This window comes from Rhinolophus hipposideros (assembly GCF_964194185.1).
Source record: "Rhinolophus hipposideros genome assembly, chromosome: 17".
Lineage (NCBI taxonomy): Eukaryota > Metazoa > Chordata > Mammalia > Chiroptera > Rhinolophidae > Rhinolophus > Rhinolophus hipposideros.
The window spans coordinates 41,299,991-41,372,079 of NC_138063.1; positions in this window are offsets into that span (position 1 = coordinate 41,299,991).

A 72,089-nucleotide genomic window follows, 5' to 3' on the forward strand; every position below is an offset into this window, starting at 1 on the left:
GTGCATTTTAACAACACTGATATGTAGAACTCAATGGTTTGAACATTCAGTTCTTCAAAAGAACGTGTCGGGGGTGGTTGGTTAGGGTACAATGCTCCTAGCACCAGGGTTGCTGGTTCGATCCCCACATGGGCCAGTGTGGGGATCGAACCCTCCACAACTAGATTGAAACAACTGCTTGACTTGGAGTTGATGAGTTGTGGAAAAACACACTTAAAATAAAAGTTGTTGTTTTTTTTTTAAAGAAGAAGAATGCCTATAATTGTTTAAACCATTTATCATAATAAACAATCCTGGCTTTTTTTTTTTTTTAGTCATTTAATTCTATGTGAGATATTATGCTGTGTGAAACATACGTGTACTTTTCAGGATGAGAAAGACCAAATTTCATGGAGAGAGTATTTACGTCAATATTGTATTCCTTAAGTTTAGTGGGAGACTTCTGCCTCTGGACAAGATGAAGAACAGAGTACATATTTACTCTGCTACTGAAACAACAACAACAACAACAGCAGACTACAAAACAAAGGACAGTTTTCAGACAATAGAATCAGGTAATGAAGCATGGAGAGAAAGGAAAAAAATGAGGAAAGCCAGATGATAAGAAGGGCACAAGGCCATGTGAAGATAGAAGCAGAGATTGGGGTGATGCACCGACAAGCCAAGAAATGCCAAGGATTTCTGGCAACTACCAGACGCTGGGAGAGAGGCACAGGAAACTTTCTTCCTTAGAGTGTCCAGAAGGAACTTGCTAATACCTTTATTTTGGTGTTTTGGCCTCCTGAACTGCGAGAATATAAATTTTTGTTGTTTTAAACCCCAGTTTGTGGGAATTTGTCATAGCAGTCCTAGGAAACTAATACACAGAGATATTTAAAAAATCAGTAGTGCATCAGTGAAAAGTGGGAAACTTAAGGCAGTGTAGTATGTATGGATCTGGAATTGCCAAAGGAGAGAGGTGAGAGGAAGGAATGAAAACATTATTTGAAGAAATAACAACTGAAAACAATAAACCTAGAAATTGAAGAATCTCAATAACCTCTAAGGATAAGATTTATAAACAATGAACACCACGAAAAAAAAACAGTGATAAAATGAAAATATTAAAAACAATGATAAGGGGAAAAGATTAAACTTGTGACAAAGAAAACATATTAAAAGCATTCAGTAAAAAAATAAAACACGTTATGTCCAGAAAAATAAAACACGTTATGTCCAGAAGAATAAACATGTTATGTCCAGAAGAATCCTTGACATTTCTTGGCTTGTAGGTGCATTGTAGGTGTATTGACATAAAGAATGCCGATGACATTTTATCTTCTTGTGACAATGACACAAGACTTCTTGTTGGAATGATGGCAGACTACTTGTTGGAAACAATGCAAGCCACAACATAGTGGAACAGCATTTGGAGTGCTGAAAATAAAAATCTGTCAACTTATAATTTTCCATTAAGTGGACATATTTTTCAGAAATAAAGGCAAAATGCATTTCAGACACACAAAAGCTAAAATAATTCATCACCAACAAATCTACATTATAGGAAATGTTAAAGAGGAAAATGATACCAGATGAAAATCTAGATCTACATGAAGGAATGAAAAATACTAGAAATGGTAAATAAGTGCGTAAATAGAGAAGACATTTTTTCTTATTTTAAAAATATCTTTAAAAGATAACTGACTACTTAAAGTAAACACATTAACAACATATTGTGAGATTTATAACATATGCAGAAATAAAATGTATGAAACAGTAGTACAAAGACCAGGAGGAGAGAAATAGAAGTATGCTGCTGTAACCATCTTGAACTATAAACTGGTCCTCCTTATCCATGGGTGATATGTTCCAAGACCCTCACAGATGCCTAAAACCATGGATAGTATTGAACCACATATATATAAAGTGTTTTTTCTATACATACATGCTTATGATAAAGTTTAATATACATGTGTAAATTTGACACAGTAATTAGTTATTACTAATAATAAGAATATACTGTAATAAATGTTATGTGAATGTGATCCCTCTTCTCTCTCTGATAACCAATCAAATAACTGAGGCAGCTACTAAGTGACTAATGGGTGTATGGTGTACACTGTGTGGATATGCTGGACAGAGGAATGATTCATGTACTGGCCAGGACAGAGTGGGACACCACGAGATTACATCATGCTACTCAGAATGACATGCAATTTAAAACGTATGTGTTGTTTATTTCTGGAATTTTCCATTTAATATTTTCAGACCGTGGTTGACTATAGGTAACTGAAACCATGGAAAGTGAAACTATAGATAAGGGGGGAGACTATTGTATATGAAATGATGTAATATTACTTGATGGTAGTTTATCCTAAATAGGATTTAGGATTTTAATAAATCCTAAAATAACCGCACAAATATAAATAGAAACACATGTAAACTGGAATAAAGAATTATAACTGATATGACATCAAGGAGATAAAATGGAATCATAAGAATCAATCCAAAAATTAGAAGATGCAGAAAATTAGAATAAAGAAGAAAAATGGTACAAAGAACAGGTAGGCTAAATAGAAATAAAACAACAAGATGGAAAATTTAAACCCAATCATATTAATAGTCAGGTTAAATATAAATAATCTCAAGAAGCCTACTTTAGATATAAAGACACAAATAACTTTAAAAATGAAAGCATGGAAAAAGAATGCTCACACTAACTAAAAGTAAGATATAGTGGCTATAATGGTATCAACCAAAATACATCTCAGAGCAAAGAATATTATCAGGGATAAAGAAGCTCGTTTCGTAATCATAAAGGGGTTAATTACCAAGGGGACATAACGATTCTAAATGTTTATATGTATAATGACAGACTTCAAAACACATGAAGCGAAAACTGATAGAATTGAAAGAAAAAAATAGACAAGTCCACGGTTTGAGCCTGAGATTTCAACATAGTCTCTATATTGATAGAACAAGTGATAAAACATAAATAAGGGTATAGAAGCCTTGAAAATTGAAGCACAGGGAATATTTTTCAATTTATTCTCTAAGAACAGCATTATTCAGATACCAGAACTACACAAAGACATTGCAAGAAAACTACAGACCAATATTCTTCATAAACATGCATTCAAAAATTTTTAAATTTTACCAAATTAAATCCAAAAATATATGAAAAAGGATAATAAATAATGGCCAAGTATCCCAGGAGAGCAAAGTTGGTTTAAAATGTGAAGATTAATGAATATCCATTTTCCTTTCTCACTCAGATATTGCACACACCAATTTTCCTAGGTTATTTCCTAAATTGCTGTGTCCTCCTAAATCTGAAAAACTTTTTTCCTCAGGGTAGAATAGAAGTCCTTTTTAAAGACAGTCTGACTTTAGGCAAATCTTTTGGTTTTGCCTTTTTTAAAAAACAAAACAAAACAAAACAAACCTAGAGGGATTCAGTTGAGCTCTTACATGTTATAATTTTAAATTTCTTCTGTAATAGTTTTTTGTTGCTTTGTAAAAGAATTATCACCAATTTATTGGCTTAAAATGGCACACATTTATATTTCACAATTTCTGTAGTCAGGACTCTGGGGCATGGCTTAGCTGAATCCTTGGCTTAGGGTTTCACCAAGCTGTAATCAAAATGTTGGCTGGCTGCATTCTTATCTGGAAGCTTGACTGGGGAAGAATCTGCTCCAAACTCACTCAATTTGTTGGCTGGATTACTTTCTTTGTGAATATAGGACTGAGGGCCCTGATTCTTGCAGGCTGTTAGTTGGAGGTCACCCTCAGCTCCTAGCTGCTGCCTGCAGGTCTTTGAGGCTTCCCTGGGTTCCTTGCTATGTGGGTTTTTCCAACATAGCTGTTTAATTCATAAAGCCATTAGGAGAGGCTCTAAAGTGAGTCTGCTAGCAAGAGTGAGTGGTATATAACATAATGCAATCACAGGAGTGATAGGACATCTCATTATTTTGTCCTATTCTATTGGTTAGAAGCCCTCACTCAAGAGTAGGGGATTAGGCAAAGTGTGAGCACTAGGAATGGGATCATATTGGGTGCATTCACAGTCTGCCTGCACATATACTTAAAGAAGTTCAGGCAACAGACTCTAAAAAAAATTGAAGCATTAATAATATAACAATAATTATAAATGAAGTAAGTAGAGAGATGTAGGAATCTGGACTGAATGATTAATTGGTTGGGTTCAGTTTTGTTTAGAGATAAAAAAAACACTATAGGTTTGATTAGCAGTGCAAGTTAATTTATTGCGTATTCAGACTTTTATTATGCTCTAATTATTTCTTATGTAAATCTCATCTTTCAAATTTGACTGTAAGTTCTCAAAGGCAGGTACCACTTCCTACTTTTCTGGTACTCACAATATCTTTTAGCAGGTAAATGAGCGCATTACAGATACAGTAAATTTTATTTGGATTTTTATAAACACACAACGAATGATTTTGTTGCACATTTTAAAACAACAGTACTAAAAACACCCTACCAAACTGCATTGGCTTCATCTATTAGTCAATAAAACATTAATCAATTGGGTTCAGCTCAGTTGGAGTTTAGAAAAAGAATGTGATTTGCTTGATTTAGGGTAAATTAAAAAAAATTCAAAAGTACAAAGTAAGTAATAGCATAAGGGTTTACATTTTAAAATTGTTTAAGTTTTAGAAAATTTATTTTATGAATTAGAAAACGTTCAAGATATTGTTATAAAATGTCACTATCATTTATTTACATTCTTGTATGGTTTTATTTTTTGAAAGAAAATAGTTGTGTTACTGGAGATTGATTTGAGTCCTGGCTCATCCTATCTATGCTCAAACCCATGGTGAATAGTCATATTAACTTACTTAAAGAAGCTTTTATTGTGGAAAATTTCAAACATGCAAAAGGGAAGGAAAGTAGTGTCACGAAACCTGACGTATACACATCTTAAGCATCAGGTATTATCAACACACGGACAATTATGTTTCATCTACACCCTCACCAACTTCTCTCCACTTTGTATCATGTCAAAGCCCATCCTAGGCATTATATCATTTCATTTACAAACACTAAAGTATGCATCTCTAAAACATATATATCTTTGTTACACTTAAAGGTTAATAGAAATTCCTTAATATCATCAAATATTCAATTGGTGTTCAATTTGTCCAATTAGTTCATTTTTTAAAAAAACAATTGCTTTGTTAGATTTTAAATGAAGTCCACACATTGCACTTACTTGGTATATCTCTTAAATCTATGTATCACCTCCTCTTTTTTATTTGTTATGTTTTGGTTTAGATCCTATAATAGAATTCCTGTCTTGGAGGTGGTTAGAGACCTTGGAAAGTTACCCAATCCATTGCCTCACTTTCATGTCAAGCGAGATCACACCTAAGCTATCATGGTCAGAGAGGTGCTGTCTGATTTTGATGAAATCAGCTCTCTTGGGGTCTCAAAATTCTACATTGAGATAACTGAGACTATTTCGTTACTTTGCTGAAGGGATCTACCTAAATAAATTAAATGTGCACAATAGATCGAACTGCTGGAAACACCTCTTGCTTCCTTCAACTCCATTAACTAGGATTCACTTTTGCTACTAACCTGAGAAGAGGTTTTCTTTGTTAGATATGACAGGTTTCTATAAAAGTACAAAGAAATCTTCTTAATGGAAGAATTTGTCCAGCCACGATGTGTCCCTTCTGTGGGTCTCTGGAATTCTTACCTTAGACAGAAATTTAGTTACACTGTGTTTATATGCTACTTTATATTATCAAAGAGTAATTGATGTTTTCCTTAGAATCCTGGCCAAATTCCAGCTCTGATAAACACATTCTACTTCCCAAAATTTCCCCTGCAATTTCAAATGGATTTCATATCCTTAATTGCCTGCCCCAACCTGTTGCTTGGTGTTGAAGTTCACCTATTAAGCAGCTGTTGCTTTTGGCCCCAGAGGCTTGTAACTTTTGGGATTCAAAGAAGGGATCTGGTAAACTTGGTAAATGAGTATGTATATATGTGAGTATGAATGACTCTGAGGGCTCCAGAACTTAAATTTATCCTCTAATATAAAAAAATTGGAGAGAGAGAGAGAGAGAGACTGAACCATACAGTCACTCCAGAAGTATGAGGCCTTTGGTTTGCTTAGTAAACTTTTATTAAGAAGTTTGTATGTATGAGATGTTGTTCTATGTATTGTGGGGATACAAATAAGAAGGAAATAATAGTTCTTGCCTTAAAGGAATATACAGTCTGGTAGAGTGGATGTTTTCAAAATATTAGGCAGTGCTAATTACCCTTTTTAAAAAGTCTTCCTTATAGTGGATGAAAACTTGAACAAGTTCTATACCTCTTTAATCCAAGGTTTTCTCATGTGTAAAATGGAGATAAATATCTACCTCAGAGTGTTTTGTACAAATGTTATGATGCAAAGTACTGAAGATATTGCCTGGCATATATAGTAAGTGCTTAATGAACATTAGTTATTGTGGATTTCTAAATGTGCCACTTGGGTCAGCTGCTGGGGGAATGTTAATGCTACTGAAACCTGTTTTTGGTTGTTTATATAGAGGCAGATATCTAGACTGGATGGACAGCTCACTCATCCCATAAAAACCAAGATTGCGGGAGAATTCTACACCCAAATGCTTAGCAGGCTCTAAATCTTTTATTTACTAGTTCTTTGGTACAGATCATACAAGGAGGAGAAGGAATTAGGATTCTCCTGTTCTCACCCCATTATCTAACTTAAAATCCTGAGTGGTTTTAGGGACTGAGATTTGGAAATTCAGACCTTTAAAGCTGTTACAACAGGAGAAAATAAAAACTTTACTGTTTGACATTGGCACGTATTCCAAAGTCCCTCCCTATTTAACTAGCTCTAAGCTTTCATAGGAGACATAAGACACTTAAGGGAAAAGTATTGCCACAAGGCTAATGATGACAACAGCTGCCAGCGCACCTTCCATCAAAAACATGTGAAGACTTGAAACAAATCTCAGCTCCGGTTTGTTTTAGAAGCATCACTGTGACATGCCTGTGCCGGCAGAGGCTCAGAATGCATTCCTTAACACTAGGACTCTAAGACGTGCTGGATGCCAGAAGCCCAGTGGTAATGAGAGAGCAGTTGTGAAGTTTCATTCAGAGAGTGTTCTTTCATCATGGGTGTGCTGGCTCTGAAAGTTGGGTGCAGGGAACCACAAAAAAAGAATGGGTCAATTCCTTTCCTTCATCAGAGGTTATAGTCCGGCCAATTCGTCTATTTATACCTTTGTCCTTCAGACATTTAATGAATGCCCACTGCATTCAAAAGCACTGTGTTGATGATTAAATCAAGTAAAATAGTGAATTTAGGACTGGCAGTAAATTATAAACTTCATAACTTCTTTGCATATGTTGGAGAAAATCCACTGGGATACTTTAAATGGAACAAAACAACAGGTATACATTATATGACTACAGAGTAGTGAACTCGATTCTTTTATACCAAGATGTATAATGTGCAGAACAGTATTCTAGGTACTTAGGAAATCCTAAAAATAAAATGGTTGGACTCTAATAACTAGGTTGGTGTGAGAGCAGATGTCTTCAACAGCTTCACAAGGAGAAATCTGTGTATTTTTTTTTTTCTGGGAAATGCTCTGCTTTTAAACAGATAGTCTCTTTTACTAAGTCTTAGCTCCCTACCTGTATACCAGGTAGCTAGCTCATTCTGAAAAGCCTAAATTTGGAATGTTGTGACCTCAACTTTCATAGTTATCTGTGGGCTTTCCATATACATTCTTGACAGGATCACTTTCCTACCATCAATTAGAGTGACTGGTGTTAGCCCATCTTCCCCCTTTCAGCATTTTTTCATTGTATTGTAGTCCTGTAAGTATCTATTGGGATAAACAATGTATATTTGGTATCTCCACTTCAAACTACATTTTTTTTTCACTTGTGGAGTGAGAGGGAGACTTGGGAAAAGCTTATACGAGTTCTCTTAAACATCTATGCTATACATCAAAGTTTTGTTAGATAAGGAATACTTTACATAGTAAAGATGTGCTGTATTTCTAATTGCTACAAGTTCGTGAACAGTTTATTAAACTAATGTCATCAGGTTAATGCACTAAGGCAGAACCATAAATTTTCTTCTTTGTTTCCCGAAAAGCCAGTTATATTCATTTGCAACTACTCTTCTTTTCCTACCACAATCCTCAAGACACTAGGTAAATTTCATTCAACTCCTCCTCCTCACTTCTAGCCCATTCCATTGTGCCTTGAGACATACAAAATCTTCTCCTATCAGCTCTTTCTGCACGGTCTGTCTTTATGTGTCTTCTTTAATGTCCAGGTTTATAATCCATATTCCTTTCTATCTTTGGCAGTTTCATTTGCCAGGCATTATACTTAACCCTATAGCATATATCAACAAAGATGTGATTTCTGCTCTCAATGAGTTAGCACTCTATTTGGGAGAAGGAGCTCTCGCCTATATGTACTTCTTTCATGAAATTTTTGTTTTATGAAAAACCATGGAGGTCTTAAGATTTAATAAGTGTAAGTAGCATTTAAAAACTAGGTACACAAAGAGAAATATTTCTTTTAAAAAAGGATATAACATTGTGGTAGCATTAGATGGTGGCACACACTTTAAAAATATTTCCCTATTTGTTTCACTGATCATTCAATTGGCTAGTCTTTGGTATTTTGGGACTTTTTATATTTGTTGCTTTAAATGGAATAATCAAATGGTCCAGCCATGCAGGGATTTAAATTGCTGTCAAGACAAGCAATGTAATACTCTATTATTTTTTAATCCTAAATACAAATTTTGTCTTCATATAATTGAATGTATTGTAGTCTTTCAGCAAAGTAAAATAGAAAACAGCAGAAGAAAGTGGAGACAACATTGGTAAAATGTTTTTAGAAATCATCAAAAAGAATGCCTCTGATATCTGCAATAAAAACAATACTTCTGGTGGGTTAATGAATAACAAACTTTACATGTAGTTGAACTAGGTTATTTTCTTATAGTTAGGCGAATGGAGAAACAAAATATTAGTTTAATGGAAGCAATCCTGCAATTTTAATCTGTTGAAAGTGCAGGCATAATTTTATGAACTATCTGTTAAATTTCTGGTTCTAGGTAAGATGGAGCATCTTGTTTCATCTTGTTTCTCCCACTGAACATAGCTATAAAACCCAGGAAAAATACATGGAGCAGATATCTGAAGACTCTGAAAAGTGAATAGTAGTAAGCAGATGGCAGAAGAAAAGAATTCAAAACACCACCAAGTAGGATGAGATGACCATTTCTTGTTCTCTGGTAACTTCCAGTTTGAACGTAAGGTAACCCCAAATCAAGAAGCAGATGTGGCTATGAACATAGCTCTGGGAGAAAACCTACCATGTTTCCCCAAAAATAAGACTGGGTTTTATATTAATTTTTGCTCCAAAAGACACATTGGAGCTTATGTTCAGGGGATGTCATCCTGAAAAATCATGCGAGGGCTTATTTTCCGATGAGGTCTTATTTTGGGGGAAACAAGGTAGTTCTGACTTGAGGAACAAGAAAAAGATCAGCTAACACTCAGAAAAAAAGTGGGGGAATCTTGCTCCTCTTTACCTCTTTGGAATCTTTTCCATTCTCTTATGCCCCAGTCCTTAGTCAATCATGCTATGGTAGTGGCAGTGGCAGGGAGAAAAGCAGCAGCTGGAACCCTCAGTACCTAAAACAGAGAGGGGAACATTCTTTTCCCGATTGAAGGAGCTGTGGTCCCAAAAGAGTGAGGTGAATTCCTGTTGCTTTTGTTTCTTTCTGTTGTTTTTGCTATTCAGCCCCAGAGAGGAGCCAATCTCAGGAAGGGTGAAGAGAAGTCCAGCTTTATTAGAAAATTGAAAAGGGGGCTTCAGGATACAAGAAATACCATGGAGATCATAGAGAAAGTGGGAACATTGGAAGAAAATCTATAAAGTTGTCTATGAACTCCTGGGCTCATCTTTGAGCTATGCACGTGTGGAGCTGATCCTAAACAGAATACCCAAAACTTTGAGAAGTGAATTAAGGGACAGACCACAGCCCATGTCCCAGACTTATCACTGGATGATAAGAACAGAACTGAATAAAGGACAATTTTCAACTTGCATAAGAATTGACAGATGTTAATGTGTCATAGATGCTGGCTCTAACTGACAAAATATGCTCAAAGAAGAAAGAGCATACAATTCTTTTTTAAAAAAATTATTCTCTTGTGGTATGAATACTTCACATGAAATATACCCTCTCAAAAATTTTAAATGCGCAATACCTTATTGTTGACTATAGGTATAATGTTGTACAGCGTATCTCTAGAGCTTGTTTATCTTGCTTAACTGACACTTATGCCTGTTGATTAGTAACTCCCCATTTTCCCTTGTACCCAGCCCATGGAAACTGCCATCCATTTTTTTTCTTAATTTTTAAAGATTTTTTTATTAAAATATAGCTAAATACAATATTACATTAGTTTCAGGTATACTTCATCGTTATTCAACAGTACCCTTCTAGCACTCTACAGAGTTATTATCATATTATTGACTTTATTCCCTACGCTAAAGAAGTGATCACCATGATAAATCCAGCAACCATCTGACACTGTATCATGCTACCCATTCTCTGGTTCTATGAATCTGACTGTGAATTTGTATGAGTTCATGTAAATGGAAATCTATGCCTAAACCCATCACATTCAAAACTGACAAATATTTTGAAAGCAGCAAGAGAAAATTGATGTATCATTCAAATGACTACAATTTTCTCCTTAGAAATTGTATAGGCAAGAACAAAATGGATAATTTTTAAAGCACTGAAAGCACAAAGATTGTCAACCCAGAATTCTATATCCAGTAAAAATAGCCTTCAGAAATGAAGGTGAAATAAAGACATTCTCAGATGAAGAAGAACTAATGGAATTTATCACCAATTAACACATTTTTAAAAAGTTACTAATTGAAGTTCTTAAGACAGAAAGGAAATAATACCAGAAAGAGATTTGGAGCATCAAGAATGAAGGCAGAGCAACATAAATGACAAATACCTAGGTAAACATAATAGATAATTCTTATCCTTTTCAGTTCTCTATCATTGATAGTTAAAAGCAAAAGTTATAACACTGTGTAATAGGGTTTTCAGTGTTGTAAATCTGACATGCACCACTCCTCCCTCTTGTACCAACCAAACATTACTTTATTCAAAGAATTTCCCTTTTTCTTTTCTATATGTTCATGGTAGTGCTGCCAATCACAACACAGCGTTCTTCATAGGCACTAGGGTGGGCCAGTGGTCTACACTAGACTGATTGGATTTTCTCTGCCAGGTATCTGATTCTGGAACAGAGGTTCCAAAGGGCAGAAAATCAATTGGTGCCAAGTTACTCAATGATAGAACACAGGGAGAAATTCCATAAGTTCCTACTGTTGACAATCTGAGTCTTCCCAGCTCCCTACCCTTTCTGAAGAACAATTGTTCACCTCTTCAATTCAGTAAACTCACTAGTCTCCTCACAATATCATGACCTTTGCTTAAGTTAGTCAAAATCAGTTTCTGTGTGTATAACCAAAGGCACTCAACTAATACACCATCACCCTCCTCCACTTCTACCTTCATCCCCTGCCAGAGTGGGGGGCAAAGAAGAGAAAATTTTAAAGAGAAATCCAAACCGCAAGAAAATCATTCATTTAAATAAATAAGATTCTCCTAGTGAAATCGAAAAGAGATATATGTAGAAAGAAATTTGGACTGAAGGGTAATATACATAGATGTAATACTTAAGACAGTTACAACATGAAGCTGGGAAAGTAAAGAAATCTATGTGGTAGAAAAGATGCTAAGACAATTCAATGGAGAAAGAATCATCTTTTTAATAAGTGGTGTTGGAACAATTGGATATAGATGTGCAAAAATACAAAAAAAACAAAACATAAAACAACCTGAAAAACAATTAACCACTTAAACCTCATACCTTATACAAAAATTAAATCAAAATGTATCATAGCTCTAAGTATAAAATGTAAAACCATAAAACTTTTAATGAAAATATAGGAAAGAATATTCATGGCCTGGGGTCAAACAAAGAGTTCTTAGATATAACATTGAAAGCATAATCTATAAAATAAACAACTGATAAATTAAATTCATCAAAATTCAAAACTTTTGCTTTGCAAAAGACACCATTAAAAGAATGAAAAGTTGGGGCGGCCGGATGGCTCACTTGGTTAGAACACAGTGCTCATAACACCAATGTGGCCGGTTCGATTACCACATGGGCCAGAGAGCTGTGCCCTCCACAAGTAGATTGAAAACAGTGACCTGACTTGGAACTGATGGGTCCTGGAAAAATACACTGTTCCCCAATATTCCACAATAAAAAAAAAAAAAGAAAAGAAAAGTTAAGATCTGGACATTATTCAAAATTTGCTAATCCACTTATATAGGTAACCATTTTTTTTTACTTTTTATTTCACTGTGCGAGAATTTAGTCTTGCAACCTCAGGACAAATCTTTACTCATCTCCCTGGCAACCATTTTTGTTTTTTTTCTTGCCAGTATATAGGTAGGCACCCTAAAGGGCTCTCTCTCACTCAGGCCTGCCTTGGGCCATGAGAAACATGTTCCCTTGACTCTCAGTTCATGAGAGTACTGCTAATTTACTCTTTTCATTTGAGTCATTCCTTCTAAATATTTGTCTAATAACTAGAATGAAAATACTACCAACCAGTTATCTGATATCTAGAATTGAGAATAAACTTTTATTTTTGTCATGTGTATAATTCATTTGTATAATTCATCTTTAGCAAATTTTGACTCTTAGGTTTGCTATAACCTAGTTTGCTATAACCTAGCTTGCCTCTTATAGACATGTTCCCATTTAAGGAAAATAAATCTTTAAAATTAATCTAAGCAAAAACATAAGAAGATGGCACTGTTGCTGCTAAGAAGTCCTTACCTGAAAGATTCCAAATAAACTCTGAATTTTTGTTTCTCTATTGTTAGATTACCTCTGCAAACAGTTTACTCTTTGCAGAATTAAAAGTTAATATAATGAGTTAATGTGATACTCAAGAAGGAGGATTTAAATACGGCATTAGAATTTTTTTCTCACCTAGAACAAATGTGTTTTGGGTAACCACTTTGCCATAAAAACCCTTTCATAAGATAAAAACTTGCTCTTTGTCTCCCAGTCTAAATGATTTTATGGCAATTAATGAACAGATAATTATCTCTATGCTGTGCCTCAAAAACTGGCCAATTTGTTGAAAAAAACCCAGTTGTTTTGGCATTATACAGATTCAGATCGATCAATTTGTAAGTAGGTGGAACTCAGGATTGAATGAAACACATGAATGATTTTAAGTTTCTGGGGACTAGTCAGTGGTGGACTAGAGTGTTTTACTCTATTAAACTTAGCCCTTCCTCATCTCTTTTCCACACTGTTGGAATGGCCTGTTAACTGATCTCGATGCCTCCAACTCAACTCCATTTTCAAATTATCCACACTGTCATTTGATAATTTTTCAAATTTTTCTAATTTGATGATACTACTCTACTGCTTAAAGGCCCCTCAGTGGTTTTCTATTACATACAAAACAGTTCATATTCTTCAGCTGGCCTTTAGGAATACAGATGCTGGTTCTGATCTACCTAATTAGTCTTATTTCCTTTACTATCTTTGCCTCACACTCTATACCATATAGGTGTTCCCACCTTTCTTTGAGTATAGAATATTCTTTCAGGTGTTCATGTTTTGCCCACGCTTTTTAATTAGCCTTTCCCCACCCAATTCTCCCCACCACTACTGTTTGGTGAACTTTTTATATCTTCAAATTTCAATTCAGATGTCACCTTCTTTGTAAAGTGCTCCAGTGCCCCCTCTCCCTCAATTCTCCGTCATTATAGCACTTTGCACAAACTTGTCATAAGGTTGTGCAAGTATATGTTTACTTATCTGTTTTGTCCAATAGAGTGTGAGCTCCTTGAAGAGAGGAACTTTTTAGTTCGGTATCTCAAATCCTAACCCAATGCCTGACATAAACACCCAGGCAATGTTTGTGGAATGAATGATTGATTGTCTAAAAGAGTTAGTGCATTTTTAATGATTTATCACTTATTCCTAAGAATGAGCACCTACTCAGGGAGAATCTGGCACATTTATAATTCCATAAATTATCCTTTGTAATGAAGTGAGTGCCTGAAAGAAGTTGTGAAACTCTTATGGGGCAGCTTGTTCCTTCTAATTCATAGACTCAGCCCAGGGCTCCAGAAGGCACTGGAAGAAAATTATGATTGTAATTGTTAAGTGTTTACTTTTAGAACTTCTAAGCAAGAACAAGTGTTTGACATACACAAAGTTAAATTTGGCTTAAAGCTCAAAAAATTCAAGCTCAAAAGCATTTTAGAATTTTCTCTCCATAAATAGCCCAGTAACCTCTAACATTTGGATATCATAAAAGTACCTACGTAGTAGGGCCTAGTCCAAAGTAGGTGTTCAATAAATACTTGTTAAATGAATTATTTTCCTTCTGTATTTATAATAGCAAATGGTGCCGATGTGTGCATTCCCCTGTTTATCTGTGTATGAACTTGATTCTGTAACTCTTATAATCATAGACTATTACACCTAGAATCTTTGAACTCATCTCGTTGAATATCCTCAAATTACAGATGAAGATACATCTAGAAAGATGAGACCCTGTTTGAATTAAACCATGTGAAATTGCTGTTTTAATAGGTCAAAAATGGTCTAAAACTGGCAATTTCATTTGTTGCAACCTAAAAAATGTGAAAGTGTTCATTCCATATCATGATACAGAGCTCTCCTTGAGGATAATATGAAGAAAGGAGTTACTGTCTAAAGTAAAAATATAACATCAAATGGGTTAAACTCCAAGTTACAGAAAAGGGATCATATCTGCCACTTTACCTGTTAGTTATATATGATCAGAGAAAACATTTGGATCATGGGATAAAAGGTAATGGTTTCCACTGAATGGGTTGGGAAACTTTATAAGGTTGAGAACCTTACAAAAAATATTTGACCAATTTTTTTTAAGCTCCTGAGCTATAAAAATTTCCTTGCTGAGTTTTTAAAAAACGAGATTGGCCAAATTTAATGGGTGTGGCTGTATTTCAAAGTATTAGAATTTCTCAAATTTTATCCCCTGATTCCTATTCCCTGAATATTCTAGATCCTACCTAAAACCACAAATTGTAACTGAAAGTGAAGATTATTTTGTTTACTCTGTCCTGCCTTTGTGGGAAGCTTGGCTTACCATGGAACTGCATTTCGTTTTTAGAATGAGCTTTCAACAGGAAGCATTCTGCTCATGCATGCATGACAGGAGAGGAATGTGCCCTGACATAATGATATTTTTACCTAAGAAAGAGTTTTGGCTCAGGGATTTCTTTGGGAAATTGTTTGTGGTCTTTTCCCCCATGACACATGTGGTCAAGTTAGCATTTTTCTTCATAAACACAGTTCAACCAAGCCATCCTTTGGACCTTTCTCTCCTTGTTTTCTCTTGTTTCTGTAGCCTTTCTGTCAGAGGAAATGTGACATTAAGCTTCGGGCCAGAGAAGTCATCATGTTCTTAAAGTAGTCAGAGGTTTCTAATCTTAGAACTTGGGCTCACGAAGACCTGTAGGTGAAAAGGGAACACAGATGCAATTTCCTAGACAATCAGAGTAAATGTGTTTTTGTTTGTTTTACTTTTCAATTAGATAATTACTTTGGCTCTTACCTTTACCTCAAATGTTCTGGTAATTATTTCTGCTTTCTGTTTCGCTTTATGTCTACTGAAAAAAAAATCAATATTAGTTACATTTCCGATTTTCTTAAAGAACATATTCAGGTTTACTGGACAGACTATCCAATTAATTTTATAGTTAGTTAAAATAAATTCTTTATGGTTGCCTGCAAATATAGCCTATGTTTACATGCATAATCTATATATTCCATAAAAGCAGGAATTGTCTGTTTTGTTCACTGTCAGATCCCCAGCTAGTACATTGCCGGCACATAGTAGGGACTCAATAAATATTTGATAAATAATTGAATGAAAGTAGAAGTATTAAAATTGAGGTCTAATGAGGTAGTTACCTAAACTTATAAAAATTAACCTAATGAAATATTCAAATATGGAGGATAGAGAAGACATAAAAATTGTTATTCTGACATGAAGCAAAATCTAGGGAGGGAAATGCCTGCGGGAGGATTTAACCCCACAGTTCTTATCCTTCCAATCTGGGTGTCCTTGAGCCTTAGAATCTGAAGGAAACTTTAGAGATCATATCATATCTAATTACTTATTTGACAAAAGGTTATGCAACCCTTGATCGATCACCATTTATAATATAGTGACTCATTACTCATGAGTTAAGAAGCAATGCACTTTTTCATAGGAAAATTCTGATGCTAGAAAGTTTTGACTTTCAATTGATTCAGAACTTACCTGTCTGTTACTTCTGTAAATTTTAAATTCTGCTTTCTGGGATTGCATGTGATATGCCTGGTGGCAGACCAGCCAGACCTGAATGAAGGGTATGTCGTTTATGTCAGCACTAGTCTAGGTTTATTTTGAGACAAGGCCCAAACTAGATAATAAACCTCCCCAATTCTTGCCAGGTACACCTGAACTAGCCTGCTTTGCACCGCAGTGTCCTTATCTCATACATAATTTGTGGAAATGTAAATTGTTAACACTTCCTTTGGGAACAATTTGGCTCTAAAAATGAAATTGTACCATTTCATCCAGAAATTCAATTTTTAGGAATTTACCTTAAAGAAATATTTCCAAAGTTGTACAGAAATAGATGAACAAAGATGCCTAGAGATGATCCAAGATTCCCATTATAAAAATTTTAAAACAATTTAAATGTTCAACAGGCGATAAGTTGGATACATCCATTCATTGGAAAAGTATAATGAAAAAGAATGAGATAGAGCTACATATATATCCAGTTGAAAGATGTTCATTACATATTATTAAATGAAAAAACAAATATCATAAAAGTATGTATGACATACCCTCATTTTTATAAAATAATAGTAATAATAATAATAATACCTCTATGTAAGTATTTCAGTGAAAGATTATATACCAAGCTGATAACTCTGATTTGTAAGGAATAGCATTATGATGGACTTTTTACTTAAATTACTTCTGTAGTCTTTGAACACTTTAAAATGAGTATTATCACTGTAAAGGCCCCTCAGTGGTTTTCTATTACATACAAAACAGTTCATATTCTTCAGCTGGCCTTTAGGAATACAGATGCTGGTTCTGATCTACCTAATTAGTCTTATTTCCTTTACTATCTTTGCCTCACACTCTATACCATATAGGTGTTCCCACCTTTCTTTGAGTATAGAATATTCTTTCAGGTGTTCATGTTTTGCCCACGCTTTTTAATTAGCCTTTCCCCACCCAATTCTCCCCACCGCTACTGTTTGGTGAACTTTTTATATCTTCAAATTTCAATTCAGATGTCACCTTCTTTGTAAAGTGCTCCAGTGCCCCCTCTCCCTCAATTCTCCGTCATTATAGCACTTTGCACAAACTTGTCATAAGGTTGTGCAAGTATATGTTTACTTATCTGTTTTGTCCAATAGAGTGTGAGCTCCTTGAAGAGAGGAACTTTTTAGTTCGGTATCTCAAATCCTAACCCAATGCCTGACATAAACACCCAGGCAATGTTTGTGGAATGAATGATTGGCTTCATTTGTGTTTGATTGATTTTTTCTAGTGTATTGTTTTGATTCTCTTCTTATTTTCTTTTATAATAGTCTTTTATAATAGTTATTTTTATAGTGATTACCATGGGGATTACAACAAATAATCCTACATTTATCACAATCTAGTTTGAATTGATAACGACTTAGTTTCAATACCATACAAAAACTCTGCTCCTATACAGCTCTGCTTCCTTTATATTATTGTCACAAATTACATCTTTATATATTGTTTACCTGTTAAAACAGAATTATAACTATGTTTTTATGCATTTGGCTTTTAAATTATATAGGTAATAAAAAGAGGAGTTAGAAACCAAAAATAAAATAATGTTGACTTTTGCATTTACCTATGTAGTTACTTTTATTGGAGTTCTTTATTTCTTTATATGGCTTTGAGTTAATATTTAGTGTGCCTTCATTTTAGTCTGAAAGAGTCCCTTTAGTACTTTTATAGGGCAGGTCTACTATTAACAAACTCCTTTAGCTTTAATTTACCTGGTAATGTCTTCATTTCCCCTTCAGTTCTGAAAGACAGTTTTGCTGGATTAGATAGAATTCTTGGTTGAGAGTCTTTTTTCCCCCTCAGCCCTTTCAAAAGTCACCCCAATGACTCCTGGCCCCCATGGCTTTTAATGAGAAATTAATTGCTAATCTTTATGAGGATCCCTTGTATGACAAGTTACTTTTCTTCTTCTGCTTTCAACATTCTGTGCTTTTGGCTTTCAAGTTTGATTATAATGTGTCTTGGTGTGGATCTCATCCTATATGCGAAGTTTATCATACTTAGAGTTTGTTGAACTGCTTGGATGTGGAGATTCACATCTTTTATCAAACGGGGGGACGTTTTCAGCCATTTGTTTTTTCAAATATTCTTTCTGCTCCTTCTTCTCTCTCCTCTCTTTCTGGAATTCCCATTATTATGTATATGCTGTCATGCTTGATGGTGTTCCACAGGCCTCTGAAGCTGTATATTGATCTGTATTATTAGTTTGTTTTTTATTTGTCCCTCATGCTCTTTGTTCCTGCCTTATTTTAAATTAATTTGCACATTTTAAAGAATTCCATTCTATATCTATCTTACTGTATTTCTTGTTTTTTTTTTTTAGTGGTTGCTCTAATGTTTCCAATAAGCATCTTTAAGTTATGACAGTCTACCTCCAAGTCATATTGCACAACCTCACATGTAATACAATATCCTTACAATGGAATAGTTCTATTTCTTTCCTATTGTCTTTTGTGCTACTTTTGTTATACATATTTACTTTTACATATGACACATACTCCAAATACATGGTTATTATTTTTTCTCTGAGTTCAACTGGCTTTTAGAGAAACTAATAAAAGAGAAAACATCTTTTCAATTGATGATTTTTGATATTATTCATTCCTTTTAAATTTAAAAGGAATGAATTTAGATTCCTTTTAGATCTATTCCTTTTAGATCTAAGCTTTCACCAGATGTTATTTTCCTTTAGCTTTAATGTTCCTTATAGTGCAGATCTTCTAGATATGAATTATTTCAGCTTTTGGTGTCTAAAGAACTCTTTACTTCATCTTCATTTTGCTGCACATTTTTGCTGGAAATAGAAGACATGTTGAAAGTTTACTCTTTTATCAGTTTAAAGTTTAAAGGTGACATTTCATTTTGTTATCTCTGGTTAGGATATTTCCTTCCATTCTTTATTCATCCATATATTATTTTTCCTTTATTCTCTGATAACTTTTAATATTTTCTCCTAATCACTTATTTTAGCTATTTATTATGATGTGCCTTGGCGTAGTTTTCTCTATGTTAATTTTGTTCAGTCTTCATTGAGCCTCTTGAGTATGTAAGCCCAGAGTTTTCATCAAATTTTGGGTATAATTACTTCAAATATTTTTTCTATGTCCTCCAACCCTTACCCTCCTGGGACTTCAATTACACATATGTTAGACCACCCAATATTGTCATAAAGGTTAATGAAGGTCTGTTCTTTCTATTTTTTTTGTCTTTCTTCTTTCTATACTTCAGTTTGAATAGTTTCAATTGCTGTATCTTCAAGTTTATCGGTCTTTTCTCCTGCAGTGTCTGTCTATTCTGCTCTTATTCCACAGAGTGAATTTTTTATTTAGAGTCTGAATTTTTCTTCATTTGTTTATAATTTATTCATTTTTTCACCTCATTAGGTTCCTGCTTTTCTTTCAATACTTTCACATGTTTATAACAGCTATTCAAAATTCCTAATCTGTTAATTCTATAATTTCTAGGTATATTTTAATTGATCCACTTTTTTTTTCTGGTCTTGGGTCACATTTTCCTGATTCTCGTATGTCTAGTAATTTTTGATAGGATGTTGCACCTTGTAATTTTTACACTGTGATGTGCTGTATTTTGTTATGTTCTTTAAAGACTGTTAGGTAGGCTTTGTTCAGTTAAGCATTTAAGTTACTTGCATATCATCAGGATCATTTTTGACAATTCTTTATAAGTTTTGTTCAGATGAGTATAGAATAGGCTTTATTTTAAGCATGGTTTACTTCTGCTATCAGTACATGACCTTTCTGGCATTTCTACTGAATTCTCAAGTGTTTAAAAAGGACTCTCCATTCTGATGGTCAGAACACAAACTTCTCCCAGTCCTTTTTGAATTCTGAGACTTTTCACTTTATTGTTCTCTGGTAATTCTTTGCCTTGGTCCATGACATTTAACTTTAGCCATATGTGACTTGGTATTCAGAAACAGACTCAAGGGTATCCCTATGCATATTTCTGCAGGTCTTTCTGTACACAGACCCCTTTCTAGTACTCTGTCCCTCAATTCCCTTGAATTCTGATTTTGACTCAATTTAGAAAGACTGCTATGTTCTGCTTGGGATCATAGTCTCCATATCACAGTAAACAAAATGTCTCCAGACAGAAATCTAGGATGTTTATTGATTGGGCTGTCCTCATTTGCTTCCTTTGTGTGTGTGTGTGTGTTTTTTTTTTTTTACATATTATTCTTGCATTGTCTGATATCCAGTAACTGAAAACATTCGTTTCATATATTTTGTTTAGATTGTGATAGAGTAAATCTGGTCTCAGTTACTCCATCATATTCTGAAGTGAAAGTCAACATTTAGACTCTTAGATACTATTTTCTAGGATCAATAATATTTTCAAGGAGAAAACATGGCATGGTTGTTAAACATATGCACTTGGAAGTGTAACAGTTAGAGTCTTGGTTCTAATACTCACTAGCAGGGTCCTTAACATCCATCTTTCTACCAACAGTCTATTCAAGGCAATCTAGACTTTTTCTATCGTGCTTCTTAAAATTCTTCTGGCCTCTTGCCATTGCCCAATTCCAAAGCCATTTCCACATTTTAAAATATTTGTTACAGCAGCACCCTACTTCTGGTACCAAAATTTGTGTTAATTCCCATTGTAATAAGTTATAGCAAATGGTGTAACAAAGCACAACAAATTTAGTGGATTATAACAACACAAATTTATAATCTTATACTTTTGGAGATCAGAAGTCTAAGATGGATTTCACTGGGCTAAAAGTGTCATCAGGATTGCATGCATTCTGGAGGCTCTAAAGGACAATCCATTTCCTTTCCTTTCCTATGTTATAGAGTCTGCCAATGTATATTGGCTCATGTTTCCCTTCCTTGTTCAAAGTTGGCAATGGTATATTGAGTCCTCATATCACATCACTCCAACCTTCCTTCTGTCATCACATCTTCTTCTTTTATTCTGACTATTTTGCCTCCATCTTTCACGTATAAGGAGTCTTGTAATTACATTGGGGTTACTTTGGGTCCATCCAGATAATCCAGAATAATCACCCTATCTCATGAGCCTTAACTTAATCACACCTATAAAGTCTCTTTTGCAATGTAGGGCAACAAATTCACAGATTCTATGGATTAGGATATGGACATCTTTCGGGGGGAGAGGAGCATTACTCAGCCTACCACACCATTGTATAAAACATTGTTTTATATTCCCCTACTTCCTTCCCTTCCATTAAATCACTCATTAAGTTATTACATGCAAAGATTATTTTTAACACAAAGGTTACACATGGACTAAAACAAATATTATTTTTCTTTAAAAATAATTTAACTCTCCAAATCTCTGTTTTCTTATAAGGGAAAATAAGTAGGAAGTCTCTTAGATCCTTCTGTCTCTACAATTTAATAAATTTAATGTATCCTGCAGTGTGATTAAAGCAGGATATAAAATGTGTTCATTGTAAAGTAGATTCAAGGCTTATGACCCAGAGCCTTCTGAAGGTTTCCAAAGAAGTTCAGGTCTTTGGATAAAAGAGACCTACACTCTGCTTTTGCTACCAGAAGAGAACAGTACAAATCTGATTACACATGAAGTAACATAACCTGAACAGAACAAAACAGGTAATTGGGGAAAGGCCTAGGAGTCAAAGCAAAGATGAGAAGAGAGACAAAGGGCTGGCACAGGCTCAGTGCTCAGGAGGGATACCTCCTAGCAGTTTTCCAAAGGGATCCAACCAAGGTGGAGTAAAACCCCATCATCAAACACTTGCAAAGCCCTTCCCTGAGGTTATGCAATGGAAAAACAGACAGACAATGACTCAGAGCCTTACCTGTGTGTGGGAGCCACTGAAACAAACTGTCAAAGGGGAAAGGTGGATTGCAACAGCTTCCACCAATGGTACCACGGCAGTACACACATTAGGTATAGGGTGGAGGCAGAAGTCTTAGTCAAAATACTGTCAGTGATAAAGGAGGTGCTTGCAGGTTGCTAATCAGCATGTGGGGCTGCCTGCCTGAAAGGGGGTCAGGGAAGATGACTTTGTCAGCTGTCCAGGTGCCACACTGAGAAACAGTTTGTTGTGGCAAGAGAGCCAGAAAATTCTTCATTCTAGATTTGACCCATCACCTGAGAATTTTCACCATGTCTCTGGCTTAAAGCTGATAGTGGGTAATAGGTTTTATGTTGAAAGAAGCAGGGACGTGGCGCCCGGATGGCTCAGTTGGTTAGAGCGCGAGCTCTGAACAACAGAGATGTCGATTCGATTTCCACTTGAGCCAGTGAGCTGTACCCTCTCCAACTAGACTGAAGACAATGAGCTGCAGCTGAGCTTCCGGAGGGGCAGCTGGATGGCTTAGTTGGTTAGAGCGCAAGTTCTCAACAACAAGGTTGCCGGTTCAATTCCCACATGGGATGGTGGGCTGCACCCCCTGCAACTAAAGATTGAAAACGACGACTGGATTTGGAGCTGAAGCTGAGCTGCCTCCTCCACAACTTGATTGAAGGAAACTACTTGGAGCTGATGGGCCCTGGAGAAACACACTGTCCCCCAATAAAATTTATTAAAAAAAAAAAAAAAGAAAGAAAAGAAAAAGAAAGAAGCTGGGAGCATGCCAGCCACATTTCATACTGAGTTTAATGAAGAGGTCAAACTCATTTCTCTAGAGTTTTGTCAGAATCCATGAAGGAACACAGAAAGCAGAGCGAAGCAATGGATCATTAGAGATGGGACCAATTGTTTGGCTGGAATAATTTGAACAGCATAGCTGAGGACAAATTTCTATGTGGAAAGATAGAAAAACCTCCCACTCTCATAATAGAGAAGGGGTTATAAACACAGATTTGTGATGTTTATGTCCACTGTAAGATTACAGAAAATTATCTTTTCCAGATTTTTGGTAGGCATGCCACATACTATGTAAAATTCCTGGAACATGTGACTGAAATAATTGTCTTTCAAGTGGTTTTCATCTTTAGCATGCGGGCACTGGATCAGTAGGTTCTCTGGGCTCTCAGTTCACTGAGGAACAAGGGGGAAAAAATAGTAAATCATTTATTTGTAAGCCTAGATTGCTCTAACAGTGTGATCAAAATGGTATACCTGGTATGCCTGGGTGGAGATATTTAAAATGTCCTTTGATATGAGAAAGAGGGAAACAATACCAGAGGTATAAATTAAACTCCACCAAAGAATGGGCCTCCTGATGGCTTGCTCATTGGTGGAATAACAGATTTCTTTTGGTTGGTCCTATTTTGTGGATGGTTTCTCCCCCAATTTGTGAATATAATTGTAAGACAGAACCTATTTTCTGTTCTAGAATTTGAAAATCTCACACAGAGGAGCTAGTGATGTAAAGGAAAGGAGGTCGTAGAAAAATGTTTCTGGCTTTCTAGTTGCATTAACAGTAGTAGGAAAATCAAGCTTCTGGCTTGGCATTGGCAATGGTTTTAGTTGCAGTTGCAACAAGACTGAATCTACAGGGTAGCAGTGGTAGCAGTGCTAGAGGTGATGGTGGTTGCCCCAAGACTGAGATCCTGGGCACAGATGTGCAAGTCATAGTGTTTAGTGTTCTTTGGCAACCTCAGAGACTGCTTTACTAGATAAGTTTGGCTGTGTGATTTTCGGCTTCATTCCTCTCTGTAGCTCCAGGCTTGGCTTTTTAACCCGCCTATGTATTTTGTAAGCTGCCCAATACCCTTTTAATCAGTTCTGTTTACTTGAGTTCTGCTAGGCTTTAGTTTGCTGCTTGCAACTCAGAACCTGATGGATACTTCTGGGGACATTACTAAAATACAAGTTCTATGGCCTAGACATAATCAGTCCGAATATCTGGCATTGGGTTTCAAGAATCTAATTTTTTAACCACTCGGAAACAATCTGTAGCAAGTGACAGAAAACCGAATTCAAACCAGTTTAAGCAATAAAAGAATGTATTCACTCATATAATTTAAAACACTAGTTTTAAATTCAGGCAGCACTGAATTCAGAGCTCAAGTAATGCCCTCAGAATTTGTTTTCTCTATTTACTGGTTCTGTCTGCTGTGGTGTTTTCTTCAGTCTATAATTTCATGTGGTAGCAAAACAGTGGCAGTGACTCCAGATCTTATGTCCTCTCAGCCTGTGTTCTAGTAGATGGAGCACTTGTCTTTATCCTAGAAGTCATGGCTCTGATGGAGATCCATGTCTGAAACTCACTGTGGCCAAAGGGGTGCAAAACTCCAAGCAGTTGGCGTGAGTCTTCTGCCACCTCTGGAGTCCAGATTCTCTCAGGAGTAGAATTTCTCTTTTCACTTGGCTGATACTGTCAACTTTTTGTTAACCATCTGTCCTAAGGACTATTTGACATCCTCATTCTTGTAGTTCAGTTGTATACTCATTCACTTATTTATTCATGAATAGATTGAACACTTACTAGGCATTTTGCTAGGCAAAGGGGACTTAAAGTTGAATATGATATGGTCTCTGTTTTTAAAAGAACGTAGATTCTAGTGGGGGAAGACACATAAGTAGAGCAGTATTTAAATACATTTGATTTATTAGTGAATATCTGTTGTTCTTGGCCATATTCTAGTGCTGGGGATACAGCAGTGAATAAAATAAAGCACTTGTCCTGATAGAGCTTACATTGTAATGAAATAAGACAGATGATAAACCAATAAAGAAACAATATAGGAGACAGTGATAAGTGCAATTGAAAATAGTCAGACAGACATCTCTGTGAGGGTGGCAGAGATGTGAAGAACATAAGGCAGTGAGCATGTAAATATCCCCGGGAAAGAACATACTAGGCAGAGGAAGCCTCCCGTATAAAGGGCCTGAAGCAGGACTATGGTTGGCCACCAGTGTAGTTGGAGAAGAGTGTTGGGGAGAGTTGTTGGAGATGAGTTAGGAAGGAAGTAGCAGGGGCTAGATTATGTAAACCAATGGTTCTGTAAACCATTGTAATGCTCCTTATATGGGAATAATGAGGATTCTGAGCAGAGAAGAGGCATGATATAACTTGTTTACAAAGAATCACTCTAGCTGCTGTGTAAAAAGAGACAAGGACAAAATCTGGGAGATCAGTTGTGGGGGCTGTTACAGTAATCCAGATGAGAGAGAATGGGGCTGAATATGGTGGTGAGTGAAAAGTGGTTGGATTGTAGATATATTTTGAAGGCAGATCTTACAAAATTTGCTGGTGGATTGAATGTGAAGTGGGAGAGAAAGAGGGAAGTCAAGGATGACTCCAAGTTTTTTGGCTTGAGAAACTGGAAGAATGAAATTGCCATTTACTGAAAAAGGAACATTGCTGAAAGAATTTGGTAAAATGCCAATTAGACATCCAAGTGCACGTATTAAGTTGGCAGTTGGGTATTCCAGTTTAGAGTTCAGGGTAGAGGTTTGGGCTAGGATACTTATTTGGGCACTGTTTATGGGTTATATTTAAAGCTATGAAATTGATGACATCATCTAGAAAGTGAATAAAGCATAGAAAAGAACACTCCAGGTTTTAGAGATCAGGTTGATCAGGAGAAGCAGCAAAGGGGATGGAGTAGTGTCTGCAGTGAGCTAAGAGGAGAATCAAGAAAAGATGCTGCCTAGAAACCAAGAGAAGAAAGTCTTTCAAGAAGGAAGGAGTGATTAATTGTATCAAATGATGCAACTGCGATAGGTTAGTCAAATGAAGACTAAGGACTGACTACTTTTTATGGCCATGTTGAAAGCATTTGTGACTTTGTCAAGAGTAATTTTGCTAGAATAGTCAAGATGAAAGATCGATTTAAATGCATTCCAGAGACAAAGGGAGGAGAGGAAGGGATGACAGTGAGTATTGACAATTTTTGATGGGGTTTTGCTACAAAGGAGAGCAGGGAAACGGGGAGGTATCTGGAAAAGATGTGAGGTCACATGAAATCAATGTGATAAGTGAATATAAGTATAGTCTATTCAGGGTACTTTGTGAGTGCATAGAAGTTTGCCTGCAGTAGATGTTAGGATGGAGTTTTAGAGGTCCAGGTGCTGGTAGTAATAGCACATGAGGAGAAGATTTTTCACATGAAGACTGTGTTTGAAGGTACATATAAGTGTGGCACAACATGAAGTATGGCAAACTGCAAGTAATTTGGAATGACTGAAAGAAAAGGTCATAACGCAAACTGATAGGTTATTAAACTAAAGGAAAGTCAACATCACACCTTAAAGTGAATTTTAATTTTTGAGTTGAAGAGAACTTTTGAAATATTTTAAGTAGGGGAGTGAGGTGATGAGATTTGCATTTTCCAAATAGAAGTCTAGAAGCAGTGTGGAAAGTGGATTGAAGTGGGCATAGACTGACATCAAAGTGACAGGAGATTGTTGCAGGAACGCAGTTTTAAATTGGTGAAAGACTGAATTTAGGGAAACGGCAGTGAAATTAGAGGGAACAGATATGCAAGATGTGAGGAAGGTAGGATCACAAGATTTTCTGACTGTTTGGAGGTCAAGGAGTGGAGTGTATGAGGAAGAAATGTAGCAGGACTTTCACTTCCTCCTTTAGGTATTAGATAGATGGTGGGTCGTTAGCAGAGCTAAGAATTATTGGAATAGTTTTAAAATCCTATTTTAGTTTTGGGTATGTTGAGTTTAAGAGATATGTGGAGATTTTAAATTGAGAAATCTGGTAGACATTATGAGTTTGGAATTCCAAAAAAGAGGCTTGGGCTAGAGATACAGATTTTTCATTTTTTAATTAAAATTTATTGGGTGACAATGGTTAGTAAATTACATAGGTTTCAAGTGTACAATTCTGTATTACATCATCTATAAATCCCATTGTGTGTTCACCACCAAGAGTCAGTTCTCCTTCCATCACCATATATTTGACCCCCTTTACTCTCCTCTACTATTCCCTCTCCCCCCTTACCCTCTGGTAACCATTAAACTATTGTCCGTGTCTATGAGTTTTTGCTTCTTTGTTTGTTTGTTTGTCTTGTTCCTTTCAGTTTTATATCCCACATATCAGTGAAGTCATATATGGGTCTTAACTTTTTCTGTGTGACTTATTTTGCTTAGCATCATCGTCTCAAGATACATTTGAGAATCATGAGACATAAATGTTGGCTAAGTCATAGATTTGGATGAAGTCTCTCAGAGAGAAGGTGTAGAGCAAAAGTTGTTAATGTGAAGTTTAGCTGAATGTAGCTGGAGGACAACATTCAACTGTGCTGCTTGGTCTCACTTTAAATCTATGACCATATTTTAAGCAATCTTTCCATTGCAGTGCAGTAATCTTATTTCTCAAATCTCTAACAACACTTCTCTCCTCACACTCAGCTGATGACTTTTCATCTAATTAACTGAGAAGCCAGGAGCAGTTATAAGAGAACTACTTCACAATCTCACCATCAAATCTACCAGTTACTCTGCATCTGTATACATACTCAGCTTTTTTCCCCCTCTTGCTGCAGGTTCTGACTCCTAGCTAACCCCAGTTACATCCAGATCTTGTCCCCTCTCATCTACTAAAGAACTCTACTTCTGCATTCATCCTCTTTCTCTTTTGCACCATCAGTTTTACTTTTTACTCATCATCCCATCTCCATGATGTAATATGTTCCATTTCAAAAAGGTTTCTCATGACCACACATTCCCATCCCACAACCCCTCCCCCATTTCTCTGCTCTTCTTTATAGCAAGTCTCTTAAAAAAGTTGTCTATAATCACTCTCTCACCTCTCATTATTTCTGGAACACACTCCTGTCAGGCTCTTGTCCTCTGATCCCACTAAAACCAATCTTATTATAATTGACAAAAATCTCTTTCTTGCCAATTTCAATAAACAATTCTCAATCTTCACCTTACTCTTCCTCTCAGCAGTATGTGACATAGTTGATTACTCCTTCTTTCTTGAAACACTATTTTTGTAGTTGTTGGCTTCCCGAATTTCACATTTTCTTTGTTTTCTTCTTGTCTCACCAATTACTTCCTTCTCAATCTCCTCCACTGGGTCTTTCTATTTTTACTGAAATTGAAAGGGTGAAATACCCCAGGGATGAGTCCTCAGCTTCCTCTTCTCTATTTGCTCTCCTCCCTAGGTGATCTCATCCAGAGTCATAGCTTTAAATAACATCTGGTCAAATATATGTCTCAGAGTTCTTTCTTCTCCATGACTCCTATTCTGCTTTGTTTTTCTTCATGGCAGTTGTCACTATTTGAAATCACACACACACACACACACACACACACACACACGTGTATATATATATATATATATATATATATATATATATATATATATATATATACACTTATTTATTTATTGTCTGTCTTCCCCATGAGAACAGGGATCTTGTCTGTTTTGTTCTCTGTTATATCCTCAGCAACTAGAACAGTGCCTGGCCCATAATAGGCTCTTAAAAATATTTAACAAATGTATGTTCTGAAGAGACATTCATAGCTTTTTTTTTTCATATTCTTAGCTCCCCAAAGGGAGGAATCATTAGTTTTTAGAGTGAAAAGATATAAGAGCCAAGAAAAGACACCTGGGGGATATAGATACTTAAAAGGCAAGGAAGAAATAGTCTCCTGAGGTGGTCAAGAATTAATACAGAGAAAGAAAGGAGGAATCTATGAGGCTAACATAAGCAAAATTTCAAGTTAAAGAGTTAAGATAAGGGTAGAAAAGTATTTAGTTTGGATAAGGAAAGGACAGGTGTGATTTCTTAAGTAAGTGAGAAACTTTTGTTATTTTGGAGCTGTGGAAAGAGGAAAAAAGAAAAGTGTGAAATCCCAATCTAGCTGATGGGACTTTGCTTGGAGGGAGAGGTGGTGCTGGATGTAAGAGATGGTGCTTGTGAGGAGAAGTGAGGTGCTGCTATAACAAATACCTAAACATGTGGAAGTGGCTTTGGAACTGGGTAATGGGTAGAGACTGAAAGAGTTTTGAGGTGTGTGTGAGAAATATGGACATTAACGGAAATTCTGGTGAGAGTTCAGAAAGAAAGGAGAGCTGGAGAGAAAGCTTTCATCTTCTTAGAGAATATGTAAATAATCAGGAACATAATTGGTGAAACTGAGGGCATTAAAGGACATTCTTGTGAGGTATCAGATGGAAATGAGTAACATGTTACTGGAAACCAGAAGAAAGGTAATCCTTATTATAAATTGGCAAAGAACTTGGCTGAATTGTGTTCATGTTTAGTGTTTTGGAAGGTAGAACTTGCAAGCAGAGAAACTGGATATTTAGCTGAGGAGATTTCTAAGCAAAGTGTTGAAAGAGGGTCTTGGTTTCTCCTAATTGCTTATAGTAAAACATGAGAAGAGAGAGATGAATTGAAAAAGGAACGGTTAAACAAATCCAAAATCAGAACTTGAAGATTTGGGAAATTTCAGCCTATCCATTTTACAAAAACTGAAACATAAATTTATGTTGTGTAAGTCACCCAGTCTATGGTATTTTGTTATAACATTCCAAGCAGATGAAGACAGACTTTGGTAGCCAGTGACACCTGGAAAGGAGTACTGTGCGTGTGGTGTGCTGGCTGTTTTCCCCCTATGGATTCAGTTCCAGGTTTTGCTCTGAATCAAAATGGTCTGCAAACTGGTTCTTCAAAAGATTGAGTCTTTCACTTGGCCCTTGCTAGATAATTAATTGTCAAGGTAGTTCATTTTTTTTATTTCCAGAGGGCAGGAAGGTCTTTTGGGACAAAGGGGAGAAAGCCTGATTGAAAGCCTGTTTCGCCTAGAAATGAAGGCTATTTCTGTCTGACCCAGGAAGAGCTTGCATTCCTGCCTCAAAGGGAGGTTTTTAAGCATAGAAATGTGGAAATGGACAGGTAATTCAAGGGCCTCAGGGTAAGGCAGAGGTGCCAAGGCTATCCAGAGGTGGGAGTTTATGAGAGGAGAAAGACATCCTGAGGACAAGTTTATACAAGAATGCTCAGGGAGGGACATAAAAGGAGGTGAGGCAAGAAACCTCAAGATTAACTTGGCATCATGTAAATCTTTTTGAGGAAAATCTCCAACTAGGGGCTGTCAGACAGCCTTCCTGTGTTATTCTCAGGTGCTTGCACTTGCCCCGAACCTGCTTCCTTGCTGGATGTGCAACTCGAACCAGTCTTCAGATACTCAACCTTGGCAGCATTTGAAGTAAATTATTTCTTGCTTAGTACTTCCCCTGTGCAGGGAGGAGGACTCTCACAAGCAGGTGCTGGCATGGCTAATGCAGAGCTGTGGCTTTTTCAGATAATATTTTGAGAAGAAAAGCAGAGTGATTTCCTTCCTTCAGACATCTTTCTTCCCACCCCATCATGAACAATTCTGGAGGTTGCGTTGAATAAGCAGATTAAATGTTCAATTCTCTATTTTACTTGTCTATTGAGCTCTATAAAGCTACTACAGAAAGTGATACCTTTGAGAGAAAGTTATAGATTAGTAAATCTACTAGGCTAATTTTCTTTAATTTTTGTGAAACTTTCCACTACAGAATCTAAAGATCCTACCAAGTTTGTTTAAAAAGCTTTACTAGAGTCATACTTCTAAAACCTGCAAGAGGTTATGCTTTTGCTAAGAGTATTACTTAGCCTTTATGAGGCATCTGCAAAATTCTTAACATAGATAAGTGTGTCCCACTGACTAGGCTCCAAAGATGAAGCTAGAAATTTTAACAGTATTACTATAAATGTAGTTTTTACCAACGTGCCACTATTGTTTTCATGTTGCTTGTTACTATTTGGAGGTATTAACTATTAATGCACCTCAGTGTGATAAACAACAGCTGTAGTTTGTTAATGCTTTTACTGACAACAATTATCTAGAGAGTGTTTTCTAAGGAGGAGGACAATTAAACCTAGTTTAAGAAATAATGCCTAGCAAAGCAAATTACATGTGGGAATGTTTGGACAATTTTATAGTGTCAAGAAGAATGGTGTGCTTGTAGAATTTCTTCTTGCCACCTAATTGACAGGTTCTAATTGGACTAGAAAGATTCACTGTTAGATATCATCCAGCATAATGGAGACAATATGAATTCCAGAAAACTGATAAGATTATGTTATATGTACAAGCAATCTACTGCTTGTAAACATGATTTTTGCAGGAAATAAATCAGTCAACAAAACAAAAGGCTATCCTTACCAAGTAGTGTGGTTCTCTTAACTCATGGTTCTCCAAATGTGGTCTCTGGACTAACAGCATCAGCTTTACCTAGAAATGTGCTAGAAATGTAGATTCTCAGGCATACCCAGACCTACCAAACAGAAACTCTAGGGCTGGGGCCCAGCAGTTTGCATTCTAACCAGTCCCCCAGGTGATTCTGATGTATGCTCAAGTTTGGAAAGCACTGTCTTGAACCTGAATCAGTACTGGAGCCAACAGTACTTTTTCAGTTCTATAATTACCTAGGGGTGTTTATGTTGGGAGATCTTGAGATATCAAATGTGACTGGTCAGATTTTCTATACACAAATGTTTTGTCTGGATAGATAGGCAACTGATAATAAATTTTTTATTAATTAACTCATTCAACAAATATTTTCTGAATGCTGACAGTCTAAGCACTAGATAAGCAATAGTGAACAAGACAGAAAAGAGTTTTGTTTCACAGGGTATCATTCTGGGCTAAATGTCACACACACACACACACACACACACTCCATTACAGGAAATGAATTCTTTCTACACTTGACCTGATGATACAACAATGTTGCTTTCACATTAAACTCACAAAGCCAGGTGGAAAGTGAACAGCTTAGTCAATCAGTTGTTTCATTCAACAACCCCAAGTGACTGGGTTTTACTCTACTAAATTGTCCAAACCAATTAGTAGTGTTGGAATTATGTCGACTTAGTATGAATCTTCAAGTATATGGAAGATTATATCTGAAGAGTTCAGGTGGAAAAAACATTGATGAATGAAAAGGAACATTTGGAACATAAATGATCCAGCTTGGTTATTAACTGATTTTCCTAGTTTTTTTCTTCTCAGCATTCCAGTTTCTTTTGTAATATTATACACAGCCTACCTGTATGAAATGAGGTCAACATGTTAACGAGAGATGATATAAAGAAAATTTAAGGCCAATACTTATCTTTATAAAATTTGTTTGGTCACTAGGAAATAAATGACAGTTCTAGTTTTCATTCAGGTTTGTGGTTTTGTTACAGGCAAAATATGAAGTAAAGCATATCTTAATTTTCTCTACATTTCTTGCATTTATTAATATGTATACAGTAGGAGAATAACAACCTTTAGTAAAGAAGCCACATTATCTGGACTTGTTTATTCACATAACAGAACTAAATTGTTCTATTTGTCACTGTGAATATCTTTAAAAGTAATTATTAAACACCAGTTGGCATATGAGGTGTTCGTGAATATGTTGTATGTTAGTCAGTCATTCTTTACGGTCCCAAAGATTCCTCTTTTCTCAGACAGTAATAAAAAATGAAGGATCATCTTTTAGAGGAAACTGTCAGGCTCACTCTCTTCCCATGCACGGGGAAACCAGAAACACTTGTCGTAGACTTTAGACCAACCCAGTCTACTTTATTCTGGGGCAGGAAAAAACAGATATGATTTCTAATTAAGGTTTTCAAACTCAACCTGGACAGTGCATGTTTTGTTTAAAAGTGGTTCAACTTTAATTGTTTCAGTCACATCTTGTGCATGGAGATATGTACTTGACTCATTTCTCAAAATTAGTAGATTAAAGGCCACAGAAGGAGGTTAAAGGTCAGTGGTCTGGCCCAGACTTCGATCTTTGGTATCAGGATACTGCTCTCTCCAGGTCTGATATTTTGTGAACATATGTCAAACGATTATAATGTATTATGTTGACCCATATGAAATTATCATTTTTCTAAGTGAAAATGGTCAGATATTGGTTATCCCATATGATTAAACCTAATGTTTTTCTATCAAGAATGAACAAAAATAAGGTACATATTCTTTTATCCCTTCCTTCATTCTCTAAAGAAGAAGTGTTTTTAGTTTATATGACTGTTTATTTTTCTTTCTGTAAAGCTAAATTCTCACCCTGTGGTTTTGATTGAGTCATTCAAAATATGTTCAATCATTCAAAAAGTATTCTTTTAGAAGTTGGGAACACAACTGTAAACAAGATATACTTGCTCACATACTTGCTCACATGTTTCTTACAGTCCAGATTTAGAGAAGTAAACACACAATTCTGTTACAGTAAAATGTATTCAGGGAAGCTCAGTGTTCTGTTAGAGTACTTGTATGTGTGTGGGGGGCGGGGGTGGGGGAGGACATCTAATTTGAAATTGGAAATTCAGAAAGTCTTCTTGGAAGAAGGGGCTTGAGAGCGGAAGGATAATTAAGATTTAGCCAGGCTAAGGGGAAGAACAAGAGTGATTGAGGGAGATGAATAACATGTGCAAAGCTGAAAGGAAACCTGACTATTTTTGGTGAACTGTAAAGAGTTCAAATTGACTGGAATATATAATATGAGGAGCACATATGAGTTTAGAGAAGTATGGAGAGAACATAATCATGAAGGTTAAAATGTTTGGAGGTTACCTTATAGGCAATGACCAGTTATTGTAGTTTTAAAGGGAACAAGGTGTAGTGTGATCAGATTTGAAATTTTAGTAAAACTACTTTGGAAAATATTACAATAGCAGTGGAAATAAAAAATAGTAACTTGAAAAAGGCAATGGCAGTGGTAAAAGAGAGTAGCTTAGAGAACTTTATAAAGAGTTAAAATCAGTAGGCCTGGTGATGAGCTGTGAGAGAAGGAATACACACAATTAAAGAGGGTTCCCAAGTATCCAACTTTGAACAATGGGTTGGTGGTCTTTAGAGAAACCAAGAACTCAAGAGGAGGAGAAGGTTTGGAATGGAAGATTATGAGCTCACTTTTGGACCTGGGGAGTTTGAGTTGGTTGTGGAAAATCCAAGCTGAGATGTTCAATAATGATTAGGTAGACAGGAAAAACATTTGGCAATGGAGGTATAAATTTAGAAGCTAACAGCTGATAGACGCAATAGAAGGCATGGAGCAGATAGATTCATACACTGAGAGTGTGTGGAGTGAGAAAAGGTCTGGGCATGATACTTTTGGAACAGAAAATTTAAGCGACAGGCATAGAAAGTGAACACTCCAAAAGACAGAGCTAAAAGGAAAATCAGAAGAGGGTGTCTTAATGGAAGCCAATGGAAGAAGGTTGAGAGGATGGTGTCACCAGCCACCACAAATGCTGCCAAGAGTGCAAGACAGATTGAAGTTCATTGTATTTAGCAACAAGGATGCCATTGGTGACCCTCTGTGAGCAGTTTTTGTTAGAATGGTAGGGTCAGAAACAAACTGAAGTGGTTAAGGAGTCAGAGCTTAGCAAATGGAGATTCTAGACAGATCTTTAAGAAATTTGGCTTTCTTAGGAGAAGGAGAAAAAGGAAGGTGACACTACAGGAGGTTATTTATTTATTTTTGAAGGATGGCCTAGTCTTGTTGGGAAGGAGTTAGTAGAGAGAGAACAGTTTGAAGATTTGTGAGTGACAGGAGACCTTGAAAGGCTAAGGTTCCTAAGAAGCCTGGATGAAGTGAGATACAGAACGTAGAGGAAAAGTAAGCCTTAGACAGGAGGAGCTGGAGAATTCTGACGTTTTGAGTTATTTCTTCTGAACCTTAGAAAGATAGGAACAATCCTTTAGGAACCAATATATTTTATACTGAAAAAAACACCCAGTTGAAGTTCAGCAATTATTTTAGTGCTCTTCAATTTCTTTTTCTTCTTTTAAAATCAATGATAGATTTAATGCTTTTATGAAAATGTAGCACGTACAGTGTGATTCTATCTCAATAAATTTTAATCGATATGCTTATATATCTGTCATTTATCTAATTTACATGTCTATGTGTATTTATGCATGTAGAGATATCTAGGATAATGCTCAGATATTTGGAAAGAGCATCATTTAATGAAAAAAATGGTTATTTTGAATGGCAGATTTGGGGGTAATTATTTTACTGTCTTCTTTATGCTTTTTGTGTTATATACATTTTTAAAATAAACATTTTTAAAATTGACATTCACTCATTTAAAACAATTAAAAATTTACAGAAAAGCACAATAAAGAAAAACATCATCTATCATTTTACCACCCAGAAATAATTATTATTTTGTTACATATCCATCCAGACTTTTTCCTGAATGTATTAATACATACATAGTCACACACATGCACACACATTATTTTTAAACAAATTGAGGTCATATTGTTTACAGTTTTAAAAAATGCACTCAGTATATTGTGGACATCTTTTAATGTCAATAAATGTAGATCCACACAATTATTTTAAGTAAAATTTTATTGTATGTCTATTGCATAGTTCCCCAAATTAGAATTTCTGGGTTTAAATCTATAATTTTTTGGGAGGAGGGCAGAAAGAAATTGTGTGTGTGTGTGTGTGTGTGTGTGTGTGTGTGTGTGTTGTGTGTAACCAGGCATCAAGCAGTGGACTGCAGACTTTTCCACTAAAGAGAAAGAGTGAGTGTGCGAGTGCATCTCCTGGGGTCTGACTGTAAGTCTTCAAATGCCAAGCTGCAAGTGTGAGTTGTTTTTGATTTTCATATTTGTACCTTCAAATTTCATGCTTGTTGTTGCATTCTATTTTTTAAAAAAATATAAACATAATGTCTTAGGTCTCTAGATCAGTGAGTGAATTTGACATTCGCAGAAAGTGTGTCAAGGATATCCTGTTGCTCAGATAACCCCCATTACACTGCCCTATTTTTTTGTTTTTTGTTTGAAAAGAACATAAAAGTGATAAATTAACGTAAGGAACAAATTAACGTAAATTAACCAAGGAACAACTGTCAACCAAGCATTGGTCTAGGTTAGCATGGGGAATTACAAAGAAGTTGAGAACATAGTCCTTGCCTTTGAATGGCCTCCAATTTATTTGTTTCTCTTTAACAAGTACATCAAAGGATTATGCTTAACCTGGTAACTGACTGCGCTAAGGTCTATGATGAATTTGCTAGGGAGGATGGAAAGTCCCTACTGGTATTCGTCGCACACTTCCAGGGCATGCTAATGCGTTTGTTTTGGACTTTGAGGCATCACTGTTAACATCTGTAGCATTTTAGACTCTGGGAAGGGGATCAGGTACCCTCCTGGCAAGAGGACAGTATAATGAAGATAGGAGTTTTTAGGCTTTCACATTTGGGATAAGTATAGTACAGGAAATGTAAATGAACTAGATCTTAAATTAACCAGTATTTCCAATTCAGTAGACTTTTTGAGACACATGATATTAAAAACTTAAAGTGATGGAAGGAGAACTGACTCTGGGTTGTGAACACACAATGCAATATATTGATGATGTATTATAGAAACGTACACTTGAAACCTATGTAGTTTTACTAACCAATGTCACCCCAATAAGTTTAATAAAAATTTAAAAAAACAAAAAAAAAGTTAAGAGGAGTGAGGAAAATGTCAATAATAAAGGCTCTTACCAGAGATATAAAAGTCACATTCAGAGTTCATTCTGTCCGCTATTTAACTTCTGGGTCTCCATTTCCTTTTCCTTACAGTGACCCTGATTCTTAAGATAATCCCAAGGACAATGTAGGTATGTGTTTGCTGAATAATGAATCAAAGGCATTAAATTGTATTTAGCCTGCATTTACTAAAAGAACTAAAACTTGCTCCTTAGTTTTAAGAGCTTTAACATCAAGGATTGATATAGAAAATGTTTGCTTGTGTACCTTAAGCAAAATAAGAGACTCCCCCTACCCCACCCTACCCCTGTCTTCTGAGCTACGTCTCCCTGTAGTTTGGTCCCAAGTTTTTGCCATTGCATTCCTTGGATCTGGTTGCAGAGGGTCTCTGGCAAAGAGGGTGGCTTATCTCTCTCTTTTTTTCTCTCTCCTTACCCCATGCTGGCATTCCTGACTTTTGCCTAGCTCCCTTGCTTTACCTGCTTCTTTGGAATCTCTAGACTTTTAACTTATGTTCTCCATGGACAATTTGGATGTTTCTTCTGACACATGCACACCTTTATTTAATAAGAATACATCTATCCCCTTTCTCTGACCTGACACCTTGTAAGATCATCAGCATGTTCCCATGAGACTAGATACCCTTATTTTGAAATATCTTTGCCCAACTTATCATCCAGGACTGAGTTGAAGAACTGGTAGGACAAAGGGCAAGGATAGAGTTACACTGAGGTGCAATAAATTGTGCTGCCTTTGACTTGTTTTATTTATTTAAGTAAACAGTATTGGATTAATCATAGTCCGTGGTTCATAAAATACTATTGTCATTGTTTCATGAATGGCTCTTTTATTATTTAAATTGTGAATTTGTGCCTTTAAATATAGTATAATGGACAATGAATCCATTACCCCCTCAAGAACTAATACATTACCAGTAAAGTATCTCCCTGTGTACTTCTTTTCTGTTTCTTTATTTTTCAATTTCTCCTTTTACTGATGACTTAAATATAATCTAGGCTACAAAAAAATATGTTCCTCCAGGCACCAAACTTCGGGTGCAGCCATTCACAAAGACAGCTTCATGAGTTATAGAATGGAAACTGAAGACCTGGTGTGGAAATTCCACCAGGCAGAGGTGTTACTAAGAATTGGAACAATTATTATTTTGACCTTACTTTATAGGGACACATCAGTGTGCTACCAGCATCCATCAAGTACAAAGACAATAAAAGCTGGAGTGCATGTTTAGTTATACAAATGAGCGCGTTATTTAAGGGTGAGAGATACTTTTAACATTTACCAATTGGAACTATTTTCTCCTGTTGTACAATTCAGAGGAGGTATGATTCACTTGAATCTTCCTTTGTGTTTCCTGTTGACACTGGATTACATGCTCGTTGCTAGTCTTTGAACAGTTAACTCAGACATTCTTTTTTTTTGTTTAAGTTTCTGGCCATATCAGACAGATTGGTAAAGGAGCCTTTTAGTTTAGTGATTTCGTTGTTTGTTTATCTGGACTAGCAGAGGAATTTTTTTCCTCTGCAGCTGGCTGTAGTCTTATGTTCTTGCCTGAACATGCCTGGATTTGGAAGAAAAATTCTATCTTATTCTACAAAGCACTTCTCCATATTGTCAGTCCTCCAGGACTGGTGACTTTCTAGTTTAGAAGATTTCACTCAGGCTACAGCTTTACTTGAAGATAAAAATTACATGACAATTTCTGCAGAATTAGAACTGAATTCTCTCCTTGGCAAAGTAGATAATTATAAATAATTTGAAAAGGAAAAAGACCCATGATCATTCTTAACCTAAAGAAGTATTTTCCCTTCGTGTTTTCAAGAAGTATAGTTATTAATAATTAATATTTACCCTTCTGATTTACATGTATAAAAACATCTATTTAAAGTGCGGTTTAGTTGGCATTTTACCTCCCTGGAAAAAGTGTCCTAGCTCAGATCAGGCCGTTAGCACCATCTAGTGTATCACGCAGGCACAGAAACACAAACTCAAACTCCAGGAGAAAGCATCCAAAAAGTTCTTTAGACGTTTGGAAAAGTTATAGGTAGGGCCATCTGGGACTAACTTCTTTTTTTTTTAAACCGATTTTTTTAAATTTGTTGCAGTGACATTGGTTAGTAAAATGACGTAGGTTTTGCTTTTCACCTAGACAGTGGAGCTGCCTCCCCAGCACACGCAGAGGCAGGTCTTTGTGAAGACCCTGATGAAGTCGAGTCCAGTGACTCTATTGAGAATGTCAAAGCTAAAACCCAAGGCAAGGAGGGCATCCCACCTGACTAGCAGCGTCGGACGTTTGCTGGCACACAGCTGGAGGACGGCCGCACTCGCTCAGACTGAAGTATACAGAAAGAGTCCACTCTGTGCTTGGTGCTTTGTCTGCGGGTGGCATCGTCGAGCCCTCCCTTAGCAAACTCATCCAAAAATACAACTGTGACAAGATGATTTGCCAAAAGTGTTACGCTCACCTGTATCCCTGTTCTGTCAACTGCCGCAAGAAGAGTGGCCACATCAACAACCTACACCCCAAAAGGAAGGTCGAATACGGCCCTTGTCACGCAGGGGAACCCTGCTCGCTGCGCCATTTGTCGTGCAGAGTTTCAGCTCCCACTCCCCACCCAAGAACGCAGGTGAGGCCAAACAGGAACACCCACGGAGCCATAAGTAGGGGAGTCAAACCAATATATTCTCGCTGGCGGCTGGGCTGGAGACACAGGAAGCAGGATCTACATAATCTGCCTAATAGCAGTCTGCGCTTGCCAGCCACCATCTTCTTGCTAGCCCCCATTTCTTCTGCTAGCGTAGCCACAACCGTTATATTAGTGGCCAATGGCTTACGGGTTACAGCTGATGGCCAACTAGCCACAGCTGCTGGCCATCTGATCACAGTTGATGGCCATTTACTACCCGAGCCAGCACCTTTCTATTGTGAGGCCGAGAGCCTGGAAACTGTTTTTTTGGGGCTTTGTCCCCACAACCCCCCCATCACCTCCTTGGTCCACAGGGCGGCTTCCTGCCCAAACTCCTTTCGTTGACTGGAGTAGTAAAAAAAAAAAAAAAAAATTATGTAGGTTTCAAATGTACATGCCTATAATGCATCATCTATATATTGCATTGTGTGTTCACCACCCAGAGTCAGTTCTCCTTCCAACACCATATATTTGATCCCTTTACCCTTTTCTACCTCCCCCCTTCCCCTTCCCCTCTGGTAACCACTAAACTATTGTCTGTGTCTATGAGTTTTTGTTTGTTTGTGTTGTTTGTGGGACCAACTCCTTTGTGACTCATACGTTCAGCTTCAATATTTTTTATGAAGTTGGAAATATGGAACATAAGACAATTTATTAAAGAAAAGAGTAAATGAGCACCAAGATTATGTGGAAGAACGTGCAGGGAGGTTGGCGAAGGGAATCAGCCTTTGTTGAATACCTACTGCATACTGTTACTGAATACCCACTATGCACCAGACTACGAGTTCTGTTTACGTTTTCTTGACAAAGGGACTGGAGCTGAGGTTTTCTCTAACCAAATCTTCTTTGGGGCAAATGAATGATACGATAGGCTAATGTTGTTATGTGACTCCAGGTCTTTGTCAGAACCCACTACGTCATTGTTGGGAGACAATTCTACATTGGTCTCTTGCACATCCAGTGAACAAAGGACCTGACAGCCTTTTGTTCCAGAATATGTTTTCCAGGGTGTTTTATGGTAAACAGGTTTGGAACATAGAGATGGTGTCTCCACCCAGAACAGAGGTGTGCTTTTGTCAAGTGTCACAAAGTCTGCTCCCAGAGCAAAGGTTGGGCAGGTTTGCTTACAGCCCATTATAAGATTTGGATTTCCTAAACCTGGGATTGCTCAGCTGTGAGGTAAACCCACAGTGTGCACAGCACTCACCTGGGCATCCCCAGTTTGCCCCGTGGGACCCAAGAGGCAAGGGGAAACCGACGCAAATATGCAGCTCATGCTGCTTGCTGTGGCTTGAGTAAAAGTCCTTTCCTCTGATCCAGGAATTTGTGTCTTCTGGCAGCATCCACGGAACTGTGGCAGGCTGACTTGTTAACATGCAAGTGGAGTAAAATCTCAGACCTTTTGCAGGTCTTGACATCACCACCCCGAGTGACCACCCACTTGCTGGATGCCTGGTCCCTACAGTCATGTAATGCCTGCCATCCCCGACCCCAGAAGGAGGGCCTCCCAGTTGACCACGGCCTTGCCCTAAGTACAGTCTTGCCTCATTGTGAGAAAACCAGATATTAAGCATACTCCAAATATTAAAAACTGAAACCAGCAAATGATTAGGTACACAATGTATAAACATTTGTGTTACACTTCACAGAACACATGTGTAATTACATAACATTAGAATTTCAGCAGCTGAGTTTTTTTTATAGGTTTAATACAGTTTTAGTGTTTATAACATGGTGAATTTCCAGGACTTGTTAGAAGTGTTACTTATGTTTAGCATAAAAAAAACCTGGAAGGTTGAAGGCATTTCTACTGAGCCAGGTTTTTCCAAAGGTATCATAGTTGTTTTAATTCTTGAGAATCTGAAAGTCATTCTCAAACTTTAGAATTACAGTGTAGGAGTGGGTTAGCTGTGTGTGACTGTGTGTTTGTTAAAATGCAAATTATGCAGTTTCATTCTCAGAGATTTTAATTGACCAAATCTGGGCTGAGATCCAGGATTCTACATTTTCAAAATGTAACTTGGGGTACGTTCTGAAGCTCTTGAGAAGCTCTTGAGAAGCACATTCTGAGAATTATCTTGAGACATAAAAGACTCTTGAGGTGAATGAATGATTTACAACATGCAAATAACTTGTGCAGTTGTGGCCTCTGAAAATAAGAATAAGTTTTGGGGTTTTTTTTGGTTAGGTTGCTGGCGGCCTTCGTTGCAAGGATAAGTGAGTGCCAGCTGGGTGCGGGCCACTTGTGATTAACCGGTGCACAGGACAGTCAACGGTGGCTAAAGCAGTTGTACATTTTTTAAATTCACTTAATAAGTACTTATTGAGTGCTGGCTATGTGCAGCAATACGCTTGTTTCTTGAGATGGTTTCATTTTCACATCCATTACCTCCCCTTTCTTATTATTTCTGATTCTTGTAATTGGGTTTTTTTTTTTGTTGTTTGTTTGTTTTTTAAGTGGACCCATCAGCTCCAAATCAACTAGTTATTTCGATCCAGTTGTGGAGGGCGCAGCTCACAGTGGCCCGTGTGGGGCTTGAACCGGCAACTTTCTCGTTAAGAGCTCACGCTCTAACCAACTGAGCTAACTAGCCGCCCCAGTAATTGGGTTTTTATGAACAGGGTTTGAAATCCCAGAGGACATGGACTTAGTCTTTCTTCATCCAACTCAAAAACATTTCATGGGATGCTCACAAAAAATAAGGTTGTTCAAAAATTCATATTATGTTCACTTTACAGATGTGAAACCATCGAGCAAAGAGATTAAATGACTTGCCAAGAGTCACACAAGTAAGAAACAATGATTGAACTAAAGCTTGAATCTTGATTTTCTCACGCCCACCCTGCACTTTTTCCTACACACAACGTCACCTCCCATATGAGTTTCTACAGGGATCCTATTGCATTTTGGATATGATTCGATTGTGACAAAATGTGATTTACAGGTACATTTTCAGGACAAAGACTCTCTTATTGTCTAAGCATGCTATACCTGTACAGCAAAGAAACACACTGACATTCTTATGATGTCATTAAAAAATACCCCAAAGGAAAAGACAGAGTTCTGTTTTCAAAATGAAGTGGTGTAAGCAATAAACAGAACCAAGCCTAATTACAGAACATTATGCTCTGTCCCCCAAGACATGCACATTGAATTATCCTACCAATCTTCTAAATGCCCCGTGAGAGGGGGAAATGGGAAAGGCTCAGGAATGTGGACACACTGCCATGTTAATTCTGAAGGGGACTTGGGAGCCACACCTTTGGTTTCTTGTTCCCAAGTACCATGCCAAGCATTGCTCTGGGTTTCCTGCCTTTCCCAGACACTTCTGTAGATCTTGTATTTTCCAGGGCACCAAGACCCTGTCTGGCTTTCAATAAATGTTCGGCAACAACAATAACACAGAAGTGACTGTTTATTCAGATGGAAAGTAACATGGATGAGATAACATTCTGGATTTCTGTTTCCCACCCCTAAGATTGTAGGTTTAAACACCAGGAGAGAGAATGGATTTAATACACATTTCTATTGCTGATTGAGATTGGCAACACTTACCTTGGGATAGGTTCTTTATTGTTTTCAAAATGCTCTCACATGCACTAGCGCCCTTAATTAACCAAACGTCTATGAAGGGAGCGAGACAGATATTTATTTCATTTTACAAATGGAGCTCAAAGAGATTAATTGATTTGTCTAATGTTTCACTAATTGAGTTTGTCTGAATTTGAACCTGAGTCTTAACTCACTTTTAGTTTTTTATTCACCGAACCACACAGTCTGGATTCTCCTCTAGCCAGAAAGAGGGCATTACCACCTGCCTTGGTCCAGTCATTTAACTTATCTAAGTCTCAATTTCTGTTTTAGTCAGGACTTCTGGTTATCTGGGACAGAAACTCAACTTGAACTAGCTTGGATCCTGGAGGGGAGTCACTGTTGCTATAACTACTAAGGCAGGGGTGTAATAGCAGAAGGGAACCAAGGCCTTATTGTGACTGAGGCGCCTCTCTCTGCTTCTCATGGGCCTCCGTTTGATTCTTTTCCACAATTCTGTCTCTCTGTGCTATGTGCTGATAGTTAGGTGCTGAGATATGTATTGCTTTGCCATGAGAGAAAGGGCCCCTTCTTCCCAGTTACAATTCAGTGAAACCTAGGTAAGGGTTTCCTCCTTCTGGTCATGTCGCCCTAAAATGGTGGCTAGAAATGTAAGCTACTGTAATGGCCCAGATTGGGTCACTGGCCCTGGAGGGCACAGGGCACTGCATTGGCTCTACTTAAACCACATGGGAGAAACACATGTCAGAGGGAAGAGCAGTTTCCTAAAAGAAGGGGGAGGTGTTTGAAGAGGGAAGGGGTTCTGGCAGATGAAATCAATAGATGTGCATTATAGGCTCTTAATCTGCAAAGTAGGAATAACAAAACTGACTTTTCTAGATACTTTGGTGAGGATTACCGATGCTTTGAAAACTACCAAATCTGTATCTTCGGTGCTGATACTTGACTGAAGTTCTTTTTCTTTCTTTTTAAAAGACCAATGTCAAAATCCTTCATACAGCATCAAGACTCCCTTCATTATTTGCCCTTCAGCTTGCCTCTTGAACCTTCTCTCTTTCCACTCCCTTCTAGAACTCCATATTCTGATCTTATTGAACCACCTTGAAAACATCATGCTCTCTTTCATCCCCAGATCTTAAAATGTGCCTAGCAGGTAGTTGGTGACTCTTGAATATACATTGAATTAATTAATTAACTAATTAATTAATCAGTAATAGTGTCTTGCCCGTGGTGGGTGCTCACTATATAGAAGTTATTATTATTATCATTATTTTTGTCTATCAGTTGCCAACCCTAGTGTTAACATTAATCTTATTAGGCAAGTTAACTGTTACCTTGTTAGGCAGACTATCTAGCTTTGGGGTTAAGGGAAGGGGATGTGGCTTTTTGATGGAGAAAAAAGGTCAGACATATGCTAGCATGGTTTTATTAACAGAGGGCAAAGAAGAATGATCGGAGAAGGATGAGCTGAGGAAGGTCAGGTGGGGTGTGAGGGCTGCATCAGAGAGGCCAGGCTCAGACGGTCCAGAGGCTCAGAACCGAGAAGAGAGTTTGGGGCACATGCTAATTTGACGAGGGCCTAGGCTGGGTAAGAAGGGAATATCAATCACCATGTCAGTGAAACAGCACTGGATAAGGAGACTTACGTTCCAGGCTTGGTTGTACCTTGAACTACTAACTGTGTTCCTTTGGCTAGACCAGGTGTTTCTCTGAGCTTTATCCAGGGCTCATTGGGGGAAATTACTGTACTGAATCAGATTTGTTTCATTAGAGTGTAACATGATTTTTAAAGCTATACTACTACACAACTGTAAAGTTAGCACATATAAATTAAAAGTACAGTTATTGAGCTTTCTAGAATTCATTCTTGTGGGACTTTATAACTTTGCCATTAGGAAGCACAAATATATTAGCTCTGAGATAAATCTATTTTGTCATTTAAAAAGTCATTAAAAAGTTGATTGTGAAGGAATTAGATCATTTTATCATATCTAATTTCTAACTTTATAAAGAAGTGCACAGCGAGATTTACACTTTTAGTATCTTGTAAAAGGCTTTCTAAAGGAATTCGGTGTATTAGAAATTTTATTTTTATGACCTTACTATAATTATTTTTGGTATCAAGCTTAAACTACTTTTAAAAGGCAATTTTTAGAAAGTCTTTTTAAGAGTTAATACCAAAAATTAAGGCTCATTACAAGACTGGATTTTTTAATCAGGAAAGGGAGGTGATTGTAATAAAGTGAGCAAATTTTTTTCTTAGAAAGAAAGTCACAAGAACCTATTCCTGTAAGATAGAGGACTCCATTTCACATCTAAATCTATTTTGTATTTCTGACTGGCAAAGTATTGAGCTAAATCCCTACAGATCTGATTACAGCAAGTTCTTGGACAAGTGCTTATCTCTAATTAATAGTATGTTCACCCACACTATGGGGTTGTATGACATAGCTTTGCAAATTGTATCATACCCTGGTAAAATTGAATTGATTTAATACAATGATTTCCCCAAGGAATTTGGGATAGTCCCAAAGTTAGAATCCAGAGTTAGCTGATGTTATTTGGGAAAATGATTTCTACAGTCAATCCAGGAACATGTCATCAGATTTCTTACACAGATTTTTTTTCCTGGGAGATGGAAACTGATCCCTTTCAGTGATTAACCTTTGGCTCTAAAAGTTCTTGCAATGCTATGTCTGTTCATGAACAAAAGGAAAGGGTGAGGTGTCAGAGTCTCTGCAGTCATTCTGATCACCTCTAGGACCAAAACAGACATAGCTAAGTTTATGTTTTATGCTGGTTTGTTTTTCCTTATGTATCTGTTTTACTGAAACAGGCCATTGCAAGTCCTCTGGAACTAAAGACAAATTTCCACTTGTTTGCATGATTGCTGGTAGACATTATGGGACCCCTGTCCATGGACTCTGTGGGTACCTAGTGCCAAGGCATATGACAATTCACTGTCTGCCCCAACTCACCCAGTTTTTGTAGCTGCAGCAACACCTACAGTCCTCTGAGCTGGGGAGAGCATTTTTGCATCAGAAACCATGGCTGGAGAGGATCTCACTAAAAAAAAAAAAAAAAAAAAATCCCGTTCTGTGCGTCATCTTTCACTGGTTCCCTCAACTGATTGGAGCCCAGGGAAAGGAATGTTAAGGCCCTGGGTTCTTTCCCACTATGGACCTGTGAGCTTGTCCTCTTAACCCCAGTCACTGCTTCCCCATATCAGTCTGCTGAACTAGTACTACGAGAAAAGCACTCCTCTGTTATGACCCTACTTTACCCCATCCCTCAGGACCCCAAAGTCTTAGATATTAAAATAAAGTAGGATTTAAAGTCATTTTTAAAAAAATATGTTTGCAGCCAAGCCATGTAGAGATGTTTGTTTGTTCCCTAGTGGGTGGTAAGCTGAAGTCTTAATTTTATTTTCATTTTCAGGATCTGGTTTGGGAGCTAAACGTGGGAAATTAGGTGAACATGAATGGAAATAATTGTGCAAGCACATATGTTTGATTTATTTTAAAAGTATGATGAAGAGAAAAATCCCAGCAGTACATTATACTTGCACTGCTACATTCCTTAATATCTGTTTGTCAAGAAATCGTCTACTGTTGAATCTCCCTTTGCACATAATAGGTGATATATAAACATTTCCTGGAATCTCAAATGTAAACTACACTAACATGTTCTGTTCAGAAATCTGTTTTAGAACAGCCTTTGTATGTTTCTAACGATGGGTTCATTTCATTGTTAGAGCTTTCCTATTATTAGAGACCCTTTTTAAAATGTGAAACAATACGTGCCTCCCGGTAAAGTCTTTCTCTGTTTTGAATGAATTAACAAAGGAAACCTTCAAAAGAAGACTAAACCCATCTTCTACCAAATTCCATGGTGTCAGGGCATTTATCATCCTTGGAGGACCACTTGAAATGTGGTACATGCCTGCTTGAGCTGAAAGACACATTTCTTTGGCAGTGGGTGGGTGGGGTGGCAGTGTTCCTATACAGTTTGTTCAGCTTGGATAGTGCCAGGAATTCTAAGGGTTTCTCTTTCCAAGGCAGACAAATAGCTTCTCTTTGCAGACCCCAGAGGATAAGGAGAAGAAAGTCACCTAAGGCCCAGGGGAACAGCAAAATATTTAAGGAGACCAGAACAACCCCTCTCCTCTTTGTCCTTTTATCTCATTCCAGAACCATAAATCTCTTCTCCATCTTAGATTGCTTCACTCTCTACCAACATGTGGTAGAGATTTTGACCAAAGTATTCATTAAACCTGAAGGAGCCCCAAGGGGAAAACACAGTCTTGAGTCTCCCTCTGGTGGATGATTATAGCAATCCACACACAACTCTGCCAAATTAAGGGATGGATTTCAGAAATAAAAATGCAAAGACTATGTATAGTATACATAGTGAAAATATTTTAAGATAACCACCCATGTGCATTATCATTTTCTTTTTTTTAAATTTATTTATTGGGGTGACAATTGTTAATGAAATTACATAATTTCAGGTGTACAATTCTGTATTACATCATCTATAAATCCCATTGTGTGTTCACCACCCAGAGTCAGTTCTCTTTCCATCACCATATATTTGATCCCCCTTACCCTCATCTCCCTCCCCCCACCCCCCTTAGATTTTCTATACAATATTTAAAATTCTTAAATGACATACTCGCCTCCATAAATTATATTTTATTTTACAGAATTTACTCCCGCTTTGTAAGTCTAAATTAACAGCTCTTGTAACTAAACAACTTGAAGAGAGACTCCCACCACACTTCCACCAGTAGATGAAAGAACTATACTATTTTGTTCATTGCTATTTCCATTCAAACAGAGAAGACCCAAGCATGGAAGATTTAAATTTTGTCATTTGTAACGAACTGCTAGGCAGGATTCCACTGGAAGCTTCCCCCTTACCTTTACCCTTAGTGTAGAGGAGGTTTAACTTGGGCTTTAGTATTTACGGTGGAAGCTCTCCTCAAAGCACCTTCCAGGGAGCATTCACTCCAGTGCCTTTTTCTGGAGCCTTATGCCCTAGGCAGTTCCAAACTTTTTGGTGACTTTTCTTGGGCCCAGACACCCAGTCAGTGGCCCTCAGAATAGCTCCCTTCAAAAGTGGCCACTGAGGAACTGCCTCTGCCTTCTTCAGATCTGCCGTTGTTCATGTTCTTATGTCATGATATCAACCTTCTCTTCCTCGGGCTCAGACCCAACTTGGTATGGTCTGGATGCTGGTGTTTGAGCAGCACACCGTGTTTCCCTCCCAGGGAGCCTTCTTCCCATTGTTAGATTCACAGGCTGGTGTTGATTTGTCTCCACATATTTTGCTATTTTGACATTTGTAAGGTTAACTATAGTTCCATTATTTTCTCCTCTAATGTTCTTTTTCTTAAATACATCATCTCTATAGTCTACTTATAACTTGTAGTGATCTCACCTGTCGTGAGATCTACAGTTAGGTTTAAATAAATGTCCTTTCCTGATAGTTATCTGCCTGACTAGAATTTGATGCCATCTTTTAATTTAATTTCATTTTAAATTAACATGCAATGAAATTGACTTTTTGCGGGGAGGGGTGTACAGCTCTAGGAATTTGAACACATATGAATTTATGCAATAACTATCACAATAGGGTACAGAACAGTTCTATCAGCCCAAATACTTCCTTATGCTATCTCTTTGTTGTCATAATTTTCCCCATCCCTACTCCCCAGCAATCACCGATCTGTTCTTAATCCCTATAGTTTTGCCTTTTCCACAATATCATATAAATGGAGGCATATAGTATATAGACTTTTGAGACGGGATTCTTTCACTAAGTATAATGCCTTTCATAGTCATTCATGTTATTATATATTGCATGTATCTGTTATGTTTGTGTCCCCTTAAAATTCATATGTTGAAGCCCTAACCCCCACTGTGAGAGTATTTGGACGTGGGGATTTTAGGAGCTAATTAGGTTAAGAGGAGGTCACGAGGTAGAGCCTCCATAATGGGATTAGTGCCCTTATAAGAAGAGGAAGAGACACCAGTGCTACCTCTCTGCCTTGTGAGACAGTCCTTCACCAAGAATTAAATCTGCCATCACCTTGAACTTGGACTTTCCAGTCTCCAGAACTGTGAGAAATAAATGTCTTTTATTTATGCCATCCAGTCTATGGTATTTGTTATAGGAGTCTATAACAAATATAGTATCAATAGTTGGTTCCTTTCTGTTGTTTAGTAGTGTACCATTGGACGGATGTGCCACATTTTTGTTTTAGTCCATTTACCCATTGAAGTACCTTTGGGTTGTTTCCAGATTTGATGATTATGAATAGAGCTGCTATACACATTTATGTACAGGTTTTGGGGTGAACAGAATTTTTATTTCTCTAGGATAAATAACTACGAGTGTCATTGATGAGTCATATGAGAAGTGTATGTTTACTTTCATAAGAAACTGCCTGTTTTCCAGAACGGCTGTACCATTTTGAATTCACACTAGTAACATATAAGAGTTCCAGGTGTTCCACCCAGTACTTGGTATTGTCATGATTTTTTATTTTAGTAATCCTAATAGGTCTGCAGTGATATCTTACTGTGGGTTTAATTGCATTTGCCTAATGGCTAATGATGTTGAGCATCTTTCCATGAGTTTATTTACCATTCTATATTTTCTTGGATGAAATAGCTGTTGAAATATTTTGCCCATTTTTTAATTGTTTCCCGCCCCCTACTGTTAAGTTTTCAGAGCTCTTTAGATATTCTGAATACATGTCTTTTAATGGTATGTGATTTGCAAAATATTTTCTGCCAGTCTATAACTTGTCCTTTCATTCTCTTAACAGTGTATTTCACAGATAAAATGTTTTTTTTTTGTCTATTCTTTCCTTTTTAAAATTGTGGAGACATATATCCATTTTAACCATTTTAAAGTGCACAATTCAGTGTATTAACAGAGTTGTGCAAGCACCATGACATCACCATTACCTATTTCCAAAACTTTTTCATCACCTCAAACACAAACTCTACCCATTAAACTAGGATTCCACATTCCTTCCTGCTCCCACCCTGGTAACTTTTATTCTACTTTCTGTCTCTGTAAGTTTGCATATTCTAGGTTCCTCATATAAATGGAGTTATATAATATTTGTGACTGGCTTATTTCACTAAGCATAATGTTTTCAAGATTCATCGGTGTTGTAGCATATATCAAACTTTCATTTCTTTTTAAGGTTGCATAATATTCCAGCATTTGTGTACACCACATGTTGTTCATTCATTTGATGGTCCCTCGGGCTGTTTCCATCTTTTGGCTATTGTGAATAATGCTGCAGTGAACATGGCTATATAAGTATTTGAGTTTCTGCTTTCAGTTCTTTTGGCGTATACTTAGAAGTAGAAGTGCTGGGTCATATGGCAATTCTATTTTTAGCTTTATGAGGAAGCTCAAAAGAAAGATTTTTAATTTTTGATGTGATGAAGTTCAATTTGTGATAAGTTCAATTATTTAATTTTTAAGTGAATTCTGTGTTCAGTGTCATATTTAAGAACACTGCCTAACCTGAGGGCTCAAAGATTTTCTCCTATGTTTTATTCTAAATATTGTATAGTTTTCTGTTTTACTTTTAGATCTATGATCCATTTTGATTTAATTTTGCATAAAGCGTAAGGTTTAGTTTGGGGTTCATTTTCTGGATATAAGCATCCAAGTGTTCTACCTCCATTTGTTGAAAAGAATATTCTTTCTCCTTGGAATCTCTTCATAAATTTTTCAAAAATAAATTAACTATATTTGCGTGCATCTTAATTTTATTCCATCAATTTATAGCTGCCTTCCTTCTCTGATAATGCATTGCCTTAATTACTATGTGTATTAGTAATTTAAAAATCAGTAGCGTGAGTTCTTCAACTTTGTTCTTCATTTTCAAAATTATTTTGACTATTGTAGTTCCTTTGCCTCTCGGTACAAATTGTAGAAAAAGCTTGTATTTACAAAAAATTCTGCCAGAATTTTTATTGGAATTGTGTTAAATCTACAGATTAATTTTGGGGGAAATTGACACTTTACATATATTGAGTCTTCTAATTTGTGAACAGAGTGTGTCTTCATTTATTTAGGTCTTATGCCACTAACATTTTTGTAGTTTTCAGCACAGAGCCTCACATTCTTGTTAAATTTGCACCTGAGTATTTAATTTTTGGAAGCTATTCTAAGTGACATGGTTTTTAAGTTTTGTTTTTTAATTGTTTGTTCCTAGTATTTAGAAATATATATTTTTTGCCCTGTGTGTGTTGACCTTGTAGTGCGCACACTGGATAATGGACACCATTAGAAGCAGCTGAATTAAGACATCTTGCCAATACCCTAGTCAAGACTACCTGTTGGCCAGGGGCACCAGTTCTGGAGGTTGTGGGATGGACCAATGGGTGAGGGTAGAAGAGGGGAAGTGTCTTGGAACTACGTAGTGGGGAAGACTTGCAAGGCCCTCTGAGGAACCCACGCATGTGCCACGTAAGAGAGCCTGCTTCAAGAAAAGTCCACACAAACCAGAGATACTCAGAAAGCCATTACTTTGTCCAGTTAAATAAAGAGATGCTTGTCCCTTTCCTTTATCCTCCTGCCAGTTCTGATATATTGAAGGTGTTAGAGTCTTTAAATCAGATATGAGATTACATTTTTGTGTTGGCTTGTTCTAAGCTTTGAAAAGTAAAAGTAAATAGGAAGTTATTATTAGTTAAGAGAGACTCAACACAGCATTGGAGAAAAGATAAAACCATTTCATACTATGTCAACACTGACTTAGAGACACTCATGCTTCAGCCTCAGCTTAGATGTCACTTCCCAGGAATGTTCATCCTCTAGACTGGATTAGGTGTCTCTCTGATAAGCTCATGTGGTCCTGCATTTACTCATTCTGTCACCTATCACAAAGTATTTAACTCCTGATTTATTCTATATATCATTAGACTGCACGTACATCGAGGGCAGGGAATGTGCTTCCCTCACCAGTGTGTACACTGTGACAGAATGCTAAGTGCCACCTATTAGACATTTTAGTATATGCAATAAGTTAAACACGCAGAGAAACTGTCCTTGCTATAAACTATTCCATCATCTCTAAAATTCTGCAAAATTTTCCAAGAAAACCCCAGCTTTCTAATGAAAAGAAATACAGGAAAATAGTTTTTATAATGAATTACTTACTTACTTACTTACTTACTTACTTACTTACTTACTTACTTATTTATTTATTTATTTATTTATTTATTTATTTATTTTACATCAGAGCTGATCGATTTAAAAGATGAAATGCTGCCTGGGGAGATAATGAATCTTCTGTCACTAGAGGGTGTTCATGTCTAAACTGAATGACAGCTGGATTTGGGGATATGTAGCGATTCAGATTAATGGTAGGACGAGGTCATCTTTGAAGTTCATGACCTTCTAACTTCTAATTAGTGTTTATTATGCTTTAGATAGATTATTATCTGTTAGTTATTGAACTCAGTGCAACATTTATTTCTTGAGTGGACGCTGAGACTCTCTAAGGCTCTTAATTATTACCGAAAACAGAATCTAAGGAATCAGAAACATTCATTCGAAGAAATGTTTTAAAATAATTGGCCCATTTATGATAATTCCAATAATGTGTTTTATCAGTTTCAATATAATTAGTAATCATTTATTATTGCAATAGAGAGGTGAGTCTGAATTAATCTGGTAAGTGCCCCAGTGATTCTTACACCAGATAATTTGGGAATCGGTGTCCTTCTAAGAACTACCGGGTCTGGCTTTATTATCTCAGCCTCTACTGGGGAAAGGGGGACCCAAGGTGGTGGTCTTGAAGGCAAATGGACAAAAGCAGCTGAGGGGAAAAGGGGGAGGCAGCAGAGCAGTGTCCCCACTTTGGCTGCATTTTAGAACCACCCAAGGAGAACTTTTACAAATCCTCAGAATCCTTGGGGGTAGGACCCAGGCCTCTTCACTTCTGAAGCTTTGTAGGTGACCCCAATGGATAGCCAGGCATGAGAACCACTGCAGTAGAGAGAGGTAACTGAGCCAGGCAGGAATCTTCAGCGTTCAGGAAAGTTTTGTTGAATAGAATGAGGAAGTAGCTGATTTATTTATATTATAGGTAACTTCTTTATGGATCTGCTGGCCTCTCTTTAATACTGGCTTTCTATAGATGTGTTTTGAAAATAATTTTTACTTCAAGGTCAATCTTCCTTTATCTCTTTTTGTGATTGAGGAAATATTTATTCTCCCCTGGCCCCAACACATCATTTTTAACAGACATAATGGGAGAACGCAATATTAACTAATGGAATTAAATAAAGAAAAGATTCTGGGAAACCATGGAAAGAGGACTTGCTGTCAGTGAGCATTGTCCTCAGACAGCAGAGTCCTTACTGCTTTCTAAAATGCTAGCTTTCTGGAGCCATCAAACTAGGCAGTGCTTGGAGATCCAAGAAAGGTGCAGACAGTGACGCAGGAAAGTGTTTTATGACTCTTATTTCACTTCCCCAAATCAATTTACCACAAAGCAGAGAGGACCTGTGTTGCATATCATCCCATCTGATTGGTATGCTGAATTTCATCCACAGTCAAGGAGCACACCCTAGTGAGATTTACACGTTTTTCTTTAGTAATTTACTGCTTCCTGCTCCTGAAAGTCTAGTAAACCAAATAACAATGGACTGGGGAGAGAAGGAATTGTTCTCATCTTTAAAATAAGAAACAACATGCTTTGGCATAAAGCAGCACTAACTTGCTACTGTAAACATCAGCAATCCTGCACAGACAGCTGCACGCTGGTGGCGCCCCCCCACCCAGGGAAATGTGCGCACAGCTCAGACATACACACTGGGCCCAGGCAGCAACAATGGAGAATGGGACCTGAGGTCTTTTCCCAGGTTTTATCTTTAGCAGGCATCAATGTCGAATGTAGTAAGTCAGCCACTAAGTTCTCCCAGAAAGAGTCTGGCTTCCTCTGTTTGTATAGAATTTCCTCCAAGTGTGTGGCTGGAGAGACCCAAGTTCACAAAAAACAACACTGTCGGACGGGATTAATGTCACCTGTCTTTGCTTGTCTGCTCTGCTCCTGAGGAATAATGCACTTCAAGCAATACAAAACAATGTCAAACAACGTGAGAGCAGAAGCTTTCCCGAAGATTTTTCATTAAAAAGTGTACATATATTATTTTAAAAAAATGACAGGAAAAACATACACATTTTACTGATGCCCTCCAAGCTAAGTTGAATATTCTGCTATAAAGTTTTGCTGGAAATGATTGTGAACATGATTTTAAGATACATAAATGTCATTATTGTTTGTGGAGGCTGAACACAGACATTGGGCTTTTGACGACCGACAAAAATTACCAAACAGCGTGTTTCATAAACTTTTTACTCAAAAATAGTACTTTAGTATTATGGAAACTTATAAATAGATATTGGCAGGGACATATTATTGAAGCCTAGATTCACTGATGTTAGAGCCAGAAGATACTTTAAAGAGCATCCAGTCCACTGGTTCTAAATTTAGGGTGCATCAGAATCCCCAGGGAAGCTTGTGTAAAGCACAGATTGTTGGGCCCACTTCAGAGTTTCTGATTCAGTAGGTCTTGAATGAGGCCTGACCATTTGTATTTTTTTTCTTTTAGAATTTGTATTTTTAATAAATTCGCAGGTGATGCTAATGCTGTAGTCTGGGGACCACACTTTGAGAAACTCTGGTCTAGTGCAGTGTCACTTTATTATTGAGGCAACTGAATCCTGAAGTCAAGAGTCTGGCCCTCTTGTTAGGCCCTGTCCCTGTCCAGGGTAAACTCCACTCACGTATAAGGTAGTACCCTCTCTCAAAGACATTGTTTTAATAACCGTGTCTTCTCCTGGCATCAACAACTCCTGGCATTAACACTAGTTATGTTAGTCAGCATACAAATGTTCTGTCATAGTGTCAGTCTTAAAAAAGGCAGTTCCCTGGGCTCACAGCCTATTCCAGCCACACCCTGCAGAAAATCTCAGAATGGTTGCCCACAATCATTGTCCCAATTCCTCTTCTCCCATTTTCTCTTGAAGTCACTCTATTCAGACTCTCCTGGGATCACTTTACTGAAACAACACTTGTCAAGGCACCAGCAACCTTCATATTGCCAATACAATGGTCAATTCCAAGATCTTGTCTCTTGTCTAACTAGCAGCATAGTTGATTACTCCTTCCTTGAAACCCCTTGTTGGCTTTGGGGCACCTCTCAGTTCTAGCGAGTTCGCTTTCAGCCTTCTGTGTTGATTCTTCCTCCTTTCCCTTATCTCTGATCATTGGAGTTCCTTAGGTCTCAGTCCTTAGAGCTTTTCTTTATCTATATGCACTCTCCAGGTGATCTCATCCTGAAATATTGTCTATCCAGTAACCATGTTTCCCTGAAAATAAGACCTACCCCCAAAATAAGCCTCAGTTAAGATAGTCAGTTGGATGGATGCAATTAGTATGTTATGCCGATGTTCCATAAGAAAATGACATGACTGTACTTGAATAAATGTAGATTGTTGTACATGAAAAAATAAGATACTCCCTGAAAATATGCCATAATGCGTCTTTTGGAGGAAAAATTAATATAAGACCCTATCTTATTTTCTGGGAAACACAGTAATTCCCAAATTTATGTCTCCAGTCTGGACCTCTTCTCCTAAACTCCAAATTCACATATGGGTATGTGTAGTTCTCACTTTGCACAGTAGTGTGGGACTGTAAAAATGAGCATGTGAGCTGAAACTATGCATAGTGTTTTAAATGATCAATGAAAAAATATGATTGCTCTGGAACTTTTAAAATTTTGTCAAAAATTAAAAACTCTCAGTTATAAATGTATAAGGAAATGAAAAAATACAAACTAATATTTAAAAACAAATATTTATTTAGTTTACACTAATTTAAAACATTAGGAATATTGAGAATTAGTGTTCCATTTCATTGTAAAATACTTGTCGAGTGTAATTTGAACTGTTATGGCCTTCCTGTTGTATAACATGGTATGGAGTGAGCATCTTTTCTATGCCTTGGTGAATTATCATAGTCCTTTCTAAGGCTGGATTAATTTCCAACATATTAGCCTTTATGCTTTTATTGTTGTAAAATATCTCCAAGAGTTTCTCTAATGTGAAGTTTATTACCTGCATCACTGTCTCTGGAACATCTTGTGTGTGTGTGTGTGTGTGTGTGTGTGTGTGTGTGACAACCACTTTCCTCCTTTGTGTCGATAAGCTTGCCTTCACCTGTGGCTGCACATGTAGTTACTTGAATGGTTGCTGGGACAACATTCCCAGGTTAGCTATTCTTTTAATAACTCCATGTTTGATTCAAATTTTGCTTTCAGTGTTACCACTTTTTCCTTTGTTATACTTTCATCTTTATCAGCCAATTTCTTCTTTTGAGTACCAATTCTGGTGGAATGTCATGTGGGTTTATCATTGGGAGACAAGGAAGCAACACAGTGATACACTTTGCTATCTGTAAAAAATGAATGAGATGCACAGCAACCAATCACAGACAGACTCTGAAAGATGTGACGTGATTTGTCACTAATCATGACGTGCATCTGTTATTTGTGAGGTGAGGAAGCAGTGAAGTTGTACTGTCTACAGTTACTCACAGTTCACGTACTGTGGGTAATGGGATTTGTTAGCGGACTGGTGTTATTTAATGAAACCATGGTAACTGAAATTTGTGCAGAGAGAGGACTGCCTGTGTTCCACTGCCTACTTGACATCCCCACGTGTTTAATAAATATCTCATACGTCACATACCCTAAACTGAGCTTTTAATTTTCTTCAATTCTAAGTCTGCAATCCTCCCTGTGTTGTTAAATGACAACTCCCTTCTTTTAGTTGTTCAGGTCTGAAATCTTGGAGTCATTTTTGACTCCTTACTTTCTCATATGCTACATATCCAACCCACCATCTAATCTTGTCAACTCTATGTTCAGAATATAATTAGCATCCTACCATTTTTTTAGGAGCCCTACTGCTACATCCTCATCTGGGCCATTATCATCTCTCATCCAGCTTCCTAAGGGGCCCCCTCACTTCTACCCCAGCACCACTGCCTCTATTCTCCAGAATGATTCTTTAAAAATTCAAGTTAACCATGTGATTCCTGCTCAAAATCCTTCAGTGGTTCCTGTTTCAATCAGAATAAAAACCAGTCATTCTGTAATGATCTCCAAGACTCTATGTCACCACCCAAGGCTATCTCTCTGACCTCTCATTTCATATTCCACCTCACCCACTCTGCTCTTGCTGCACTGGCCTCCTTGCTCTTCCATCTCGTCCATGGATAGGCCAAACATACTTTGCCTCAGGATCTTGGCACCTGTTTTACCCCTGTGTGACATGTTTCTTTTCCATATATCCACATGGCTCATCCCCTCATTTCCTTCATGCTTCTGTGAAAATATCTCATTTTATAACACATACAAAATAATAGTACCCAGCAAGCCTTATTTCCTAATATTGTTTTTCTCCCTCACAGCTCTGTCACCATTCAACATATTACATATTTGTTTGTATACCAGCCCCCTGCAAATAGATTGCAAATTTCACAAGGGCAGAGAGTTGATTTGTTAGTTTAAAACTTTATCCCCCAAATTTAGAATAGTACCTGGATCATAGTAGGTCCTCGACAAATATTTGTCGAATGATTGGATAATGAATAATCCTGGTTTGTGGTAGTTTTAAAGAACCACATATCCAAGAATGGTTTCTGTCAAAGAAGACGTTGTCTAGAGTGATAAGCAGCGCAATCGCCCAAGTACTTTAGTTTCTTGTGATTGGAGAAGCAGAAGTTTTCTAGAAGTGTAAAAATTTGTTGAAATTTTTCTTATGGAAGTTAGTTCTTACCTGCAGAGCATGAACATCTTGTCTGGGAACTTTTGGTGGTCTTTTTGCCTTTAAGTGTACCTTTTTAAGCAGATCTGAAAATTGATTTGAAGCAAAAATATTCTTTATAATTTGGATGGTTTTTTCATTTGTGTGTGTCTTTTTTAATGATAGGGAGAAATGGAAGGAGGAAAAAAGAACAATGTTAAAAACCCTGGAGCTGATTGCATGTGCAAGAATCATGGTGCAAAGTACTTAAGAAAAAGTAATCAGGTAGGAACCTCGAAATATGGTGTTGGCCTGGGTTGATTTTCCTTTGAAGGTTTTATTAGACTTCTCTTATGCAAACACTCTCTTGGACCCCTCATTTTACTCCAGACATTGCTGAGGTTACCAGCTGCACACAGGTGTAACTTAACAAAACTGTACCTTAGCCTCACTGTGCGTTTCTTACTTTCTGCCCCAGGCTTACCTGCTTGCACTAAGTGGAATGCCTGCAGAAACCCACTTGTGCATTCTGGAGCATATACAAACCAGCAGATGTGAGGGCAACCATTGAATAACGGGGAATGGGAATTGGTAGGTAAATATTTCTCTCTTTCATCTCTTGGGTGAACAATTCTGAGATACATTCTTCATGATTCTCTTAGAGGGACCCAAGGAGATCAAGGCTCAATTGCTCACAGTGGTGAGGAGCTTGATTTATTTATTTCCCTTCTTCCCTCTTTTACTCTTCCTAGTCTCCCCCTCTGGATCCTTGGGATCGCATCCCAAAATAACATACCTGTACACCAGATCTTGTTTTAGGCTATGCTCTTTCGGGGAGACTAGGCTGAGACAGAGGTCAAAGAAGGAAGATTTTTCTTAATACTTTTATTCTAATTCCTGAGGGGGGCACAACTTTATTCTATAAACACATTTACTCTGAGATCCTCCCTTTTCACCCAAAGATCCCCAGTAGCTCTCTTGGCCTATACAATAATGATCCTTATTGATCATCCAGATTCTTATTATAGAAATTGAAGCAAGGTATGTTACACTCTGACCTTACCTATTTGAACAACTCTAAACTGGTCCTCTTATTTTTCCCAAATATGCCACCTACATTGTGTGTGTGTGTGTGTGTGTGTGTGTTTGTGTGTGTGTTTTCTCCTAAGGATAAATTCAAGTCTTATATTCTTCCAGAACCTTCCCCAACCACTTAACTTACAACAATCCTGCCTTCTATGCACCCTTACTGCACTTTCTGCTTGGACCACACATTTGGTACTTACGCTGTAGTGCCTTGACTTGTTATTTATCTCTTTATTTACGTGTTCTGGTTCAACTTTATTATAATCATCTGTGGGAATAGATTGTATCTTACAATCCAATATCTCCAGAAGTACCTCACACAATGCCCTGAACAATAAATGCTACAGATGCTAAGACTGACATTGTGGTGACATGATCTGAATCAGTGTTTATCAAAGTGTATTCATGGGGTATTAATAGGCATTATAAGAACAAAAGTGTTCTGTGTTCAATTAACTTGGGAAACCCTGGAGTACTTCTTTCTTTAAGTCTTCAGATTAACCCACCTTCATTGCAAATCTCTAAGATGAAAACAATATATGGTTTTCCCAAACTTATTTGGCCATGGAAATTTTATTCATGAAGCATTACCTTAGGCTAGTCTCTTGAAACACTAAACTATTTCTTGAAATGCTTAAACTATTTCTAAATACGTGGATTGCCTAAACTACATAAAAATCCCAAGTACCTAGGGAAAAGTAGGGGTGTAGGGAATAGATGCAAGTCACAGAGGGAAATACTATATGGTATGAGAGAGACATGAGAGACAAAATATACATGAGAGACAAAATATTCACATTCTAAAAATCACGAATGAACATGTGTCAAACTTTGTCAACTGTGCCAATTGAGTATATCAGAGCTGACATAATCAAATTTAGACAGGGCAATTCCTTTCCAGGAGGTACATGTGACTATGGAGTTCCCTGGCAAATATAGGGCTCCTAGAAGCTTGCTTTGAAATGCCAAAATGAGAATACAGATTAGATGTACTTGCAAGGACCTATACCAATCATTTCTTACTTGTTCGCAAGTCCATTTCTCACCCCTCTTCTGCAAATTCCATTTCTCTGGCTCTCAACTAAGTTTATCTGCGCAGAGACTGGAGGACAGAGGAATGGAGATCTCTCTCTCTCTTCACCACAGCCCCTTTCTTTCTCTGCTTCTGTGTGTTTTTCCAGTTTCCAGCAGGGGCTGCATCTTTTCTGAGGTTTCTGGGTTCTGTTAACACGTCCCTCTCTGTCCCTCCACCCCTAGGTGCGGTAGTGGCTTTCTGATTTGGTTAATCGCTGGGTTGATTTACCACCTCTATTTATCAATGTTTCCATCACGTGTGTAACCAATTTCCTATTTTAAATTTACTAATCATTGTCACTGCAATAAATTTAATTAAAAAAAAGAAACTATAAAAAAATTTCTTTGTTGAAATACCTGAAGTTTTTTTCTGTTTTTCTCCCCAGATTCTGAGTGAAATGCTACATATTGACGTGTTGCATCTCTTTTTGACTATGCTCCATTCAGGGCAATGCCTCCCGCCCTTTTTGATTTTGCTGCAGCGCCAAACACCTGGGAGGTTCTATATGTTTGCTGCAAAAACAAGTATGACCATATCCTTTTAAACTAAATTTGCATATATTCCTACAAAACTTTGGAATATCTATGTACGATTGTTTAAATGTACAAGAAAGGAAATTCTTTCTATGAATAGATTGAGCATAGAGAGAACCAGAAAGTTCTCTAGAGAACTGGTTAAGGAAAGTCAGAACTTCTCTCATTCCCAGGACACTAGAGAGAATAATTTTATTAGGTCAACTCTCCCTGGGAAGAGAAACCTTTACGCCAATTGTTCTGTTTGTTTCACTTCCGTAAGGCCCTCACCCCCAAACAGGCTGGAGATGCCTCAAGAAAGAAGAGGATATGTTTATCTTTAAATTTCCAAAAGTATGACAGTGTTTTATCTTAGACAGCTGTGCTATTAATTTCTTGAATTTGCCTTAGAATGGTGCAATTTCAATTTCTGCTTAGCAAATATAGCGAAAGTGATAATTAATCACCATTTGTTTAACAATGATGGGTATTTAGATGTATCAAGAGGTAGAGAAAGCAAGAAGTACATTAGAACACCTTCCAATGGTCCTTGCAATTCATTTACACTATGAAAATTTCAATCTTATCCTTTAAATTTATAGAGCCTCTGGCATGTCCTGGTCTATACTGCACCATGGACTTGTCCTTAACGTGACTATTACTTGAAAGCATAAGATGCTCTGTATTAGTCAGGGTTCTCCAGAGAAACAGAACCAACAGGAGACAGGAGACTGAATGTGCCAAAAAAATGTATGCACATTTTAAGAAAGGAAAAAACTGTATTAAAATTGTAATACTCAATATATACTGAAAACAAAAAATGAATACAAGTCATGTGTATATATTTTTTGGCATTCCCTCCCCCCAGTATATATATTAAGTTTATGAACTTGTTGCAATGATGTTGCTAACCTTTTTTGATATCAGAGGGATTATTCATTATGAAATTGTACCAACTAGACAAACAGTTAACCAAGTTTACTATTTGGAAGTGCTGAAAAGGCTGCTTGAAAAAGTTAGATGACCTGAACTTTTCACCAACAATTCATGGCTCTTGCATCACGACAATGCACCAGCTCACACGGCACTGTCTGTGAGGGAGTTTTTAGCCAGTAAACAAATAACTGTATTGGAACACCCTCCCTACTCACCTGATCTGGCCTCCAATGACTTCTTTCTTTACCAGAAGATAAAGGAACTATTGAAAGGAAGACATTTTGATGACATTCAGGACATTAAGGGTAATAAGACGACAGCTCTGATGGCCATTCTAGAAAGAGTTCTAAAATTGCTTTGAAGGTGGACTAGGTGCTGGCGTCAGTGCATAGCTTCCCAAGGGGAGTACTTCAAAGGTGACTATAGTGATGTTCAGCAATGAGGTGTGTAGCACTTTTTCTAGGATGAGTTTGCGAACTTAATTGTCTGACCTTCTGTGTGTGTGTGTGTGTGTGTGTGTGTGTGTGTGTGTGTGTGTCCTATTGGTTCTGCTTCTCTGGAGAGCCCTGATTAATACAGAGCCTCTGATGCTTTCACGTAATAGTTACATTAAGGACAAATCTATGGTGCAGTATAGACCAGGACATGTCAGAGGCTCTATAAATTAGAAGGCTAGGATTGAAATTTCCATAGTCTAAATGAATTACAAGGATCATTGGAAGGTGTTCTAGTGTGCTTGTTGATTTCTTTACCTCTTGATACATCTAAATACCCATCATTGTTAAACAAATGGTGATTAACTATCACCTGTTAACTTTGGGCTTCCCTAAGAACTCCTCCTTAGAGAGACCGTCTTGAAGCTCTTTCAGCTGTAGGCCACTCTTATTATACTGAAGCCCCATTGGTGGCAGTGATGGGGGTAAAATGTGGGGGACAGGAAGCATTCTATAATGTTGTTATTAAACCTCAGTCTTTTGGGCTGTGTCCTTCACAGGTATGTCTAGCTATCCCTACTTCCACTTAGATGAGACAGGAAAGCTAGAGGAAGAGTCAGTGAAAATTAAGTGTAGCACAAAGCTGTTTTGGGCCTTATTTTATATTAACTTCTCCTATAAGCAGTGATGGGACCATAGAAAATAGTGAGAAGGACCGGGCTTTCAGGAGACTGAACTCTGAAGAAAGGCTGGAGATGCTAGGATTGCCTCAAACAGAATTCTGGAGCAAGAGCATGACAGCTGGGGTAATCTATGGTGGTGTTAGCTGTCTCATTTTTCTTCAGTGGGTTAAAGAAATGAAAAGGAAAGCATTGGAATGGGAGATGAAGTGCAGGTGAAACTAGTAAGATATGACAACTCTGAAAATCCCAATATTCATGATCATATAGGGTAATATTTTAAGCAAGAAAAGAAAAAAATAAGCTGCATATAATTCCAGGTTGAGAAACAAGGATGTGGAGGGTCATCAAAATATTGAAATCTGTTTGGCAAGTTCTCCGAATGGTAAAGGTATGACTTTGGACCCATTTTGTTTCCTTGCTCAACCACTGCTCATGAATTACGGTTCAAGTTTGTTAGTGAGTTTGGGGATGGGATTTATGCCCTCATGTAACCTTGAAACAATGCCCCAAATTACTTAGATTTTCTCACTATAAAAACAAATATAATGGTCACCACTAAACTAAAATATCAAAGCCTGGGAATTGATGGCCTGAGGGAAGAGTGCTGGCATTGGAATTTCTGAAAAGTAAAACCACATTCCACAACTACCAGTAAATGTGTGGAAATGGAAATTTTAAAAAATAGGGGGAAAAAACTGTCAATCCAAATGCAAATAATGGATTAGATGTCTCCTAAATAATTAGTGAAGTAAAAAATTAGTTAAAATTAGTGCAGTTCTGATAAGAATGAACATTTCTTGGTGGCATAACTATCTGCTGCCATTTGGAATTCAGGAAGTGTTTTATAGTGAGTTAATAAATGAAATGAATCAATGAATTGGATTTATTAGTTGCCTTTCAGTAGCTTTCTTTGACTAATCTAACCACATCCTCCTCATTATTTATTTCTTTGGCTCTATCAACTTAACTTCAAGTTTTTTGAAGACTATATCATGATGTTCATTTCTTTATATTCCTTACCATGTTTAGTTCAGTATTAGAGCTATTACTTAACGCATTAATTAGAGTCTACAGAGAAACAACCAATAGGATATATACACACACACACACACATATGTGTGTGTGTGTGTGTGTGTGTGTAAGAGGGAACTTATTATACAAATTGGCTCACATAATTATGGAGGTTGAGAAGCTCCATGATTCACCCCCTGCAAGCTGGAGAACAGTAAATCTGGTGGGATAATTCAGTCTGAGTCTGAAGACATAAGAACCAGGAGGAAATGGAAGTTCCAGCTTAAGCAGAGAGCAAATTTGCCTGTCCTTCACCTTTTGTTCTATTCATACCCTCAATGAATTGGATGATGCCCACTTGCATTAGTGAGAGCATCTTCTTTACTCAGTCTACCCATTGAAATGCTTATCTTTTCCAGAAACACCTTCAGATACACCCAGAAATAATGTTTTACCTGGCTATTTGGATATCCATTAGCCCAGTCAAGTTGACATATAAAATTAATGATTACTGGTCCTAATTAGTTAGCCATATTTCAGAAAAACAAAACCTGACCACTGCACTGTACACCTGAAGCTGAAGATGAATAGTATTTCATGTCAACTGTAATTTTATATATATAGTTATGGGATATGGAGGACAGCATAGGGAGTAGAGTCAACAGAATTATATTAGATATATATGATGTCAGACGGGCAATAGATTGGAAGAGGGGAGTTATCACTTTGTGAGGGGTGAAATGTCTAACTATTACATTTTTTTGTACACCTGAAACTAGTAAAAAAGTACACAACAAACAAACAAGCAAAATCCCACCTACTCTCCAATGATGAAAACTGACAGCCTCCTGGGTATATTATCTAATCATTTCTTCAGGCTCAAATTTAAGCCGGGCTTAAAATTTTTTGCAGGCTTAAAAAAAAAATCTCAAAATTCTCAGTATTGATACTCGCCACTTAACTAAATAAATAACATCTTCATTTTTTTCTTTTTAATGGAGGAATTAAGGCAGAGAAGGAGGTCTAATGTTTGGCAGCAGCATTTGAAAAAACTCCAGCACCAACTCCCTTTCTCTGCTGAAAATGCACGAAGGTCTCAGTAACACTTGTGCCTGATTTTTCCTTCAGGACTTTCTTACTCCTACCATGTTTTTGACTCTTGAAACCTCAACTCTCTTCTGTGTTCCTCTATTCTTCTAGATTAGCATTTTACAGAGTATGTTCCTTGGATTCCTCTGAAGGTGATCCACTGTTTTGATTTAATCTGGTTCTCTTGTCTTCATTTCATTCCCCAGCAAGCCTGGATTTCACTGATAATCATAGTAATGTCTTCATTTAATTTCTTGCCTGTTCATCCTATTTACCCGATCAATCTTTCACTCTAGGTGCATGCTTCTTCCAGTGTTTGTGTTCTGCTGTTTGTCTTAAGAATACTATACAGAGAAAACTATGTGACCAATCAGATTGGCACTAATACAACTCCAGCCAGGCCTTCCACATAGTTCAGAAAACTTCTCACTTGTCTTTGGTCAGCTTGTTTTCTTTTTCCCTGTAGCAGCTATTTTAAAATGTACTACTTTCTTTGGGAATTCTGCCCCTTTCATTCTTCTCATTCTCAACCAGACGTGTGTTCATAGTCTTCCCATCTTTAAAGAGAAAATAGGGACCATCATCAGAAAGACATTCTCTTCCTGTACCCTTTAAAACTTTCCTAGAAGATTGTATCCCTTCTCATAGTCTCATAGGAAGAGGCAGCTCCATTATTTTAAGGTAAAATTCCTTACCCTCTGTCTTGGGTCTCATTCCGTCCCTCTTTTGTATCTTTCATTTCTCACTTCACATACAAATCAAGATTATATTAAAAATATTAACCTTTTATCTCACTCTTTTACTGTTTTTACATTGTTTATGATCTTATTTTCTATAGAAAAACTCTTGATTTGTATGTGATCAATATTTTGTTTTTCCTCTTTATGGTTTCTGAGTTTCTTATCTTGTTTAGGAAGATCTACGTCTCTAGGTTATAAAAATGTTTTGCTATTTAACATATATTTATGTAGTGTTTTCCTCACTTATTTTCTTTAGGATTTATCATTATTTTCTTCTACATGGCTAGCTGCTAGTCTTCTACACGGCTAGCTACAGCTACTAACTCCAACTTTTTTTTAAAGAATACATCTTTTCCCTCTGAATTAAAGTGCTACTTTTATTAAATGCTAACTTTCTGAATATACTTCAATTTGTTCTGTATTTTGTCCCATTGATCTACAGGCATACTTTGGATACTGTGGGTTTGGTTCTAGACCACACAATAAAGCAAATATCACAATAAAATGAGTCACATAAATTATTTTGTTTTCCCAGTATATACAAAAGTTATGTTTACACTATACTGTAGTCTGTTAAGTGTGCAATAGCATTATGTCTAAAAAAAGAAAAAATATATATGCCTTAATTAAAAAACATTTGATTGTTAAAAATTGCTAACCATCATCTGAGTCTTCAGTGAGTCATAATCTTTTTTGCTGGTGGAGGGTCTTACCTCAATATTGATGGTTGCTGACTGATCAGGGTGCGGTTGATTAGAGTGGTGTGTGGTGTGACAATTTCTCAAAATAAGACAACAATGAAGTTTGCCCCATCAATTGTCTCTTCCTTTCACTTGAATGCTTAGAGGCCATTGTAAGGCTATTAGTCAGTTTAATTTCAATATTGTTGTGTCTCAGGAAATAGGGAGGCCTGAGAAGAAATAGAAAGATGGGGGAACTGCTGGGGGTGGAACAGTTAGAACACACATATTTACTAACTTTGCCGTCTTATATGGGCGTGGTTTGTTGGTTCCTCAAAACAATTAAAATAGTAACTTCAAAAATCATTGATCACAGATCACCATTATAAATACAATCATAAAGGAAAAGTTTAAAATATTGAATTACCAAAATGTGCATTTTTATATACCAATAATGAATTATCAGAAAAAGAAATTAAGAAAACAATCCCATTTACAATTGCATGAAAAAAAATACCTAGGAATTAATTTAACCAAGGAGGTGAAAGACCTATACTCAGAAAATGATAAGACATTGAAGAGAGAAATCAAAAAAGATACAAATAAATGCAAGTGTATACCATGTACATGGATAGAAAGAATTAGTACAGTTCAAATGTCCATAGTACCCAAAGCAAACTAGAGATTCAATGCAATCCCTATCAAAGTATCAGTGGAATTTTTCACAGAACTAGAACAAATAATCCTAAAATCTATATGGAACCATGAAAGACCCCAAATAGCCATCACATTTTTGATAAAGAAGAATAAATCTGGAAGTATCATGCTAACTGATATCAAACTATATTACAAGGCCATAGTAATCAAAACAGTGTTGTATTGGCATAAAAACAGAAACACACATCAATACAACAGAATAGAAAGCCCAGAAATAAACCCATGCCTATATAGTCATTTAATCTATGACAAAGGAAGCAAGAATATACATTGGGGTAAAAACAGTTTATTCAATAAGTGATGCTGGGAAAACTGGACAGATATGTGCAAATAAATAAAACTAATGCACCTTCTTATACCATATACAAGAATAAACTCAATGTGGATTAAAAGCTTAAATGTAAGACCTGAGACCATAGAATTCCTAGAAGAAAATATAGAAAGTAAACTCTCAGACATTACTCTTAGTAATATTTTTACTGATATAGCTCCTTGGACAAGGGAAACAAAAGAAAAAATAAATAAATGGGACTACATAAAACTAAAAAGCTTTTTAACAGCAAAGGAAACCATCAACAAAATGAAAAGATATCCACCAAATGGGAGAAGATATTTGCCAATCATACATCTGATACAGGGTTAATATGCATAATTTATATATATATATTTTATATATATATATATTATATATATATATAAAACTCATACAACTCAACACCAAAAAACCAAACAATTAAGTTAACAAATAAGCAGAGGATCTGAATAGACATGTCTCCAAAGAGGATATACAGATGGCCTATAGACATATGAAAAGATGCTCAATGTTGCTAATCATCCAAGAAATGCAAATAAAAACTACAATGAGCTATCACCTTACATCTGTAAAAATGGCCATCATCAATAAATCAACAAACAACAAGTGTTGGTGAGGATGTGGAGAAAAGGGAATCCTTGTGCACTATTGGTGGGATTGCAAATTGGTACAGCCACTATGGAGTATGGAGATTCCTCAAAGAATTAGGAATAGAACTACCACATGACCTAGCAATTCTACTCCTGGGTATTTATCCAAAGAAATCCAAAACACTAATTTGAAAAGACATGTGCATCCCTATGTTTACTGCAGCACTATTTACAATAGCCAAGATATGGAAACAATTGAAATGCCCATCAATAGACAACTGGATAAAGAAGAAGTAGTACATATCCTGGGGATGCCAACAAAATGTATACAAGTGGACACTTTGGTCAACGTTGATCAAGCAGTAGTTCGCTGTAATCAGAAGTATCTGGACACTTATGGTAACCACTGTGATAACCTCTTGTAACTGCAGAAGTGAAGCGTGACTTGCATTCATCTTTTGTTATCAGTATATATTGAGTGTTACAATTTTAATGCAGTTTTTTCCATTCTTAAAATATACATTCTTTTGGCACCCTCTGTATATACAATGGAATATTACTCTGCCATAACAAATAATTAAATTTTTCCATTTGTGACAACATGGATGGATCTACAGGGTACTATGCTAAGTGAAATAAGTCAGAATGAGAAAGACAAATACCACGTGATCTCACTTATGTGTGGAATCTAAAAAACAAAATCAATGAACAAACAAAACAGAAAAAGACTCATAGATACAGAGAACAAACTAATGGTTACTAGATGGGAAGCATATTGGGGGACTAAATGAGAAAGGTGAAAGGATTAAGAAGAACAAATTGGTAGTTACAAAATAGTCACAGGGATGTAAAGTACAGTATGGAGAATATATTCAATAATATTGTAAAAATGATGTGTAGTGTCAGGGGTACTAGACTTATTACGGGGATCACTTCATAAATGACATAAATGTCTAACCACTACACTGTACACCTGAAAGTAATATAAAATAATATCGAATGTCACCTATAATTTTAAAAAATAGTCACAGGGATGGAAAGTACAGCACATGGAATATAGTCAATAGTATTGTATAATAACTATGTGTACAGTGTCAGATGGGTAATAGACTTATTGGGGTCATCACTTTTTGGGTTATATAAATGTCTGATCACTATGTTGTTTTGTACACCTAAAACTAAATAAAAAAGGAACTAATGGATATATCAATGTATGTAACCAACTTTGTAAAGTATTATGTTAATGATCGTTACAAATAAATGAATAAATGGATAGATGGATGACTTAAAATTCACTGATCACAGATCACCATAATTATAATGAAAAAGTTTAAAATATTGAGAGAATTATCAAAATGTGACACAGACATCAAGTGAGCAAATGTTGCTGGAAAAATGGCGTCAATAGCCTTGAGTGACACAGGGGTGCCACAAATCTTCAATTTGTAAAAATATCTGCGAAGAGCAATACAGTGGAGCGCAATAAAGGGAGGTATACCTCAACTTCTCCGTGCTATTTTAGTACGATAATTATTTGTTTATACAGCTTTATGGAAGGTTTAATATCCGGCAGGTTAATCCCTACATCACGATTCTTTTTCAAAGTTTTCTTGGGAAACTGTATACTATTAATTTTTCCTGGTGAATTTGAGAATTATTTTATCTAATTGCAACCGCTACCTTATTTTCATACAAACCAAAATCATATTTTGGGACTCTAATTGATATTTCATTATATTTATGCATTAGCTTGAGAATAGTAGACTTCTTAATTCTTTCCATATTCACATCCCAGGCTTATAATGTTTTTTCTTCACTTATTATATATATTTAAAGAGGTCATATCTTTATTGTTAAATGTTTTGTAAAAGGTTTTGTCATTGTTTTACATAGGTTTTAATACCACCACCCATTTTCTTTTTGAACTGATCAGAGCTAATATAGAAATAATCTTTAAAATTTATATATATTTATCTTATATCTAACTTACTAAATTTTGTAATTAGGTCAATACATTTTCAGTTGAGTCTTTTGTATTTTCCAGGCATGTACCAAATCCTCTGCAAATAATTATTTTTGTCCTTTCTCTCAGTATTTATTGACATTTAATGTATTTATCATGTATAAAAACTATTCTTATTTTTTTGCCTTAATTTAATTAATTAATTAATTCATATATATATTTAATTATTAGTTTCAGGTGCACAAAACAATGCAATAGTTACACATTTTACCCCTCACAAAGTGGTAACTCCCCTCCCCCAATCTATTGCCCCTCTGACATCGTATATATCTATTACAGTTCCATTGGCTCTATTCCCTATGCTATACTCCATGTTCCGTGACTATATATATATTAAATTATAGTTGACATACAACATTATTCAGCTTCAGCTTCAGGTGTACAGTGCAGTGGTCAAGCATCTACACTGTCCATAAAGTGGTCTCCCTAATAAGACATGTACCCATCTGACATCCTACAAAAGCTTTACAACTTTATAGATTATATTCCCCAAACTGTCTTTCATGTCCCCGTGGCAATATTGTAGTTACCAGTTTATGCTGTCTAATCCCTTCTCCTTCTCCCTCATCCTCACCCCTCTCCCATCTAGCAACCATCAGTTTTTCCTCTATGTCTCTGAGACTATTTCTGTTTACTTTGCTCATTTATTCTGTTCTTTCGATTCCACATATAAGTGAGATCATATGGTATTTGTCTTTCTCCGACTGACTTATTTCACTTAGCATAATGCTATTCTTATTTTTTTGACTTCTTTTTTAAGCTCAGGAATATCTGTCCCAATATCTCATTTTTTGGGTATGTATTCATCTGATCACATATTTTTCTTTAAATTTTTTAAAATATAATAAATTATACTAACATATTTCTTAACATTGGAACATCTTGCTTTTCTGGAACAAACTTAACTTAGAAATAATAACCATTTCAACACATTACTAGATTTGACTTAGTATCTGGTTTCAGATTTTAATTATTATTAATTATAAGCATTCTAGTTTTCTTTATTGGAATATCCTTATCAAATTTTGGCAATAGTATTACGATAAAATTGCAAAGTGAATTAGGAAGGCTTCAGCATTTTCCCCCCACAATAAGATAACATGGGCAATATTGTCATTGGGTTTACAAACAATTTACCTGCAAACTACCCTGAATCTGGTGCCATTTTCAGTAGTAGAGCTTTAGTATATATTTTTCAATTTCTATAGATGTTGGATTGCTGAGGTATTCTACTTATCAATGAGTCAAGTTGGGGGATTTATATTTTGATAGTACATCTGTTTCCTTCAGATTTAAGTCTGTTGGCAGAATAAAAATGGTAGATATTATTTGTCAGTAATTTGTGATCATAGAAGACATTTTATGAGTAGAAAATGTTTCCGTATAGAAATGAGAATAATTTTTAAAAATGTAAATTGAATCATTTTGCTCACCTGCTAACTCTTTATTGACTTCTTATTCCACATAAAATAAAACACAAATTTCTAACCATGGCCCACAAGACCTGTATGAAGGTCTGGCCTCTGCTAACTTTCCAAACTCATTTTGTGTCACTCTGTCCCTTGCTTCAGTCACAAGGGTCATCTCTATGTTCCATCAACACACGATTTTAGCCCTCTTATGATCTTTATACCCACTGTCCCTCTGTCTTCTGATTATCAGGAATAAATAGAATGCTTTATTGGAGAATAACAGTGGAGATCATTGTTAGAGAGGTCCTTTTGAAGAGGGGACATTTAAGTTGCCACCTATAAGATGGGCAGAAGTCAACTATGTAAAGGTCAGAAGAAAGAGAAATGCTTTCTAAATTATGATTCTCCATTGTTAGTCTCTAGGAAAGCATGCGTACTATTTGATTTCCTTTACAGCAATTATCACTATGCAATATTTATTTAAAATATTTAGTAAGCTATATAAATGCTTACTAATATATTTAGTATACTAATATATTCAGTACATTCACTAAAGTATTCAGTAATACTTTATGAATGAAATGCTTACTATTTATTTTCATATGTATAAAGTGCTATACTCCAGCCCCTGGCGATGGGCCAGATTTTCCTAAGTTTTCCCAGGCTTTCATATAGTAGGCAGAAATGGGCCATGGGGCCCTTTCAGGAAACAGAAGAGAAGGTGCAAGTAGCAGTGCCATGCTCCAC